General features: G+C 50.4%; 6 protein-coding genes across 6 annotated transcripts; 3 read left to right on the top strand and 3 right to left on the bottom strand.

Moving 5' to 3' along the window:
* Positions 1-8,510: 8,510 nt before the first annotated feature.
* LOC311428009 (olfactory receptor 14C36-like) lies at positions 8,511-9,503 on the bottom strand (the record flags this gene model as incomplete). Its single annotated transcript, XM_084539577.1, has 1 exon — positions 8,511-9,503. The coding sequence occupies one exon, from the start codon at positions 9,501-9,503 to the stop codon at positions 8,511-8,513; it is 993 nt and encodes a 330-aa protein (XP_084395703.1).
* A 10,459-nt stretch (positions 9,504-19,962) lies between these two features.
* On the top strand, positions 19,963-20,904 carry LOC311428008 (olfactory receptor 14J1-like; the record flags this gene model as incomplete). The annotated part of the gene is made up of 1 exon (XM_084539576.1): positions 19,963-20,904. One exon carries the CDS (start codon positions 19,963-19,965, stop codon positions 20,902-20,904), a length of 942 nt encoding a protein of 313 aa, XP_084395702.1.
* Positions 20,905-30,270: 9,366 nt separating this feature from the next.
* Positions 30,271-35,793, top strand: LOC311428007 (olfactory receptor 14J1-like; the record flags this gene model as incomplete). The annotated part of the gene is made up of 2 exons (XM_084539575.1): positions 30,271-30,474; positions 35,062-35,793. 2 exons carry the CDS (start codon positions 30,271-30,273, stop codon positions 35,791-35,793), a joined length of 936 nt encoding a protein of 311 aa, XP_084395701.1.
* A 14,307-nt stretch (positions 35,794-50,100) lies between these two features.
* On the bottom strand, positions 50,101-51,036 carry LOC311428006 (olfactory receptor 14C36-like; the record flags this gene model as incomplete). The annotated part of the gene is made up of 1 exon (XM_084539574.1): positions 50,101-51,036. The coding sequence occupies one exon, from the start codon at positions 51,034-51,036 to the stop codon at positions 50,101-50,103; it is 936 nt and encodes a 311-aa protein (XP_084395700.1).
* Positions 51,037-52,426: 1,390 nt separating this feature from the next.
* Positions 52,427-56,901, bottom strand: LOC311428005 (olfactory receptor 14A16-like; the record flags this gene model as incomplete). Its single annotated transcript, XM_084539573.1, has 2 exons — positions 52,427-52,621; positions 56,005-56,901. 2 exons carry the CDS (start codon positions 56,899-56,901, stop codon positions 52,427-52,429), a joined length of 1,092 nt encoding a protein of 363 aa, XP_084395699.1.
* A 10,150-nt stretch (positions 56,902-67,051) lies between these two features.
* LOC311428004 (olfactory receptor 14J1-like) lies at positions 67,052-67,987 on the top strand (the record flags this gene model as incomplete). The annotated part of the gene is made up of 1 exon (XM_084539572.1): positions 67,052-67,987. One exon carries the CDS (start codon positions 67,052-67,054, stop codon positions 67,985-67,987), a length of 936 nt encoding a protein of 311 aa, XP_084395698.1.
* Between the last annotated feature and the right edge of the window lie 2,014 nt (positions 67,988-70,001).

Here is a 70,001-nt window from a genome sequence, read left to right as displayed (position 1 = left end):
CTGGGAGCTCAGGAAAGCCTTGTGGAAACTCTTTGGACACATGCTACTTTGGTATCAATAATGTGCCTATAAAACGAACAGGACAGACAGATTTTCTGAAAAACCTCTGCATACAACAGCTTGTAATTCTTTTATTATTTTTAAAATTATTTCTTAAACTTGTGATTTTGACTGAATTCTACTTGTGTCATCCTGCCTATTAATTATTTTATTATCTGTCACGCAATCATCAAATATACATACAGAACTGGGTTCTCTGTGGATAAATAGAATAAAGAAGCTGTGAACTTTGTTGGTGTCAGCTGCCGTCTCTTCCCATCTCCTCTGGATTTAGGGTAGCAGCCCCAGCATGCAGGAGGGGCTCAGGGCCAAGAGCCCAGCTGCCACATGCAGGAGAAGCCCTGGTGGTCCTCGGGGCTGCCCCTCCCTGCCCGCTGGGCTCTGCCTCTCTGCTGCCTTCGGGTTGGGGCTGCTGCTTCCCTGGAGCCATGGCCATGGCCAGCAGCAGGACATGGCCTTGTCACTGCTATTCTCTTTTGCTTTCCACAACGTGCTTCTTTTTTTCTGGGTAAGCCCTGATATGTCGTGTACCTTGGTGACAGTCCTGTTGTCTCTACAGTGGCATCCCTGTGGCTGCAGGCAGCAGCAGGCACTGTGCAGCCCTGGGTCACAGCTGGCTTCCCTGCTTGCACCACAGTAACAAGAGGGTCTTGCTCAGGGCAAACCCAGGACCCTGGACACCTCTTCCAAATGTGCTATCAGGAGCACAGCCAAGGGGTTGCTCCCTGCTCTTCTGTTTCCTGTGGATCTTCATGGAGTGAAGGACACAGGATGAAAGTCCCAGGGTGGTTTGTGCGGAAACAAGGGCAGGACTAAGTACTCCTGTTGTGGCAGCACTTGCCTAAGGGGATGACAACTGGTCTTGGACTCATCTGCATGGGACTGTGCCCCCTGCAGTGGGGCTGATGGCCGATGTCAGCCTGGAGAGGAATCTGGAGCTTCCAGGAGATGTCAGGGGATCTCTAGGGACAGGGTGCTGAGTGGGTACTGATTAGAACCTCATAAAATGACTGTGCAAGGTCGTTTCAGGTAACAAACAAGGTGAATCTGAGGAGTGCATGGGCTGCTCAGACTGCTCAGGCTGGATCAGCTGTCACTGCAGGTTCTCCTCCCGGCCTCTTGCCCTCATGCAGCCAACTGTCTCCTGGGGCAGAGTGAGAAGCCGAGAAGGCCTTGATGCTGTGCAACCATGGGTGACCAACACTGTTCTGGTCACATATCAAAAACACAGCACCACAGGGCCTGATCTGCAGAGAGAAACTCTGTCCCAGCCATGAGTCATCATACCCACAATGGACAAGAACCTCTGGAAGGAGTCAGCAAAATGCTAATAAGCACCAGGACAATTCAGGAAGCCCAGAAACCCTTCTGAAGGGTCACTGAGTGCCACCTGAGAGGCAGTGCTGGGCAGTGGGGAGGGCCAGGAGAAAGACTTGTGAGAAGGCTGTGAGAAACAGAGACACTCAGGGCTTTAACAGATCCTTAAAGTCCTGCCTGAGTCCCCAAATGGAAAGCAATCGATGTCTGTGGGTTGACGAGAAGGAAGTGGTGAGTCCCGAATGGGGGACAGGGCTGAAGGGCCCTGCGTGAAGCTGGGTGGATGGAGAAGTGTCCACCTTGCATGTGTGCCTCAGCCTGGGAGCAGGGGCCTGCCCACGGTGCAGGATGGTTGGGCTGTGCTCAGCCATGCCCCAGGAGATGACCTTGCTCTCTTCCTCCCCACCACTCCCCACACGGGGCAGGCCCTCAGGAAACACCCCTGAGCCTGGAGATGCACCAACCTGCTGCGCTGAGGTGCCACTACTGCAGGGGCAGAGGGGAGGGTTGGAGAGACACGTGGGGCCGGTGGGCAAGAGTGGTGTGGCCTGGGGAAGTGAGTGCCTGGGAAAAGTTACCCTGGAGCCATAGGAGCCATTCTGGAAAGAAAACTTGTAGGGAGGAACCACACTTTTGTGGCACTGCAGAGTTGCTGGGCACATTGTGCAGGGTGCTCTGATGGACATTTGTGTCCTTTTCCATCATGTCTTAAGTGCCACTTTTCTCAGGAATAGAGTAGCCAACAGAGCACTGACAGATAGTCTAAGATCATGAAAGGCATCATAAACATGCCCCTAAAAAGATAATTGATATGGGGAAATCAGGAGAAGCCTGGCCAGGAGAGATGTGAGACTGAGAGGAGGGAATAAGGGCTTGGCCAGCTAAAATTAAGGATTTTGTAGAGGTAAGAGGGTCCAGGTTATGCTGATGCAGCTGTAACTGTGACTTAAAATAGTCATACAAGGCTATTCCCTGGCTTCAACCTGTAAGGTTAATTCCTAAAACTAAATGCTACTCAGCCCCCTGACAGGAATCCACTACTCTAATGAGTGACCTCAGCGTACCTCTAGAAGACAAAACTCAGCCCATAGCTGATTCATCCTAGCTCTTACTCTCTTAATCACTCTGATCTCTGCCCTTAATAGTAGCATTAACATGGTCTATTTAACACTGGAAAACTGCTTAAGAGACCTAAACAAAACCCTAACTCCAAATGAATGTGTTGGGCCATGGATCTGATCAGCTTGTGGGTCACAAGGAGGAGATGGGTGGGAATGCTCTGAGGAGCTCAGCTATGCCTCAGGATCTCCTGCCCCAGTAGGAGCAATGTGACTGTGGCAGTGACTGTGAGGTCACTTCTGTCTCTGCACTTGATAGGGCAGCAGCAAGAACGTGTCACGGAAAGGGACTGGGAGGTCACTTGTGTCTGGAGGTGGCAGGTCACCCTTGACATAGACCTGGGAGGTGCACTTTTGGGCTGATATCTGGCAGTGGCCCTGCTAGGCCAGCAGAAGGCACCTGCTTGGCATGCTGACTGGGGGATCCTCTCTGCCTCCAGACCCAGAAGGACCCAGGCAGAAGGAAGGCCCCAACATGGGTTGTCCTGTCCCTTCTGCTTGAGTCCATGAGTGGGCAGCAGCAGGCACAAGGCTTGGCTGTGTGTAGCCAAGAAGCTGCAAGGCCAGCAGCAGGCCCATGGCTTGGAAGCTGCTGCTGAGGTAACCTGTGTCTGGTTTGCTGACAGGCTGCAAGGAGTCTGCTGGGTTGGGATGCCTACTTCAGGAGTGGTTTCCAGCCTGATGGAACTTTCCTTTGCTAGTAGGAAAGAGCAGGGGAGAAGAAACTCAACAAAGTGCACCATGGAAGTTGCGCACTGTCCACAAGGAGGAAGAAATGTCCCTCAAAGGGTCATGCTGTGGTGCCAGAGGTAACCCTCTTATCAGACCATGGCATCATGTTTCAAGGAACAGCTGGTGAGGGTTGACGAGACATCGGTGAAAGCAAGCGATGAGAGCAAGGTGGTGAACAGAGATTGGTGTCTGAAGACTTCAAGGAAATAGGACAAATTGTGGGACAGCGTAGGAAAAGCTACAGAGGAGAAGGCAGAGGGTGCTAGCAAGAATGGAGGGCCCAACAGCCCTGAGGTTTTTGTCCTCTTGACTAGAGCTTAGGAGGGGAGATGTTATATTCATTGTGATGGGGTCTCATGGATTCCTTACAACCCTGTGCAGCAGCTCAGAGGTGTCATACCACTGTTCTTCTCATGGCATCACACTGCCCACCACAGCCCACAGACCCCAGGAAGAGCCCTGAGACGGACATAGGGGTGCAGGATCTCCTTTCCCAGTTCCAGGGGTCAGGCCTTGGCTCTTCTGTTTCACTAATACCAACAAAGACATTTCTCAACACAGTGCTTTGCCTGTCTGCAATCATGGCCTCCGATTATCTGCCCTAACAAGGCCCTGGGGAGGCTTTGTTAGTAACAGCCCTCAGTGGGGCCCATTAATACTCCAAGTCACTTCAACTTTTCCTTCTGACTTTACTTTCTGTAGCAGTTGCATCATTGTCCTCTCAGTACCTGAACTTCACAGACTCAGCACTAAAATGCACCATGGAACTCATTAAAATGCAGAAATTCCTAACATCTCTTTGATAGTTTTCTTGAAGCCTTCATTCCTTTTGCAGCTAATTGCAGAGCTGCAAGATGTAATTAAGGAAGATTTCAAAGAGCAACCAATAAAAAATTTTTCTTGTTTCAAAGGCTGAATTTTGCTGCATTTCAGTTTTGAACATCATTCTCCTATTGCTATTCATCCAGGGTGACTTCTTTGGAGACCTTCATTGGGAGGAAGAGCAGAGTGTGCTGGTCTGACAGCTCCACTGCCAGCAGTGGTCTTTGTCCCTGTCAGTGCAGCCCAGCCCAGCACATGAAACCCTTTCTAAGAGAAGTCAGGGGTGTGTTCAGAAAATAATAAAAGAAAATAAAAATATAAAATAAAATAAAATAAAATAAAATAAAATAAAATAAAATAAAATAAAATAAAATAAAATAAGATTCAAATGACCATTGGATCCTGAGAAATTCAGCCTGAATCTCAGTAGACACCTAGACATCCATGGACTATATTGGGTCATCTGTGGAAAACTCAGGGTGAAAAATAAAGAAAATATATCTTTATTGGCTGTAGCTGTACCCATGAGCCTGGCCTCATTGCGGAAATTGTTCCCTTCCACACACAGAATCCTAAATAGAGTAAAGTGAAAAGAGCTGCCCAGTCAATAGAGTAGGGCAAAGTCCTACTTCCTGTGCTATAGATGCAGAAGGCAAAAAGAATTGCATTGTGCCTGACACTACTCTGGGACGTGTCACCCAGGTCAGGCAACTTTACCTTAGTGCTGACAAGTCCATCACTAAAGCACACTACCAAGCTCTACATCTACACCTTGGCTCTCCAGTCGATGACCCAGCTCATGGAAGGCAATCAGGGAGTCTCGGTTAGCACAACGCTGCCTCAGGTGCGCCACCATGGTAGCCATTGGCACCTGCTGTTCTTCAGCCCTCAGCAAACCCACAACAGAAGGGTTCTGTGGAAGGCCAAGCAAGGTAGACAACAGTTTCTTGTCCTTTGTCTCCAAGGCAGCTCTGCCAAGGCCCCACTGGTGGTGCCCTCTTGGAACTTTGAAGTTCCCTCTCCTGAAGCAGTCTATGCTGCGGATGCACATAGCCTCCGGGCCAGTCCCAATGGGGTGCTTTTGCCATTCCTTCCCAGTTAGACTCACTTCAGCCTCAAGTACAGTTAACTGTTGGGTTCCCCCTGTCACTCCATAAATATGGGTGGGTTCTACCTCTTTCTAGCTTGATAGAAAAAGGGTACTCTGTGCACTGGTTTCTAGTATAGCCTGATACATTTGTGGGTCTGATGTACCCGGCCATTAAATATATCCAGTCCAGTAAACCCGATTCTCCCTTTCCTCCGCGCCTCCCCTCCGGCTGGAAGCAGGACCCCTCTAGTCCTGCTCGTAGTATTTATTACTGTGTCTGGTAGACGGCTGACTGGAAACATGTTCCACCACAGCACAGTCATCCCACAGAACAGGAGACAGGGCGATGACAGGCAATGGATGCATTTTGGTGCAGGAATTGTGGCAAAACTCAGGATGAAAGACTCAAGAGCAGGACAGTTCAAATGGTTGAGCCAGAACCCATCTGCGTATCCCAGTTTGGGAATCATCCCCTTCCCTTCGGGATATGAAAGTAAGAAATGTGAAATGACCCGTCAGGTCAATGCACACAGAAAGGTAAACTCACAGGTGTTGTGCTGGAGTGTCAGAAGGCAAAAAGCATTGTGTTGTGCCTCAGACTAATCAAGGAGACCTAATGCAGTTCATCTCTTAGATAAAGCAAATACTTTAATAATGGTGAAGGACACTGAATCATGGCCTAACACAAAGAAGGATGTAAATCATTGGTGAAGGAACTGTCTTCTTGAACCATAACCAAACGATATTACACAAACACCGTAACCCTTAAAGGTCATATGTCCCATGTCTCTCTCATTCAGCGGGGCACAGGAATGGAGCCAACCGCCAAGGAAGGTATTTGGGTGTGGAAGGTGGGGCCCAGCAGAGACAAGGAGTCAAGGCAGTGGGGTGGGGGAGGCCAGCAGAAGCAGCCCAAGGGGTGGTGCTGCTGGTGAGGACACCTTTGTGGCAGCAGCCGGAGTGGGCAGCAGCTGTGCGCAGGTGAGGGGAGGCCAGGAAGTGCATGGCAAGAGCGCTCCTGCCAGCAGAGCCAAGGCCAGGACGAAGGCCAAGGGCAGAGACAGGCCCAGGGCGGGGGGCTGCAAGGGCCATGCTGAGCTCCCTGCCCCTGCAGCAGCCGCCCTGTCCCTCGGCCTCCTCTCCCCTGCCCCTGCAGCTCTGGGCTCCCTTGGTGCAGCCCTGGCTCTGCAGCACTAAGCCCTGCTGGGAGCCCTCCCCTGCATGCTGCCACTGCTCCCTGACGCTGCTGTTGCCCTCTGCCGGGCACTGCCCAGCCCAGCCCAGCCCAGCCCCTGCCCACCTCTCCCCGCCTCCCTGCCCTCTCCCAAGCCCAGCAGCCCAGGCTGTGCTGGCCCCAGGGCAGTGCCCACCGCAGGCTGCTGCAGGGCTTTGGGCATGGCCCCCACAGCCCCAGCCCCTCAAAGGCACCGCAGCTGCTGGTACAAAGGCAGCTCTGGGCCTCCCCAGCAGCCCCTGCACTGGGGCCAGCCCCAGCTCAGGAGGTGGAGGTCCGTGAAGCTGCAGGAGCCCTGCTCTCTTGCCTGGGAGATCCCCAGCACACAGTGTCTGTGCCCCGCAGGGCCAGCCCCGCTCTCCAGGCAAGCACAAGAGGCCTGGCCCAGCCACAGAGCAGCTCCACATTCCTCTCCAGCATGTTATTTGCCATCAGACTCAGCAACTTCAGGATACTCCCTGGGCAGTCAAGTCCAATTATTGATTGCTGACCACGGCCATCCAAGAAGGGAGTTCCCAGTACAGCACTACACTGAGCACTCTTAGATTCTGATCAATAGTGAAGCCCAGTAAAGTAGGGTTCCCGTTCATGCAGCAGTTCCTTGGGTATATTCCTTCCACCAGCTTTGGAAGAGCTGTGCAATGAAAGAGATGCCACTGTACAGACAACAAGATTGTCAGCAAGATACATGAGATCTCAAGACTTAGTTGAATGTGAAAGCACAAGAGAACAATGAGGAAGCCAAAGGGAGCAGCAGTGACAAGGCCACGTCCTGCTGCTGGCCATGGCCATGGCTCCAGGGAAGCAGCAGCCCCAACCCAAAGGCAGCAGAGAGGCAGAGCCCAGCGGGCGGTGAGCCTCTTGGCCCTGAGCCCCTTCTGCATGCTGGGGCTGCTCCCCCAGAATCAGAGGAGATGGGAAGAGAGGGATACTGAGTCCAATGAATTTATGCTGTCTTCTTTATTGTCTGTACTTACAGAGGAAGCCTAGTTCAATATGATTGATTAGAAGACATAGTCAAAGTAAATAAATTACTTAATAAATTAAAACAATGTCAAAAGTTATGAAAATAATCAAAATGAAAAATGAAATGAAAATCTCTCGTCAGTTACTTAAAATAGAATGGTAGCATTTAAAGGATTATTATTGTTATTACAATATGATAATAATACTAAGTACAAAAAATGATATGATACAAATAACAATAATGTTAACAGCACTGATGCTTAAGAAGCACATATAGAAACAGTTTCCTCACTGCAACCTTGAGCTCCTGCTTCCTCATGCTGTAGATGAGGGGGTTCACTGCTGGAGGTGCCACTGAGTACAAAAGTGACACCACCAAGTCCAGAGATGGGGAAGAGATGGAAGCGGGCTTCAGGTAGGCAAACACGGAAGTGCTGAGAAAGAGGAAGGCCATGGCCAGGTGAGGGAGGCACGTGGAAAAGGCTTTGTGTCGGCCCTGTTCAGAGGGCATCCTCAGCATTGCCCTGAAGATTTGCACATAGGACAGCACAATGAAAACAAAAGAACCAAAGGCTAAAGAAATACTAAAACACAAGTGCCCCAACAAGTGCTCCCCCAGCTCCTGAGGGGATAGGAAGAGGTGGCAGCTCAGACCAATGAATTTCTTCTGGATTCTTTATTGTGTTTACCTACACAGGAAGCCTGGTTCTATAGGTAAATCTCTAACAAGTAGGAGGTTAAGATTAATATTATTTATATCTGAAACAATAGCTAATGGAAATAACAACACAGACAAATAAAAAGAAAAAAAAAGTATCTTAAAGTTTTTAAAAAATAGGTGTTTCTGATTATAAGCTTATTGTTATAGTCAAAGAAGCTGAAGAATATGTATTCAATCAGTGTCCTCACTGCAACCGTTAGTTCCAGGTTCCTCACGTTTTAGATGAGTGGGTTCACTGCTGGAGGCACTGGCGATGGGAACAGACTGCAGTAGAGACTAATGAAATTGTCCCCATTTCATTATTGATTTATTTAAACAAGAATATTGACTGTAAAGGTATTTGAAATTATTGACTTCATAATAATAATAATAAAATAATAATTAGGAGGCTTAGAATAACATTAAATCAAAGCCACAAATTATAGGAAATAATAATAAAGAAAATTACTTTCAAGAATTTGCATTAAGAGTGTTTGTTTGCAGAAATCCTATTAGTATTTTATGCACATTATTAATACTGAAGAAAGAGGTATAAAATAGTTTCCTCACTGCATGTTTGAGCTCCTGGTTCCTCATGCTGTAAATGAGGGGATTCACTGCTGGAGGCAACAGTGAGTATAGAACAGCCATCAGCAGGTCCAGGGATGGGGAAGAGATGGAGGGGGGCTTCAGGTAGGCAAATATGCCAGTGCTAAGAAACAGGGAGACCACGGCAAGGTGAGGGAGGCACATGGAAAAGGCTTTGTGCCTGCCCTGCTCAGAGGGCATCCTCAGCACTGCCCTGAAGATCTGCACATAGGAGAAAACAATGAAAATGAAACAACCAAAGACTAAAGAAATACTAAACACAAGTGGCCCAACTTCCCTGAGGTAGGCATCTGAGCAGGAGAGCTTGAGGATCTGGGGAACTTCACAGAAGAACTGGTCCACAGCATTGCCTAGACAGAGGGGCAGGGAAAATGTAGTGGCCGTGTGCAGGATACTATACAGAAAGCCACTGCCCCAGGCAGCTGCTGCCATCTGGGCACAAGCTCTGCTGCCCACGAGGCTCCCGTAGTGCAGGGGCTTGCAGATGGCAATGTAGCGGTCATAGGCCATGGCAGTGAGAAGAAAATATTCTGCTGATATAAAGAACAGAAAGAAAAAGACCTGTGCAGCACATCCTTGATAGGAGATGGCCCTGGTGTCCCAGAGGGCATTGGCCATGGCTTTGGGCAGAGTGGTGGAGATGAATCCCAGGTCGAGGAGGGCGAGGTTGAGGAGGAAGAAGTACATGGGGGTGTGGAGGCGGTGGTGGCAGGCTACGGCGCTGAGGATGAGGCCGTTGCCCAGGAGGGCAGCCAGGTAGATGCCCAGGAAGAGCGCGAAGTGCAGGAGCTGCAGCTCACGCGTGTCTGCAAATGCCAGCAGGAGGAACTTGCTCACTGAGCTGCTGTTGGGCATTTGTTTGTTTTGTATATGTTGTCCTGCTAAAGGAACAGAAATAGAGTGATAATATATCAGGATTATCTGAGAAAAAACATTTCCATTTTTCAGTTAAACCTCTCAAAGCATTTGACGAACTGCACTTAGACAGTTGGCAGATCCTTTTCCTTCATTGGTTTCAGTTGTTCTCTGCTGGTGTGTCCTTGAGCTGCAGGGTAATTGCACTAAGGAGGTTCTCCTGAGAAGAACCTAGACACTGCTGAGAGCAGAGGAATCCAGGCTCAAAGTGCCCATCTGCACACCCCTCACCCTGGCCCCATACTCCCCTTTCCCCAAGCACATTGAATGCCAGCATGCTGCTGCCAGGGTAGGCAAGGCCAGGGAGGGACAGACGGACACTCAGCAGACCCTCCTGTGCTGCAGCTCTGCCTGCAGACGAGGCAGCTCCTGCTGGGGACAGCGGGGGCTTGAGGGCACAGGCTGTGCTTGTGGGAGAGTAGAACAGGGGGTGTCCCATGGAAGGCGCCTGCTGTGCAGGGGGTTGTGGGGAGGTGCCTGAGCCCTCCCTCGCACAGCATTTCTGGCAGCAGCTCCCTCTCACCGCCTGCCCAAGTCCCTGCTGCCTCCCTGCTGGGAGATGGTTCTATGTCCCCACATCTCCTCCCTGTCCATGCTCACAGACCACATCCATGCTTCCACTGCACTGCAAGATTCGGAAAGCACAGAAACTAAAAAATCCTTCCTCTTCTGATTAACCAAGCCTCAGATTTCCTCTGGAAATGCCCTTTTTTAAATGCCATTGTGTATAGCACATTCTATTCCACATTAAATGTAGAGTAAAAGCCATCCTCACAGATGCTATCAGCCATCAGATGTGCCAGCTGCAGAAGACCCCTCTGGCAACCCCACCTGCATCGCCCTGCTGCCAGAGTCTCACGGTGTTAAGAGCCTGCAGATGTGTCCTGCCACACTCTGCCCTCTGTTGTTGCACTCCTCAGTGCCTCCAAGCCCTCTCCTTCTCTCCTCTCCCGTGCCAGCTGCGGTCAGAGCCCCCAGCCCTGCTGCGCTGTGCAGAGGAGCTGCTCCTGGCCACAGCTGTCTCTCTGCAGCGCTTACCAGGAGCTCTGCTTGGGCCCAAGAGCCCGGCCCAGCTCAGCAGCACAGCACCCGACCATGGCATAGCTTACTCTGTGCCCTTGGGCTCCCTCGAGTTGTCCCCAAGGCCTCAGGGCTGACAGCTCCCCAAGGCAGCAGGGTCTCTGCTGGGGTGTGCTCACTGAGGCAGACTGAACTGATCATCTACTGCTCCTCTCTGAACACAAGATTTTTAGAAGTTTGATTTGTGCTGTTGGACTGTGGTTGTCAAACATGATGTGCTTTAACCTGGCGGGCAGCTCAGCACCACACAGCTGTTAGCTCACACCAACCCCCCCACATGCTTATCGGTTGAGGTCAGGGCAGTTGAAAGGACTGAAATGGTAGAGAAAGAATTATAATAGCAATTATTTTTAGTACTATTATTGTTATGTACACAGCAAGCTATGCACAGTGCAATTGATCATTACTGACTGATGTCCAGCCTGTCCCCAACTGGTAGAACATTCTGGTAACCATCTACACCTTCTTTGACCTTCAACAAGTCCACAAATGGAAGGGTCCTCCCAGGGACTGAGCAAGGTAGACAGCTCTTTAACATCCTCTCTCTTGAAGGCAGCTATCCCGAAACTCCAGCTGTACCCTTTTGGATCTTGGAAGTACCCTCTCGTGGGGAAGTCTATGTCAAGGTTTCATAGATCAACATTCCTCTCCCTCCTTTCTTTTCCGGGCAGTAGTTCTGTTCCATTCTCAGGAGCCTGATTTTCACACCCTCTGTTTTCTCCTGCATGTAGAGGCAATTGATCCTGGCACAGGTTGGTGCTCTGGCCTAGCAAGAGCAGACCTGGGGGGGGTCTGGTCTAGTCTGGGGCCTGTCACAGTGGCTGGAGTGGCTGTGGGACATGTCAGAGGTGTTGGAGTAGCTGCAGGGCCTGTCCCAGGGGTTGGAGTGGCACTGACTGAGGCTCCCTTTGGAATTCCCTTTGGAATTGCCAAGGTGATAACCCCTCCTTTTCAAGCACTTCTGCAATTTTTAAGGATTCTGCATGTGCTCAGGGGGGAAGTTCCAAAGCACTGGAGGTGCCCACTGCTCTAGGTGCCTGCCCAGATCCTCCCATGCTCCCTGCCACTCCTAACTCTCCGGCCTTGGGGCAGGTCTCTGGAGGGCATTCTTCAAGAGTTGTTTATCCTTAAACAACAGTTGAAACACATTCAGGAGACATCACAGTAGGACCATCCCATGGATATTCTAAGCTTTGTAGAGCTAGTGTAATTAGCCTGGAGGAGAAGGGGGAGGTGTAAAAGTGGAGAAGTGTACATCCCTTTTCCTCCCCTAGATTGGCTCCTTAAAGCAAAAAGGTCAAACGTGTAATTCTTAAGTTTCTGAGTAATGGTTCCTGAGGAATGGACTTGGTGGCAATGCTCAGTACAAAGAACAGATTTGTCACATGACCAATAATTTTATAGACTCATAAGGTAGTGTTACACAACATAGCAAAATATCTTTAAACCAGCCCCAAAAATGATAAACAGCACAATGGGAACACAGGCAGTAAGTAATGTGCTATACAACACATTTCTGAATGAAAGCCCAACAGACCTGAAATCCAAAATGTTGGCCTTGTTATCAGCAACTATTAAACTGGTCTAATGCTTATAACAATTTAACTTTAGCACTCTGTGGTAAGATCTGTCCTTATCTCAACCCTTTGTGCCCCACACCGTGTGCCAAAAAGACTTCTGTGGTTTAACGCGGCAGTTCGAGTACATGGAATTATTTGAAGAGGTCCAGAGGAGGGCCACAAAGGCGATCAAGGGGCTGGAGCACTTCTGCTATGAAGGCGTGCTGAGAGAACTGGTACTACTCAGCACCGGAGAAACCTTAGAGCAACCTTCCAGTACTTAGAGAGGACCTACAGGAAAGCTGGGGAGACAGTCTTTGTCTGGGAGTGTAGTGAAGGGACAAGGAGTAATGACTTTAAACTAGAAGAGGGCAGGTTTAAATTAGATATATGGAAGAAATTCTTTCCTTTTAGGATGGTGAGGCATTGGAACAGGTTTCCTGGAAAAGCTGGGAATGTCCCATCCCTGGAAGTGTTCAAGAACAGATTGAAATGAGTTTTGAGCAACCAGATCTAGTAGAAGGATGGTTGGAATAAGAGGATCTTTAAGGTCCCTTCCAACCCAAACCATTCTATGACTCTATGATCCCATGTTTCTATGATTATCTGTGACACTGCTACCATTGTCCTTGTGAAGCCCATAATGTCTCTCCTCAGAGATTTTAACCAAGATTTTTGGTTAGTCCAGCTGGCATCCTGTTACAAGTGGTGTCCCCCAGGGATCGGTACAGCGACCTATCTTGTTTAATGTCTTTATTGATGACCTAGATGAGGGGATTGAGTGTACCCTCAGTAAGTCTGCAGATGACACCAAGTTGGGAGGTAGTGACGATCTGCATGAGGGTAGGGTGGCCCATCAGAGGGACCTGGATAGGCTGGATTGCTGAGCTGAGGTGAATGGGATGAGGTTCAACAAGGCCAAGTACAGGGTCCTGCACTTTGGCCACAATAACTCCATGCAACACTATAAGCTTGGGGCAGAGTGGCTAGAAGACTGTGAAGAGGAAAAGGACCTGGGAGTGTTGACGGATGCTCGGCTGAACATGAGCCAGCCGTGTGCCCAGGTGGCCAAGAAGACCAAGGGTATTTCGGCCTGTATTAGAAATAGATCAGCCAGCAGGAGCAGGGAGGTGATGATCCTCCTGTACTCAGCTCTAGTGAGGCCACACCTCGAGCACTGTGTTCAGTTTTGGGTCACTCATTACAAGAAGAACATCGAGGTCCTGGAACATGTCCAGAGAAGGGAAACCAAACTGTTGAGGGGGCTAGAGCACAGGTCTTTTGAGAAGAGGCTAAGAGAACTAGGATTATTTCCTTTGGCGAAGAGGAGGCTCAGGGGAGACCTCATTGCACTCTACAACTTCCTGAAGAGAGGTTGTGATGAAGTGGGGGTCAGCCTCTTCTCTCAGATAACTGATGATAGGACTCGAGGAAATGGCCACAAGTCGTGCCTGGGGATGTTTAGATTAGATATCACAGAAAAACTTTTTCTCTCAAAGAATAGTCAGGCACTGAAATGGTCTGCCCAGGGAGGTGGAGGAGTCACCGACCCTCGCAGTGCTCAAGAAGCACCAGGACAAGGTGCTAGGAAATATGATCTAGTAACTTAGTGTGTAGTGTTAGTGATAAGAAGTTTGGATTAAATGATCCTGTAGGTCCTTCCCCACTTTGTGTTTCTCTGATTTCTATGACTATCATAGGACAAGGGAAATGGTTCTAAACTTCAAGAGGGTAGTAACAATAATATTAAAATGCTCTATTTAACCCTGGACTTCCAGCCTGACCTAAACCAAACTTTAAACCATAATGTTTGCCCATACCCTAACTTGACACCACAAAAAATGATTCTCTCCCTTAACACCTACTCCCATTCTCACTGCATGGCAGGACACCTCAGGCATGACAAGCAGGGATCATTTCACCTTTCTGAACACCCTTCATCTATTTCTTTTAGGAGCTGAGAAAGAAACATCTTGCTCATTCATGTGTTAACAAGGGGGAGGGGGATCACACTGGTCTAAAAGTGTTTCCATGAAGGGAATGGGATATTAAGACACCATTCATTGAGTTTTTCCAGCTGTTCAGATCCTCTACCCACATACAAATCTCTTCTTCCTCTTTCTCATGACCAGTTTGTTTACTGGAATGTAGAACAACCTCATCACTATGCTGGTGCCTGCCAACAAGCACCTGCAGATGCCCGTGGCCTTCTTCCTGGGGGAGAGTTGTCCTCCTTGCACAGCTCCAGCACCCTGCGCCAGATGCTGGCCAGCTTCCTGGCTGGGGACAGCACCCCATTTGCTCACAGAGGTGGCAGCACTCTCAGCTGCACCTTCTGCATGACCGGAGTGCTTCCTGCTGGGGGCCATGTCCTACGGTCAGCCCTGGGCTGTATGCCACCCCTGTTCTCTGCAAGGCTTGGGAAGTGGAAGGTCTGACTCCAGAAGGCAGCTGTACCTGAACCGGGGGAATTTCTCTTATGTACAGGAATTATTTATCCTCCTCCCAGCTACAGTTCTGTGGTCCCAGTGTCATAGACACCTCTTGTGTGGTTTTGCCCCATTGCTGGAGCTGTCCTGCAGTGCCACAGTGATACTCATGGTCTTTCCTTTCATAATCTACGTTTTGGATCCAATCTTCCTCTTCCCTCTCATGCAGTTTTCAGGTGTGTGTGTCCTGTGTTGGCAGGCCCAAGGCCTTATCCATCTGCTCTTCTGTCCACACAAGTGTCACTCTTTTCTATGATACTTCCATCACAGTCTGTATGAAGCCCATGACAGCCCTCATCAGAGATTTTAATGAAACCCTTTGCCAAGCAAACATCATCCTCCCAGTCACTCCTCAGGTTGCCTAGAGGTGGTGTGGTAAGGATGAGAGAGGTGCTGGTGGAGCTGCAGAGGTTGTTATAATACCTCTGTCAAAGACCATGGAAAAGCCAGATATAGGAGAGACGTTGCTCAGGATTTGGAAAAGGCAGAGATAAAAGGCATCTTCTACAAGAAGGGTAAACAGAAAGCTGATTAAGCCTAACTAAGGATTAAAAAGCCATTCTTAAATCTAGCCTTCAAATCAAATCTAAGTTAAAAGCCTCAAAACTTGTCATTATCCCAGACCTTGAGAAGGCACCTTGAGAAGAACACCAATCCATCCCTCGATGTCCTTGCCATTCCCTTAACCCTGGAGGGTGACCTCTACTTCCTAAACATTAACCTGATCATCTAACCCTCAAAGCCCTCCACCATGCACACAGCACATCTCAGCTTCAACCCCACTCCTACCCCAAACTTCAGGTGCTTGTCCCCTTGGGCAGGGCAGGGACTGTGAGGTCCTGCAGCAGTCCCATGGCATTGGAAGAAGCATGTGACGTGACAGGTATGTGATCAGATCAGAGGTCACAAGGAGGAGCTGGCTGGGAATGCTGGGATGAGGTCAGGTGTGCCTCCAGATGTGCTGGGCCTGCAGGAGGCACATGGCTGTGAAGGAGGCTGTCACTTCTGTCTCTGGAGCTGATGGACCAGCAGGAGGAATGTGGCACAGTTAGGGACTGTAAAGGCCAGAAGCATGCACATGGCATTGAAGATGATGGCGAGGCACCTTCTGTTCTGGTCAGGTGAGAGACCACAGGAAGGCTGATGGCATGGGAGTCATGCTTGAGGTAGAGCTCGTGAGACCATAGAATCAGAGAATGGCGCCTATTGTGAGGGACCTTAAAGGTCATCTAGTTTGAACCACCTCGTCCATGGAAAGGGATGCCATAAACAGGGATGCCACCCATGAGATCAGGTTGTCCAGGGCATCATCTCACATGCTCTTGATCAGCTCCAGGGATGGGGCATCCCTAAGGTCTCTCAGCAACCTGTTCCAGTGCCTCACCTCCCTCTGAGTGAAGAGTTTCCTCCTAACCTCTAGTCTAAATCTCCAGTCTTTTACTTTAAAATCATTCCCCCTTGTCCTGTCATACGATTAAGTGAACAGTCACTCTTCATCTTTTTTAGAAGCCCCATTTAAGTACCAAAAGTCCACAAAGAGGTCACCCTGGAGCCTTCTCTTCTGTAGAATGATCAGCCACCAAGTATGATGGAGAAAGGCTTGGCAACTACATCAGCCAGCTCCCTCAGGACCCTGGGATGCATGTCATCAGGCCCCATAGACATGTACCTGTTTAGTGTCATCAGGTGGTCTTGGACCTGCTCTTCACTCCCACCAGGTTGGACTTTGCACCCCCAGCCTCCATCTACAGGTTCAGGGAAATGAAAGACTTGGGAAGCCTGACTGCCAGGGAGGATTGAGGAAAAGACATTGTTGAGTCCCTCAGCCTTCTCCATGTCTGTCATTACCAGTTCACCCTTCTCATCCATCAGAGGGCGTACACTCTCCTTGGCCATTCTTTTCTGAGCAGTGTATCTGTAGAATACGTTCCTATTTTTCCTTGCATCCCTTGAGAAGATCAGTTCCATCTGTGCCTTAACTTTCCTTATTCCATCTCTGCATATCCAAAACAGAACCATGCATGAGAAAAAAAATAAAATAAAAAATAACCCTGATTCCATAGAAGCCATTCTGGAAACAAAACTTGTAGGTAGGAATCGCAGTTTTGTGGAGGTTCAGAACTGATGGGCACATTGTGCAGGATGTTCCTAAGGATCTTTGTGTCCTTTTCTCTTCTAACTACCATGCCAATACTGTCTCAAGAACAGAGGAGCCAACAGAGGTGAGACAGATATTCTGCAACCATGAATGTCATCAGAAAGCTGATCCCAAGAAGATATGTGGAGGTCAAGAGCAGCCAGGACAAGAGAGATGTAATATTTCAGGGTGGGAAGAAGAGTTTGGCCAGAAAAAATTATGATTTCCTGGAGGTAAGAGAGTTTATGTATTGTGGATGCTCTGGTAACACTGACATAAAACAGTCAAATATGGCCCTTACCTTACATGAGCCAGTACTTTTAATGCCTAAATGTAAATACTACTACAATACGCTGAAAGGAATCATTTTATTTTCTCTTGCTCACCCTAATGCCTTCCCTTAACACTAATATGAAAATGTTCTATTTAACCATAGGCTCCTTGGCAGACCTAAAAAAACCCTAAACCGTAGAGCTTATCCATACCTTAACCACATACACGAAACCACAAGCAGAAAAACACACACTCGCACTAAAACTTTGCTTAGTCTTTAACTCAAAAAGAGAAAAACAGGTACCTAGAGAGTGAGAGAGAGGTCAGCTCTACCTCAGGATCTCCTGCCCCAGCAGGAGCAATGTGACTGTGGCAGGGACTGTGAAGTCACTTCTGTCTCTGCACTTGATAGGGCAGCAGCAGGAACGTCTCACAGAAAGGGACTGGGAGGTCACTTGTGTCTGGAGGTGGCAGGTCAGCCTTGACTTCTCCCTGGGATCTGCACTTTTGGGCTGACATCTGGCAGTGGCCCTGCTAGGCCAGCAGAAGGCACCTGCTTGGCATGCTGACTGGGGGATCCCCTCTGCCTCCAGAGCCAGGAGGACCCAGGCAGAAAGAAGGCCCCCAGATGGGTTGTCCTGTCCCTTCTGCTTGAGTCCATGAGTGGGCAGCAGCAGGCACAAGGCTTGGCTGTGTCTCCACAAGAAGCTGCAAGGCCAGCAGCAGGCCCCTGGCTTGGAAGCTGCTGCTGAGGTGACTTGTGTCTGGTTGGCTGAGAGGCCGCAAGGAGCCTGCTGGGTTGGGATGCCTACTTCAGGAGTGGTTTCCACCTTGATGGAGCTGTCAGTGGTGAGTGAGCAGTGCCCAGGAGGAGGAGGGCCTCGGAACCACGAGGGATGCCATATGAGCAGTGGTGCCTGCTCAGCAGCAGCTAGGCCAGCTTCCTACAAAGCTGCCTTACGAGGAGCATGGCCACCAAGATCTGAGATATCAGACTCTGCAGAGATCCCGTGTGGCACTACACAGAAGAGGGTCTGCAGCCATCAAGAAAAGACATACAGGTCTAGGAGTCCCTAGGACAGCCTGGTTTGGAGAGGATCAAGGGCTCTACCAAGGCTGAAAATCCCAGCAGGACCCAGGTCTTTGTGTCCATGGCTATGGCTGTTGTCTGCCACTGAGGCCTACGAGGAGACAGCTGATCGTTAAAGCACCAGGGCCTCATTGCCTCCTCGCCTCCACCCATGAACCAGGCAGGGGTCGTACCATTCTCCTGCACTTGGACATGCACATCCCCATCTCCTACTGCCCCACAAAGAGCCCTGAGCAACCTGTCAAGGAATCTCCCTTCCTTGAGTTGGGAGTCAAGGCCTGGCCCTTGTGCTTGGTGACACACATCCAGGTTTCCTACACATCAGTGTCACCTTCACATTGCCTTTGTCTCCTTGTCCTCACTGCCTCCAGGGTTCTGCTCTAACGAGCTCCAAGGGAGGCTGTGTCAGTGCTGGCCCTCAGGGGGACACTGCAGGAAACTTGTCTCTGACTTGGACTTCTGGAGAGATGTCTTCAATTGTCTCTGAGTGCCTGAGGTTCGTGGGCTCATCAGCAAAGCCCCCAGAGGGGTGATTGCAGTGCCTTGGGCTGGTGCTGTGCTGCTGAGCTGGGCCGGGCTCGTGGGACAGAGAGAGCTCGTGGCAAGAGGGCCGTGGTGCAGAGAGACAGCTGTGCCCAGGAGCAGCTCCTCTGCACAGCGCAGCAGGAAAGAGACACAGAGGCACAGACACAGAGAGAAGAAAAGGAGAGAGGGCTTGGAGGCAGCTGGGAGTGGGAAGATGCTGAGAGCTGCCTGCAGTAGAAACCCGCACAGCCCTTGACAAGGTAAGTGCCTGGCTGCAGGCCATGCAGCGGCAGGTCCTGGAAGGGTCTCCTGCTGGGTGTTGTTTCTGAGAGGGCAGTGGGCAATGCAGTAGGCTTTGAGAGTCCTGCTGGGTTGCAGTGTGAGGTGAGGAAGTCTGGCAGAAGCCCCTTGGAGTGTCATAACATAGCTACCCCTGGTCAGCCAGGAGTGTGGTGGCCAAGCCTCCTCCAGACACTGCAGGGGATGCAGTTTGAATATTGGGATACCCCAGCTTGTGAATATCCAGCTTAGTCTGAGGGGTGTCCTCCTGGTCTGCAGGCTGCTCTCCAGCAGGATGCAGCTCTCTCGTGGCATCCTTGTGCCCTTGCAGCATCCAGGTACACGAAGGAGGAGACACCTCCGTGTTAAGGCCATGCCTGGATGTGCTGCTGGATGGCTGTCTCTGGGAAGCTGGAGTGAGGCTTCTGCAGCCCTGGTTAGGAGGGAAGAGCTGAGATCCTGCTAAGACCCCGTGAGACAAGGTGAGGATTCTGTCCAGATGCACTTGGACTCAGGCTTTTCTGCTCTCAGTTTTCTTTTGTTTCTTCTCAGGAAACATCTGAGTGGGATGGTCCTGCAGCTCAGAGAGGTGACACAGAGCAACTGAGAACAGGACCACTGGGCAGAGCTGCTCTGCTCAGTCTTCACCTAGGCACAGCCCTTTTGCCTCCTGGCAAACACAGGATTTCACTGTGAGTGTGCAAGTAATGTCAGGGAGTTTCAAAATCCAATACCTCAACTAGGATAGGGCAACTAGAATAAAATAAAGTGAGGGAAATAGTTGCAGCTCTGCTTTGCATTCAGCTCAGTTTTTTTGCAGCAATACTTCAAAGCTCATTGATCTGACACTTGTCTGAATATGAGTTAGCCAGCCTTTTGCTTTATTTCCAATTTTCTTCATAAAAGTCTGTTCTAACCTTTTTCTGCCTTCTCACCTTCAACAGACAAGCAAGTACAAAGTCAGAGAATGCCCAACATCAGCTCTGTGAGTGAGTTCCTCCTGCTGGCATTCGCAGACACGCGTGAGCTGCAGCTCCTGCACTTCGCGCTCTTCCTGGGCATCTACCTGGCTGCCCTCCTGGGCAACGGCCTCATCCTCAGCGCCGTAGCCTGTGACCACCGCCTCCACACCCCCATGTACTTCTTCCTCCTCAACCTCGCCCTCCTCGACCTGGGATTCATCTCCACCACTCTGCCCAAAGCCATGGCCAATGCCCTCTGGGACACCAAGGTCATCTCCTATCAAGGCTGTGCTGCTCAAGTTCTCTTTTTTGTCTTCTTCTTTGGTTCAGAGTATTCAATTCTAACTGTCATGTCGTACGACCGCTACGTTGCCATCTGCAAGCCCCTGCACTACGGGAGCCTCGTGGGCAGCAGAGCTTGTGCCCAGATGGCAGCAGCTGCCTGGGGCAGTGGCTTTCTCAATGCTGTCCTGCACACGGCCAACACATTTTCCCTGCCCCTCTGCCACGGCAATGCTGTGGACCAGTTCTTCTGTGAAATCCCCCACATCCTCAAGCTCTCCTGCTCAGATGCCTACCTCAGGGAAGTTGGGGCACTTGTGTTTAGTATTTTTTTGGCCTTTGGTTGTTTTGTCTTCATAGTGGTATCTTATGTGCTGGTATTCAGGGCAGTGCTGAGGATGCCCTCTGTGCAGGGCCAGCACAAAGCCTTTTCCACATGCCTCCCGCACCTAGCTGTCGTCTCCCTGATGGTCAGCACTGCCATGTTTGCCTACCTGAAGCCTCCCTCCATCTCATCGCCATCCCTGGATTTGGTGGTGTCACTTCTGTACTCAGTAGTACCTCCAGCAGCAAACCCACTCATCTACAGTATGAGGAACTGGGAACTAAGGGATTCCATCAGGACTCTACTTGAATACACACATCTTCAGCAGATTCATCTATAATACTATACATAATATTAGAAATCCTAGTTTTTCTCAGAAATAAAATAATATCATGTCTTCTGTTATTAAATGTCTGTATTATTATTTTCTCTAAGTATTTCGCTTTTGAATTAAATAATATTATTTTTAACCCCCCCCTAGAATCAATTATTTCCTACTGAAGATGGCTCCCTGTGTAGATAAACCCAATAATAAAGCCATTAGAACTTCACTGGTCTCAGCTGCCATCTCTTCCCATCTTTTCTGGAGCTGGGGAAGAAGCCCCAGCACACAAGATGGGCTCAGGACCACAAGCCCAGCTGCCACATGCAGGAGCAGCCCCGGTGGCCCTCGGGGCTGCCCCTCACTGCCCGCTGGGCTCTGCCTCTCTGCTGCCTTCGGTTCGGGGCTGCTGCTTTCCTGGAGACATGGCCATGGCCAGCAGCAGGATGTGGCCTTTTCCTTCCTGCTCTCTTTTGGCTTCCACCTTGTTCTCTTGTGCTCTTGTATCTGTGTTGGTCTTGAGCTCTCATATGCCTCAATGACAGCCCTGTTTTCTCTGCAGTGGCATCCCCATCCCTGCAGACAGCAGCAGGCACTGTGCAGCCCTGGGTCATAGCTGCTTCCCTGCTAGCACCACAGTAACAAAAGGGGCTGCTGAAGGTAAACCCAGGAGCCTGGAAACCAAGGGGCTGTTCCCTGCTCTTCTGTATTCTGGGGGTTCTTCATGGAGTGAAGGACACAGGCTGAAAGTCCCAGGGTGGTCCCTGAAGAACCAAGGGCAGAACCAAGAGCTTCCATTATGACAGAACTTGCCTAAGGAGATAACAACTGATCTTAAACTTATCTGCATGGGACTGCACCCCCTGCAGCGGGGCAGGCAGCAGATTCCAGCCTGGAGAGGAATCTGGAGCTTCCAGGAGATGTCAGGGGATCTGCAGGGACAACGTGCTCAGTGGGTAGTGATTAGAACCTCATAAAATGTGTGACCATGCAAAGAAGGAAAAGGGGAATCTGAGGAGTCCATGGGCTAAAGGAGGTCTCTGCAATGCCATCAGAGGTGGTGAAGAGCCAGTGGCAGAGACCTCTAAGAGTGTAGAGTAATTGAGGATAACCTTCTTGAGGCCTCATGGACCAGGTCTGGTGCAGCACTCGCCTGCCCTTTGTGCCCTCAGAGACACCCCATGGCCCTGCCCAGCACTGCCCTGTGCTGCTGAGCCATCAGGACAGATGGAAATGGGCCCAGAAACAGAGATCCCCATGGACGTAGGTGTGCTGCCCACCCTGAGCAGCATGGGCAGGGGGGGAGACCCCCAGGGATCCCAGGGCACCACAGCCGCTGCCTCTCACAGAAGCACCACCATCTTGGGGCCCTGCAGGGAGCACAGGGAGGGAAGCAGCAATGGCCAGCCAGGCCAGCACAGACACACTGCCCTGGGTAAGGCTCCCTGGGAGCAGGGATGGCCCTTGGGAAGAGCAGGGCAGCATTGCTGGGCCTGCACTGATGGGGAAAGGGCAAAGGGAAAGCTCTTTGTGCAGGCCCCTGCTCGGGGCAGGCTGCTCTGTGGCTGGGCCAGGCCTCTTGTGCTGGCCTGAGGAGCGGGGCTGGCCCTACGGGGCATAGGCACTGTGTGCTGGGGATCTGCCAGGCAAGAGAGCAGGGCTCCTGCAGCTTCATGGACCTCCATCTCCTGGCACCATGGGCACCTTCTTGCTCCATGCATCCAGCAGATAAACACCTATCGGCCACCTGCTTTCCCTTCTTCTAGAGGAACTGGGGACAGAATAGCAAAACCAAATAAAACTCACAAATTGTGAGCCACAGAAGGCCCTGATGCTGTGCAAGAAATGCTCAAAAACAGCAACCACAACTGTGGGTGACCAGCAATGGTCACACAACCAAAACACAGTACCACAAGGGGCTGCTTTGCAGAGAGGAACTCCGTCACAGCCAGAGCCAGTACAGGGCCCCTGATGGACAAGAAGACTCCCTCTAAGCTCGGGAAGGAGCCAGGAAGGTGCTAATAAGCACCAGGACAATTGAGGAAGCCCAAAGGCCCTTCTGAAGGGTCACTGAGTGCCACCTGAGAGGCAGTGCTGGGCAGTGGGGAGGGCCAGGAGAAAGACTTGTGAGAAGGCTGTGAGAAACAAGGAAATCCATGGCTTTAGCAGATCCTTAAAGTCCTGCCTGAGTCCCCAAATGGAAAGCAGGATATGTCTGTGGGTGGAGAAGTAGCCAAATCTTGTGACTGGGACAGGGCTGAAGGTCCCTGCGTGAAGCTGGGATGATGGAGAAATGTGTACCTTGCATGTGTGCCTCAGCCTGGGGGCAGGGACCTGCCCGTGGTGGAGGATGGCTGGGCTGTGCTCAGCCATGCCCCAGGAGATGACCTTGCTCTCTTCCTCCCCACCACTCCCCACACAGGGCAGGCCCTCAGGAAACACCCCTGAGCCTGGAGATGCACCAACCTGCTGCGCTGAGGTGCCACTACTGCAGGGGCAGAGGGGAGGGTTGGAGAGACACGTGGGACGTGCATGCATGACTGTGGAACGTAGTGCCTGGGAAAAGTTACCCTGGAGCCATAGGAGCCATTCTGGAAAGAAAAGTTGTAGGCAGGAAGCGCACTTTTGTGATGGTGCCGAGCTGCTGGGCACATGTTCAGGGTGCTCTGATGGACTTTTATGTCCTTTTCCATCATGTATTAAGTGCCACGTTTCTCAGGAATAGAGTACCCAACAGAGCTGTGACAGATACTCTGAGATCATGAAAGCCACCAGAAAGTTGTCCCTAAGAATATGACTGATATAGTGTGGTCAGGAGAAGCCCTGGTCAGGAGAAATGTGAGATTAGGAGGAGGGAATAGGACTATCCAGCAGAAACTAAAGATTTTGTAAAAGGTAAGTTGGTTCAGGCTATGCGGAAGCTGCTGTAACCATGACTTAAAACACTTATATGAGGCTATTCCCCAGCTTCAAAGAGCAAACTTAATTCCTACATTTAAATGTTACTCCACACCCAAACAGGAATCAACTACTCCTATGCCTGACATCTAAGTGTGCACTGAAGCCAAAACTCAGTCCATAGCCTCTTTCCCTTACCCTTACTCTCTTGCTTACATTGATCCCTACCCTTAACACTAGATTTAAATGCTCTATTTAGGTGTAGAATTATTGGAAAAACTAAACAAACCCTAAATCACTAAGCTTGTCCGCACTTTAACCACAGACCTGATACGCAAAGCAGAACACCAATCCCTCCCAAAAAATCTTTCTTTAAATTCAAACCCAGAAAGGTGAGCCCTAGTCCCCTGATGCATGAGCACCTAACAGCTGATTCCCCTGTTCCTGTGCATTGACTTCCTCACCTTCAGCCCCTCTCCTAACGCTCACCTTTAGGTACCATACTGGGTGTGGCCCTTAGTGCAGGCCAAGAACTGTGAGGTTACTCTGCAGTCACATGGCATGCAAAGAAGGATGTGAGGGGTCATGGGTCTGATCGGCTTGTGGGCCACAAAGAAGAGATGGATTGGAGTGCTCTGAAGGGCTCAGCTCTGCCTCAACATCTCCTGCCCCAGCACGAGGAATGTGACTGTGGCAGGGACTGTGAGGTCACTTCTGTCTCTGCACTTGATAGGGCAGCAGCAGGAACCCGTCACAGAAAGGGACTCTGAGGTCATTTCTTTCTGGAGGTTGCAGGTCAGCCTTGACTTCTTCCTGGGAGCTGCACTTTTGGGCTGACATCTGGCAGTGGCCCTGCTAGGCCAGCAGAAGGCACTTGCTTGGCATGCTGACTGGGGGATCCCCTCTGCCTCCAGAGCCAGAGGGACCCAGGCAGAAAGAAGGCCCCAACATGGGTTGTCCTGTCCCTTCTGCTTGAGTCCATGAGTGGGCAGCAGCAGGCACAAGGCTTGGCTGTGTCTAGCCAAGAAGCTGCAAGGCCAGCAGCAGGCCCCTGGCTTGGAAGCTGCTGCTGAGGTGGCTTGTGTCTGATCAGACCTGGGCTTTGTCTTTCAAGGAGTACCTGGTGAGAGTTGGCAATACATGGTTGAAACAAAGGATGAGAGCAAGGTTGTGGACAGAGATGGGTGTCTGTAGACTTGAAGGAAATAGGACAAAGTGTGGGACAGCATAGGAAAGCCTGCAGAGGAGAAGGCAGAGGGTGCTGGTAAAAAGGGAAGGCCCCAACAGCCCTGAGGTTTTTGTCCCCTTGGCTAGAGCTTGTTGGGAGATATGTTATATTAATTCTGATGAGGCTTCATTGATTTCTTTCAACTCTGAGCAGCAGCTCAGAGGTGTCATACCACTGTTCTTCTCATGGCATCCCACTGCCCACTCCATCCCACAGATCCCAGGAAGAGCCTTGAGCCAGACATGGGGATGCAGGATCTCCTCTCCCAGTGGCTGGGGTCAGGCCTTGGCTCTTCTGCTTCACTAAAATCAACCAAGAGTTTTCTCAGCACAGGACTTTTCCAGTCTGCAATCATGGTCTCTAATTATCTACCCTAACATATCCCTGAGGAGGCTTTCTTAGTAACAGCTCTCAGTTGGGCCCATTCATACTCCAAGTCGCTTCAACTTTTCCTCCTGACTTTACTTGCTCAAGCGGTTACATCACTCTCTTCTATAGTACCTGAGCTCCATAGCATCAGTGCCAAAATACACCATGGACCTCATTAAAATGCAGAAACTCCTGACATCTCTTCCATAGTTTTATTAAGTCTTCACGGCTTGTGCAGCTAATTGCAGAGCTTGCATGATGTACTTAAGGAAGAAGATTTCAAAAAGCAACTAATGAAAATATTTTCTGTTTATAAATCCTGAATTTTGCTACATTTCAGTTTTGCGCATCTTTCTTCTTCTGCTATTTTTCTATGGTGTCTTCTTTGGAAACCTTCCTTGGGAGGAAAAGTAGAGTCTAGAGGTCTGACACATCTGCTGCCAGCATGTACTGGGTGTGGCTGGAATGTTAACTTTCCCGGCAGCAGCCCATACAGTGCTGTACTCTGTACTTGTAGCTGGAACAGCAGTGTTATCACACCAGTGTTGTGTCTACTGCTGAGCAGCAGTGGCACAGCATTGGGCCTTTCTCTAACCCTCCTAGGGGGTGGGCAAAAAAGTGAGGAGAGAAACATCACTAGGGCAGCTGACCTAAACCAATCAAAGGGATATTCCATACCATGTGGTGTCACACTCAGCAATAAAAGGTGGAAACAGGAAGAAGAGGGGAGGGGTGGGCTCTCGTTGAGAAGACGTCTGTCCTCCTCTCGAACACCGGCTGCGTGCGTTGAGGCCTTGCTTCAAGGACGTGGTCAATCATCGCTCATTTGTGGGAAGTAGAGAGTAATTTCTTTCCTCTGCACTTCCATATAGCTTTAATTTATTTTGTTTGTTTGTTTTCCTCCCTTTTTCCCCTTTCCCTTTTATTTCCCCTTAGTTAAATTGTTTAGTTCATGGTAGTCTTTATTTAATTATTATAATTATTTCCCTTTAATTAAATTATCCTTATCTCAACCCGTGAGTTGTTCTTTGCTTTACTTCTCCCCCTCCTCATCTAAAGGAGGGGGAGTGAGAGAGCGGTTGTGGGGTTTAGCTGCCCAGCACGATAAAACCACCACACCTACCCTCGAGCAAATCGACACATGCACCTACCTCGGTGTCATCTGCAAATTTAGTGAGGGTGCACTCAATCCCCTCATCCAGATCATTGATAAAGGTATTAAAGAGGACTGGCCCTAGTACTGAGTACTCATGCTAAATCCAAATCTTGATCCTAGCCAACTCCAGTACACTCACAGACTAAGGGCATGATATATGTGTGTGTATATCATCTGAGAAAAGGTGGTGGTGATTAATTGGAAAGAACTGGAGCTGAGCAAGGTGCAGGTGGTATGGAATATGGGCTGGATATTGTCCATGTGTTGGCTGGGATAGACTTACTTTCCTTCTTATTAGATGATGCAGTCCTTTGTTTTGTATATAGGACGCAGTTCCAGACAAAGTAACAACATGCATGAGAAGGAAGAACAGAAAAAATGGAATCTGGGAGCCTTCTATCCCCCACCCTTCACTGATTCTGTGTTGTAATTCCATTCAACTAGTTCCTGCTGTATAATCCAAACTGTCCTGCAAACTCCTGCTACTGTTATCTTGTGAGAAACAGCATAGTCAGGGTGAGCCACCTGCCTGCAGACATTAAAAGCTGACAGAAAGGAGCATCAGTGTGGGGCAACCTTGAGAAACTGCGGGATTTTGCCTACACAAACCTCCTGACATTTACAAGGAGAAGAGCCCAATCCTGCACCAGAGGAAGAGGAACCACAGACATCAGGGCAGACTGGGACCCTGCTGAGTGAGCAGTGCCCAGGAGGAGGAGGGCCTGGGCAACATGAGGGATGCCATACGAGCAGTGGTGCCTCCTCACCAGGAAACAGGCCAGCTTCCTAGAGAGCTCCTTTCTGAAGAGCAGGAACACCAAGAAGATTTGAGTTATCAGACTCAGCTCAGATTGAACGTGACACTACCCACAGAAGGGTCTGCATCTGGCAGTAGAAGATTTGGAAGTCCGGGAGTCCCTCAGACAGCCTGGTGTGGAGAGGAGTAATGGCTGTGGAAAAACTGTAAGTCCCATCAGGACTCAGGTATTTGTGTCCATGGCTATGGCTGTTGTCTCTGCCACTGAGGCCTAGGAGGAGACAGCTGATCGTTAAAGCACCAGGGCCTCATTGCCTCCTCGCCCCCACCCATGAACCAGGCAGGGGTCGTACCATTCCCCTGCATTTGGCCATGCACATCCCCATCTCCTACTGCCCCACAAAGAGCCCTGAGCAAGGTGTGACTGCTAAGGATCTCCCTTCCCAGGGGACATGGGTCAAGGCCTGACCCTTGTGCTGGTGACACACATCCAGTTTTCCTACACATCAGTGTCATCTTCACATTGCCTTTGTCTCCTTGTCCTCACTGCCTCCAGGGTTCTGCTCTAACGAGCTCCAAGGGAGGCTGTGTCAGTGCTGGCCCTCAGGGGGACACTGCAGGAAACTTGCCTCTGACTTGGACTTCTGGAGAGATGTCTTCAATTGTCTCTGAGTGCCTGAGGTTCGTGGGCTCATCAGCAAAGCCCCCAGAGGGGTGATTGCAGTGCCTTGGGCTGGTGCTGTGCTGCTGAGCTGGGCTGGGCTCGTGGGATAGAGAGAGCTGCTGGCAAGAGGGCCGTGGTGCAGAGAGACAGCTGTGCCCAGGAGCAGCTCCTCTGCACAGCGCAGCAGGGCTGGGGGCTCTGACCGCAGCTGGCACACAGAGAGGAGAGAAGGAGAGAGGGCTTGGAGGCACTGAGGAGTGCAACAATAGAGGGCAGCGTGTGGCAGGACACATCTGCAGACGCTTGACACCGTGAGGCTCTGGCAGCAGGGCCATGCAGGTGGGGTTGCCAGAGGGGTCTTCTACAGCTGGCACATCTGATGGCTGATAGCATCTGGCAGGGTCGGTCTCACTCTTTTGGTAATTTGGACTAGGAGAAACTTTAGAGAATGGCATTTATGAATGGGCATTTCAGGAGGAAGACTGAGGCTCGCTTAGTCTGAGGAGAAAGGCTTTTTTGGATTCAGTGCCCTAAGTGCCAAATTCTTGCAGTGGAGGGGAATCTGAGTGATTGTAAGCACACAGCTTGTGGTCTGGGGTCTCTTAGCATGGACAGGGAAGAGATGTGGGGACAGAGAACCAGTTCCCAGCAGGGCTATAGGCAGGCAGTGAGAGGGAGCTGCTGACAGAAATGTTTTTTGGGGGAGGGCTCAGGCACCTCCCTGGGACAATCGCTGCTCTTCTCTCCCACCAGCACAGGGCAGCTGAGACCAGAATGGATGGACAGACTGGCTGTGCTCTCTGAAGTACACTCTGCACTAGAGGAATAGTATCTATGACTCTGAGGATCCACAAGGCTTTTTTTGTAGTGCAGCAGGAACGACAGCATAGAAAAAAAAATTGCCGCAGCCCTTCTCTGCCATTAGGTGATTTGGGAGTAAAAATTTCTTCATATGAAGAGTTAAACTGATCTGACAATACCCCATGCTCCTCTTTACTTTTTTTTTTTTTTTTATAGGTATGGACTGTTAACTACACTGCCTACAGAAGAGTCCCCTGTTCCCACGGACTACTTTAGGCAGCATCCGTCAGGGCTCATGAAATGGACATGCCTAATGTCTGCTTAAAAGGCCAATATTGAATCAGATATCAACAGATAATTGTGTTGTATTTTCTTACTGCCTTTTCCCTCCTTGTAGAACAAGAGACAGCTGTGCCAAGGAGCAGCTCCTCTGCACAGTGCAGCAGGAAAGAGACACAGAGGCAGACACGGAGAGGAGAAAAGGAGAGAGGGGCTGAAGGCAGTTGGCAGTGAGAGGATTCTGAGAGCTCCCTGCAGGAGAATCCTGCACAGCCCTTGACAAGGTAAGTGCCTGGCTGCAGGGCCATGCAGCTGCAGGTCCTGGAAGGGTCTCGTGCTGGGTCTTGTTTCTGGGAGGGCAGTGGGCAATGCAGTAGGCTTTGGGAGCCCTGCTGGGTTGCCCTGCGAGGTGAGGAAGTCTGGCAGAAGCTCCTTGGAGTGCCCTAAAGCAGGTTCCCCTGGACAGCAATGAGCAGAGTGGCCAAGCCTTCTCCAGACTCTGCAACGCTGCAGCTGGGATATGGGACACTCCAGCTTTCAGATATCCAGCTCTGTCTGTGGGGCATCCTCCTGGCTGCAGGCTGCTCTCCAGCAGGATGCAGCTCTCTTGTGGCATCTTTGTGTTATCCACGTGCCCCAAGGAGAAGACACCTCCTTGCTAAGGCCATGTCCATGCTTCTGGGTGGCTGTCTGTGGGCAGCTGCAATGAGGTGCAATAAGTGCAATGACCTCTACACCTCTTGCTAGGAGGGAAGAGCTGAGAACTTGCTCACAACAGACAGACAAGGTGAGACTCCTGTCCAGCTGCACTTGGACTGCAGCTTCTTTGCTCTCAGCTTTCTTCAGTTCCATCTCAGGGAAACACCTAAGTGTTGTGGTCCTGCAGCTTACAGAGGGCTGACACAGGGCATCTGAGAAAGAGAGTGTTCAGCAGTGGCATCTGAATCCCTGTTCTGCATTGGGATGCATTGTTTGAAACAGCACTGTAAATTCCAGTGACCTGATCAGTGGACTGAACGAGAGTTTCCCCCATATTCCTGCTTCCCCCTGATAAACAGCAGCATGGACTCCTCTGCAAGCTCAAGCAAGAGAGCTGTGGAAAGGTTATCCTGCAAAGAGAGGCTCAGGCAGAGGAGTGCTCCAACACTTGCAATAGGTTTTCCTCAGATAAGCCTCCCCTAACTTTGTTCTGTCTTTTTTCTTCAACAGACAACTGTGTCCAATGCCAGCAAATGCCCAACATCAGCTCTGTGAGCGAGTTCCTCCTGCTGCCATTCGCAGACACGCGTGAGCTGCAGCTCCTGCACTTCGCGCTCTTCCTGGGCATCTACCTGGCTGCCCTCCTGGGCAACGGCCTCATCCTCAGCGCCGTAGCCTGCGACCACCGCCTCCACACCCCCATGTACTTCTTCCTCCTCAACCTCGCCCTCCTCGACGTGAGCTGCATCTCCACCACTCTGCCCAAAGCCATGGCCAATGCCCTCTGGGACACCAGGGCCATCTCCTATGAAGCATGTGCTGCACAGGTTTTTCTCTTTGTCTTGTTGATGTCATCGGAGTATTTCCTTCTCACCATCATGGCCTACGATCGCTACGTTGCCATCTGCAAGCCCCTGCACTATGGGAGCCTCCTGGGCAGCAGAGCTTGTGCCCAGATGGCAGCAGCTGCCTGGGGCAGTGGCTTTCTCAATGCTGTCCTGCACACAGCCACTACATTTTCCCTGCCCCTCTGCCAAGGCAATGCTGTGGACCAGTTCTTCTGTGAAATCCCCCACATCCTCAAGCTCTCCTGCTCAGATGTCTACCTCAGGGAAGCTGGTCTTCTGGTCTTTAGTGCATTTTTAGCATTTGGTTGTTTTGCTTTCATTGTGGTGTCCTATGTGCAGATCTTCAGTGCAGTGCTGAGGATGCCCTTTGAACAGGGCAGGCACAAAGCCTTTTCCACGTGCCTCCCTCACCTAGCCGTGGTCTCCCTGATGGTCAGCACTGGCATTTTTGCCTACCTGAAGCCCAACTCAATCTCTTCCCCATCCCTGGATCTACTGGTGTCACTTTTGTACTCAGTGGTACCTCCAGCAGTGAACCCTCTCATTTACAGCATGAGGAACCAGGAGCTCAAGGATGCACTGAGGAAACTGTTTTTGTATGTGCTTATTAAACATCAATATTGTTAATATTATTGTGATTTTTATCATATTATTTTTATCCTTAGTATTATTATCATATTATAAACATTAATAATAATCCTGTCAGGACTACTATTGTATTTGAGAAACAAACATGACAGATTTTCATATCATTTTTCTTTTCTTTTTATTATTTTCATGACTTCTGATATTGGTTGAATTTATTTAGTAATTTTTTACTTTGAGTACATCTTCTAATCAACCTATTGAACTAGGCATCCTCTGTAGGTATAGACAATAAAGCATAAATTCACTGGTCTCAGCTGTCATCTCTTCCCATGTACTCTGGAGCTGGGGGAGCAGCCCCAACACACAGGAGGGGTTCACGGCCAAAAGCCCAGCTGCTACATGGAGGAGCAGCCCCAGTGGCCCTCGGGGCTGCCCCTCCCTGCCCGCTGGGCTCTGCCTCTCTGCTGCCTTCGGGTCAGGGCTGCTGCTTCCCTGGAGCCATGGCCATGGCCAGCATCAGGACGTGGCCTTTTCACTGCTGCTCTCTTTTGGCTTCCACATTGTTCTCTTGTGCTCTTGTACGTGGGTTAGCCATCAGATCTCATGCACCTTGGTGACTTTCCTGATGTCCCTAGAGTGGCATCTCCTCCACATCTCTGTACACCTCTTCTAAAGCAGTTGTCAGAAATACACCCAAGGAGCTCCTCCCTGGACAGGCTTCTTGTTTTTCTGGGCTTCAGGATGGATCAGTCCCATAGTGATAGCTGAAGGACAAAGGGCTGGACTGGGATCTGACTTCTTGGTAGCACATGGCCCAACAAACAGTAATAAGTGGCATGGCCTTGGCATGTCCTGCAGTTACTGGGTCTGATGGCAAATGGCATCCTGGAGAGGACTCTGGAGCTGCTCTGTGGCTGGGCCAGGCCTCTTGTGCTGGCCTGGGGAGCGGGGCTGGCTCTGCGGGGCACAGGCACTGTGTGCTGGGGATCTCCCAGGCAAGAGAGCAGGGCTCCTGCAGCTGCACCATAGCCAGCCTCCTCGTTTCTCTCCTCAACCAGAAACTACACATGCGTGAGCTGCCTGCTTCCTCCCCCTCTAGAGGGAGAGGAGGAAACACATCTAGAGAGAGAAGTGAAAGGACATAAAAACTCACAGAGAGATAGACACATAACAAAGCGAAAGGAAAAGAAAAAAATAAAGAAAAAGGAATTGCAACCCCAAACATGAGGAATATTTAGTAACTCATCGGTTCCCACAAGCAGATTGCTGTGCTGCCAGTCTCTGAGAAACTGCTACCTTGTCTTGGAAAGATGACCCCAGTATTTACTGCCAAGCACCATGTTATGTCTGAGGTGTTGGCTGGGATAGACTTAATTTCCTTCTTATTGGATGATAGAGTACTGTGTTTTGTATATAGGATGCAGTTCCAGACAAAGTAACAGCATGCATGAGAAGGAAGAACAGAAAAAGTGGAATCTGGGAGCCTTCTATCCCCCACCCTTCACTGATTCTCTGCTGTAATTCCATTCAATTAGTTCCTGCTGTATAATCCAAACTGTCCTGCAAACTCCTGCTACTGTTATCTTGTGAGAAACAGCATAGTCAGGGTGAGCCATCTGCCTGCAGACATTAACAGCTGACAGAATGGAGCATCAGTGTGGGGCAACCTTGAGAAACTGCGGGATTTTGCCTACACAAACCTGCTGACATTTACAAGGAGGAGAACCCAGTCCTGCACCAGAGGAAGAGGAACCCCATACATGGAGGCAGACTGGGACTCTGCTGAGTGACCAGGGCCCAGGAGGAGGAGGGCCTGGGCACCACGAGGGATGCCATACGAGAAGTGGTGCCTGCTCACCAGGAACCAGGCCAGCTTCCTACAGAGCTCCTTATGAGCAGCATGGCCACCAAGAAGATCTGAGTTATCAGACTCAGCTCAGATCGAATGTGACACTACCCACAGAAGGGTCTGCATCCAGCACTGGAAGATTTGGAAGTCCAGGAGTCCCTCAGACAGCCTGGTGAGGAGAAGAGTAATGGCTGTGGCAAGGCTCAAAGTCCCAACAGGACCCAGGTCTTCGTGTCCATGGGTATGGCTGTTGTCTCTGCCACTGAGGCCTATGAGGAGACAGTTTCTGATTAAAGCACCAGGGCCTCATTGCCTCCTCACCCCCACCCATGAACCAGGCAGGGGTCATACCATTCTCCTGCACTTGGCCATGCACATCCCCATCTCCTACTGCCCAACAAAGAGCCCTGAGCAACCTGTCAAGGGAAAGGATCTCCCTTCCTGTGTGCCATGCAACAAGACCTGGCCCTTGTGCTTGCTGACACACATCCAGTTTTTCTACACCTCAGTGTCACCTTCACATTGCCTTTGTCTCCTTGTCCTCACTGCCTCCAGGGTTCTGCTCTAACGAGCTCCAAGGGAGTGCTGTGTGAGTGCTGGCCCTCATGGGGACACTGCAGGAAACTTGCCTCTGACTTGCACTTCTGGAGAGATGTCTTCAATTGTCTCTGAGTGCCTGAGGTTCGTGGGCTCATCAGCAAAGCCCCCAGAGGGGTGATTGCAGTGGCTTGAGCTGGTGTTGTGCTGCTGAGCTGGGCCAGACATGTGGGATATAGAGAGCTCGTTGCAAGAGGGCCGTGGTGCAGAGAGACAGCTGTGCCCAGGAGCAGCTCCTCTGCACAGCGCAGCAGGGCTGGGAGCTCTGACTGCAGCTGGCATGGGGAGAGCAGAGAAGGAGAGAGTGGCTGAAGGCAGTTGGCAGTGGGAGGATGCTGAGAGCTGCCTGCAGGAGAAACCTGCACAGCCCTTGACAAGGTAAGTGTCTGGCTGCAGGGCCATGCTGCTGCAGGTCCTGGAAGGGTCTCGTGCTGGGTGTTGTTTCTGGGAGGGCAGTGGGCAATGCAGTAGGCTTTGAGAGTCCTGTTGAGTTGCAATGTGAGGGGAGGAATTCTGGCGGAAGCCCCTTGGAGTGCCCTAAAGCAGGTGTCCCCGGTCAGCCCAGAACACCGTGCTCTGGGTAGCCATGCCGGGCTCTCTGACAGCTGCCCCGTAGCTCCTGCAGCCATGGAGGTGCCCCTTGGCAGGGCCCTGTTGGTGGCAGGGTGCTGCAGGGCAGCGCTGAGCACAGCCGCGTGGGATGGGGTCTGTGAGCACGGGCAGGGGGAAAGAAGAGGTGGGCGCAGAGCAGCAGCTCCCAGCAGGGACAGCTGCAGGCAGTGTAGAGAGGAGCAGGTGGCCAGAAGGAGCTGTTGGTAGAAACGCAGTGGCAGGGGGGATTTGGGTTCTTCGTGGCCATGCCCTGCGGTGCAGACGCCTTCCCCTGGAGCAGCCCCTCCCTGGCCTCCTCTCCCCCTACAGCCCATGGGCTGTGGGGCAGGCATGGCCAGCAGTACAGGCAGAGCCCATATGAGGAGAAGCTCTCAAACTCTGGCTTGATTTGGCCCTCCTTGATTAGCAGTCATCTACATTTTTGTAGATGCTCCCCTGCTCCCCGTGCCCCTCTCAGCCAACACCAACTGCAGCTCAAGCAAGAGAGATGCAGAAAGGTTCTCCTGAAAAAAGAGGCTCTGTTTGGGGGTCCTCTATGACAAACAATAGGTTTTCCTCAGAGAAAAGTGTTTTAACATTTTTCTGCATTTTCCTCTTTAACAGAAAACTGTGTTCAATGTCAGAGAATGCCCAACGTCAGCTCTGTGAGCGAGTTCCTGCTGCTGGCATTCGCAGACACGCATGAGCTGCAGCTCCTGCACTTCGTGCTCTTCCTGGGCATCTACCTGGCTGCCCTCCTGGGCAACGGCCTCATCCTCAGTGCCGTAGCCTGTGACCACCGCCTCCACACCCCCATGTACTTCTTCCTCCTCAACCTCGCCCTCCTCGACGTGGGCTGCATCTCCACCACTCTGCCCAAAGCCATGGCCAATGCCCTCTGGGACACCAGGGCCATCTCCTATCAAGGATGTGCTGCTCAAGTCTTCTTTTTATTCTTCTTGTTTGGCTCAGAGTATTATCTCCTCACCGTCATGGCCTATGACCACTATGTTGCCATCTGCAAGCCCCTGCACTATGGGAGCCTCGTGGGCAGCAGAGCTTGTGCCCAGACGGCAGCAGCTGCCTGGGGCAGTGGCTTTCTCAATGCTGTCCTGCACACGGCCACTACATTTTCCCTTCCCCTCTGCTATGGCACTGTTGTGGACCAATTCTTCTGTGAAATCCCCCACATCCTCAAGCTCTCCTGCTCAGATGCCTACCTCAGGGAAGTTGGGACACTTGTGTTTAGTGTTTCTTTAACATTTGTTTGTTTTGTTTTCATTGTGGTGTCCTATGTGCAGATCTTCAGGGCAGTGCTGAGGATGCCCTGTGAGCAGGGCCGGCACAAAGCCTTTTCCACGTGCCTCCCTCACCTGGCCGTTGTCTCTCTGTTTGTCAGCACTACCATATTTGCCTACCTGAAGCCCCCCTCCATTTCCTCTCCATCCTTGGACCTGGTGGTCGCACTTCTGTACTCGGTGGTGCCTCCAGCATTGAACCCCCTCATCTACAGCATGAGGAACCAAGAGGTGAAGGATGCAGTGAGGAAACTTCTTCAATACATGTTTCTTAATCATCAGTGATGTGTTCAGAAGATGTATTTCTTATTATATACAATTTTGATTCATATTAGATCATATCATTTTTATCATTACTAGTGCTATCAAAACATTATCATTAATAATAATCATAAAAGAAATAAAATGTTATTTGGGAAAATGATACAATATTTTAAAAAATATTTTTTTTCTGTTAGTATTTTAAAAATATTTTATTTTGTTTTTAATAATGTAATTCTTACCATTCTGAATGTTACATTTTGTGTTTGCTTTGACCATATCATCTAACATGCATAGAGAACCAGGCTTCCTTGGTAGATAAAGACAATAAAGATACCATCAGAAATTCATTGCTCTCAGTATCCCTCTCTTCCCATCTCCTCTGGAGCTGGGGCAGCTGCCTCAGCAACCAGGAGTGGCTTGGGGCCAAGAGCCCAGCTGCCACTTATTGTATTTGGATTCGACCTTGTGTGTCTAGGTGACAGTCCTGTCGTCTCTATAGCAGGGCCGGCACAAAGCCTTTTCCACATGTCCCCCGCACCTGGCCATGGTGTCCGTCTCCCTCAGACCTGTCATGGTTGCCTGCCTGAAGCTCCCTCCATCTCCTCCCCATCCCTGGACCTGGTGGTGGCAGTTCTGTACTCAGTAGTGCTTCCAGCAGAGCACATCCTCATCTGTAGCATGAGGAGCCAGGAGCTCAAGGATGCCTTGTGGAAATTAATGACTAGATGTTTCTTGGATGCAAGAAATTTCTGATCTGCTTCTGCACGTGACTTGCAATGTCAATAATTGGAGGAAGAGCCAGTATACCTGTTAGTCTTTCTTTCTTTCTTTCTTTCTTTCTTTCTTTCTTTCTTTCTTTCTTTCTTTCTTTCTTTCTTTCTTTCTTTCTTTCTTTCTTTCTTTCTTTCTTTCTTTTTATTTTTGTTGTGGTTGTGTTTGTGCATATTCTTATTACATTAATTCAGCTAATGAGCACACATTAAAATGATATGGATGTACCTGTTGAATATAGCTTATAGACTCTATGCATGTGAAGCCATTCTCTCTGTGAATTTAACCTTAATGGAGTTAAAATTCAACTGCTATTTTGTCTGACATCTGTCCTCTTAGATCAGGCCTGCCTCTGCAGGGGCAGTGCCTGTGCTCACGGGTGCAGAGGAAAAGAGTCCCATCCCAGCAGCACGGCCAGGGAGCACCAGCGCTTGGGACATGCAGAGCTGCTCTCTTGCCACTGCCGCCCTGTCCTGCTGAGCCCTGCTGGTGGGGTCAGGCCCAGCTGCTCCTGGAGCTTGGTGCCAGTGGTGCTGTGGGGCTGTGCTGGGACTGCAGGCAGGGACAGGCAGTGGGCATGGCAGTGGCACAGCTGGCCTCCACTGCAGCACTTCCCTCCTAAGGGGGGATCTCCTCCAAGGTGGACTGAGCAGAGCTCAAGTGCTCAGTCTGGTGTGAGCAGGCAGAGGAGAGCTCTGCAGCCCCAGGGCACACAGCAGCCCAAGCAAAGGAGCCTAGCGAGTGATTCCTTGCAGCCCTGGGGCAGTGGCAGTGACCTCATGAGCTGGGTCTGTCTCCCAGCCTGCCCAGCATGGCCCTGCAGAGTGCCCCCGTGCCCTGGGCACAGCTCCCTCTCTCTGCAGAGCAGTACCTCTGGTTGTCATGTCAAAATCAAAAGATTTCAGCTTTTGGCTAAAGTCATCCTCCACGGCTGCTTTCAGTTTTCTACACAGAGGCAGACAGTGCCTCCAAGATCCCTGGGGGAAAATGAAGCATGCATGAGGACCTGGAAAAAATTAGCCTGAATCCATTCTGGAACCAAAACTTAACATCAGGAAGCTCACTTCTGTGGTTGTGCAGAGCTGCTGGGCACATGGTGCAGGGTGTTCCTAGACATGTTTGTGTCCTCTTCCATTTTGCCTTACGTGCCACTTCTGTCTTAGGAATGGAGTAGCCTACAGAGGTGAGACAGATGCTCTGAGATCATGAAAGCCATCAGAAATCTGATCCCAACAAGATTACTGCTATGGGGAGGTCAGCTGAACCCTGGCTAAGAGTGATGTGGGATTTAGGGGAGGGAAGAGGAGCTAGGGCAGCAGAAATCCATGATTTGGAAGATGAAAAAATGTTCAGATAATGTTCATGCTATTCTAACACTGACTTCAAAAAGGAGGCCCTTCCAAGGTCTCAACGTGTAAACTTAATCCCTAACCCTTAATGCTACACCACACCCTGACAGGAATCCACTACTCTAATGCCAGACCTCAGAGTATCCCTTGAAGCCAAAACTCAGCCCATAGCCTCTTTCCCTTACCCTTACTCTTTTGTTTACCTTGATCCCTGCCCTTAATCCTAGCATTGAAATGCTCTGTTTAACCCTAGACACCTTCTTTACAGACCTAAACAAAACCCTAAACCACAAAGCTTCCCCATACCCTAAGCACAGACATCCCACCTTAAACAGAACACCAAACACTTCCACTAAATTTGCCTTAATCTCTAACTCAGAAAGGTGAGCCCTAGTCCCTAACACCATACATGAACATCTAACACCCGAAGCCCTTCTTCCTGTGCATTAACCTCCCCACCTTCAAGCCCTCTAACTTTAGGTGCTTGGCCCCTTGAGGCAGGGCAGGAACCATGAGGTTGCCATGAGGTCTCATGGCATTCAAAGCCAAGTGAGGACTGACATCTGGCAGTGGCCCTGCTAGGCCAGCACAAGGCACCTGCTTGGCATGCTGACTGGGGGATCCCCTCTGCCTACACACCCAGGAGGACCCAGACAGAAAGAAGGCCCCAAGATGGGTTGTCCTGTCCCTTCTGCTTGAGTCCATGAGTGGGCAGCAGCAGGCACAAGGCTTGGCTGTATCTAGCCAAGAAGCTGCAAGGCCAGCAGCAGGCCCCTGGCTTGGAAGCTGCTGCTGAGGTGACTTGTGTCTGGTTGGCTGAGAGGCCGCAAGGAGCCTGCTGGGTTGGTATGCCTACTTCAGGAGGGGTTTCCAACCTGATGGAGCTTTCTGTGGCAGTAGGAAAGAGCAGGAGAGAAAAACTTGCCACAAAGTGCGCATTGGATGTTAAGCATTGGCCACAAGGAGGAAGAAATGTCCCTCAAAATATATTGCTGTGGTGCCAGAGGTCACCCTCTGATTAGACTGTTGCTTTGTGTTTCAAGGAACAGCTGGTGAGGGCTGACGAGACGTGGGTGAAAGCAAGGGATGAAAACAAGGAGATGAACAGAGATGGGTGTCTGCAGACTGCAAGGAAATAGTTCAGACTACCGGACAGCAAAGGAAAGCCTGCAGAGGAGAAGGCAGAGGGTGCTGGTAGAAATGGCAGGCTCAACAGCCCTGAAGTTTCTGTCCCCTTGGCTAGAGCTTAAGAGGAGATATGTTATATTCATTGTCATGAGGCCTCACTGATTCCTTGCAACCCTGTGCAGCAGCTCAGATGTGTCACACCAGTGTTGTTCTCATCACATCACACTGCCCACCACATCCCACAGACCCCAGGAAAAGCCTTGAGCCAGATGTGGGGGTGCGGGATCTCCTCTCACAGTTCCAGGGGTCAGGCCTTGGCTCTTTTGTTTCACTAAAACCAACAAAGACTTTTCTCAGCACAGTGCTTTGCCCGTCTGTAACCATGTCCTCCAATTATATGCCTTAACAACTCTCTGGGGCGGCTTTGTTAGTAACAGCCCTCAGTGGGGCCCATTCATACTCCAAGTCACTTCAGCTTTTCCTTCTGATTTTACTTACTAAAGCGGTTACGTCACTCTCCTCTCAGTACCTGAGCTTCATAGACTGAGCACCACAATACACCATGGAACTCATTAAAATGCAGAAACTCCTAACATCTCTTCAATAGTTTCTTCAAGCCTTCATGCTTTGTATAGCTAATTACAGAGTTTGCATGGCGTACTTAAGGAAGAAAATTTCAACAAGCAGCTCATAAAAAATATTTTCAGTTTTTAAAGGCTGAATTTTGCTGCATTTCAGTTTTGAGAATCATTCTCCTATTGCTGTTCATCCAGAGTGACTTATTTGGAGACCTTCTTCAGGAGGAAAAGCAGAGTCTGGAGGTCTGATACCCACCCTGCCAGCAGTGGTGTTTGTCCCTGTAACTGCAGCCCAGCCCACACATGAAACCCTTTCTAAGACAACTCGGGTTCCTTGAGAACAAATAAAATTAAATAAAACCAAAAATAAAACAAAATAAAATGAAACATAAAATAAAATAAAATAAAATAAAATAAAATAAAATAAAATAAAATAAAATAAAATAAAATAAAATTAAATTAAATTAAATTAAATTGGAATGACTTTTGGAAACTGAGAAAATCAGCTTGAATCTTAGTATACACCTAGATATCCATGGTATCTCTTTGGTCGTCTGTGGAAAACTCAGGATGAAAACTAAAGAAAATACCTCTTCAAGTTTCTGTGGCTGTACCCATGAAATTGGCTTCTTTTGGGAAATTGCCCCTTCCAGACACAGAAAACTAAATTGAGTAAAGTGAGAAGACCTGCCCAGTCAATAGAGTAGGGCAGAGTCCTGTTTCCTCTGCTATAGATGCAGAAGGCAAAAAGAATTGCATTGTGCCTGACACTACTCTGGGACGTGTAACCCAGGTCAGGCAACTTTACCTTAGTGCTGACAAGTCCATCCCTAAACCACGCTCCCAAGCTCTACATTACACCTTGGTTCTCCAGTGGATGAACCAGCTCATCAATTTCCTATCTGGGAGATCCTCTACCCATACACAAATCTCTTCTTCCTCTCTTACTTGACCAGCACGATGTCTGGGATGTGGAACACCCTCATCACTGTACTGGTGCCTGCCTCCAAACACCTGCAGATGCCCATGGCCTTCTTCCTTGGGGAGAGTTGTCCTCCTTGCACAGCTCCAGCACCCTGCGCCAGATGCTGGCCAGCTTCCTGGCTTGGGACAGCACCCCCTTTGCTCACAGAGGTGGCAGCACTCTCAGCTGCACCTTCTGCATAACCGCAGTGCTTCCTGCTGGGGGCCATGCCCTACGGTCAGCCCTGGGCTGTATGCCATTCCTGTTCTCTGCAAGGCTTGGGAAGTGGAAGGTCTGACTCTAGAAGGCAGCTGTACCTGAACCAGGGGAATTTCTCTCATGTACAGGAATTATTTCTCCTCCACCCAGCTACAGTTCTGTGGTCCCAGTGTCATAGACACTTTCTGTGGTTTTGCAACATTTCCGGAGCTGTCCTGCAGTGCCACGGTGATACTCATGGTCTTTCCTTTCATAATCTACATTTTGGATCCAAACTTCCTCTTCCCTCTCACGCAGTTTTCAGGTGTGTGTGTCCTGTGTTGGCAGGCCCAAGGCCTGACCCACTGTCCTAACTGAAACCAGGACACCCACCTGCTCTTCTGTCCTCATGAGTGTCACTGTTTTCTATGACTCCATCACTCTCCATGTGAAGCACAGAACAGCCCTCCTCAGAGATCGTAACCAAGCACTTTCGGAAACCTTCATTATCCCCCTGGTCAATCCTAGAGTTGCTTAGAGGTAGTATGGGAAGGGTGAGAGATGTGCTGGTGGAGCTGCAGATGCTGTCATAGGATGTATCTCAAACTCCTTGGAAAGGACAGATTGATCAAAAAGATGTTCCTTAGAACTTGGAAAAGGCAGATGTTAAACCCATCTTCTACTAAGGGGGCGAGCAGAAGGATGATTAAGCCTAACCAAGGATTAAAATACCAGCCCTAACCCTAGCCCCCAAACAAGAACTAAACAAAACCCTAACCTAAAAAGCTTACTGTTCCCCTGTACCTTCAGCAGGCATCTTGAGCAGAACACCAAACCCTCTGTCAAAGCCCTACCATTCCCTTAACCCTAGAAGGTGACCTCTAATCCTTAACTGTTACAATAAACACCTAACCCGCAAAGCTCTCCAACAAGACACAGCACATCTCATCTTCAACATCCCCTAACTTCAGCTGCTTGTCCCCTTAGGGCAGGGCAGAGACTGTGAGGTCCTGCAGCGGTCCCACAGTATTGGAAGAGTCATATGAGGTGAAAGGTATGTGATCAGATCCGAGGCCACAAGGAGGAGATGGATGGGAATGATGGGATGAGGTCAGGTGTGCCTCTGGATCTCCTGCCCCAGCAGGAGGAATGTGACTGTGGTAGGGACTGTGAGGTCACTTCTCTCTCTGCAGCTGATAGGGCAGCAGCAGGAACGTGTCACAGAAAGGGACTGGGAGGTCACTTGTGTCTGGAGGTGGCAGGTCAGCCTTGACTTCTCCCTGGGAGCTGCACTTTTGGGCTAACATCTGGCAGTGGCCCTGCTAGGCCAGCAGAAGGCACCTGCTTGGCATGCTGACTGGGGGATCCCCTCTGCCTCCAGAGCCAGGAGGACCCAGGCAGAAAGAAGGCCCCAACATGGGTTGTCCTGTCCCTTCTGCTTGAGTCCATGAGTGGGCAGCAGCAGGCACAAGGCTTGGCTGTGTCTCCACAAGAAGCTGCAAGGCCAGCAGCAGGCCCCTGGCTTGGAAGGTGCTGCTGAGGTGACTTGTGTCTGGTTGGCTGAGAAGCCGCAAGGAGCCCGATGGGTTGGGATGCCTACTTCAGGAGTGGTTTCGTACCTGATGGAGAATTCTGTGGTAATACGAAAGAGTAGGAGAGAAAAAACTGCTACAAAGTGCGCCTTGGAAGGTGGGCACTGGCCATGAGGAGGAAGAAATGTGCAGCGGAACAACTGGTCTTGCTGCTACAGACTGAGGCAAAGAAGGCATTAAGTGCCTCAGCCTTTATCTCATCTCTTGTCAGTAAGCTTCTGCCTCTCCCTCCCATACATCCAATGAAGGATGATGATGGTTCTTAATCCTCCTTTATTAAAGTATTTATTTAAACATATTTTATTGTCTTTGACAGTAATAGATGGATTGAGCTCCAGCTGGGCCTTGGCCCTTCTAATTTAGACCTGCACAACCCCATAACATTCAGTACACGGCTCCAAACAAACTGACAGCATGCATTAGAAGGAAGCACAGAAGAGGTAGAACCTAGCAGCCTTCCATCCCCTACCCTTCTGTGACTCTGTGCTGCAATGCTATTCAGCTGGTTACTCCTGCATTATCCAAACTTTCCTGCAGCTCCTGATGCTGCGATCTTGTCAGAGACAGGACAATCACATGAAGGTGGAACTGTTTGCCTGCAGACAATAGCTGTTAACAGAATGGAGCATCAATGTGGGTGAACAATGAGAAAATACAGGATTTTGCCTACAAAAACCTCTTAGCAGTTACAAGGAGAAGAGCTTAGTCCTGCACCGGAGAAAGAGGAACCCCACACATCAGGGCAGACTGGAACCCTGCAGAGTGAGCAGTGCCCAGGAGGAGGAGGGCCTGGGCACCACAAGGGATGCCATATGAGCAGTGGTGCCTGCTCACCAGGAACCAGACCAGCTTCCTACAGAGCTGCCTTACGAGGAGCATGGCCACCAAGAAGATTTGAGTTATCAGACTCAGCTGAGATCTATAAGAGACCACCAACAGAAGGGACTGAAGCCAGCAGGGAAAGAGGTGCAGCTATGAGAGTCCTTAGGAAAGGCTGCTGTGGAAAGGATTAAAGGCTGTGACAAGACTGAGAGTCCCAGCAGAACCCAGATCTTTGTGCCCATGGCTATGGCTGTTGTCTCTGCCACTGACGCCTATGAGGAGACAGCTGATCGTTAAAGCACCAGGGCCTCATTGCCTCCTCGCCCCCACCCATGAAGCAGGCAGGGGTTGTACCATTTTCCTGCACTTGGCCATGCACATCCCCATCTCCTACTGCCCCACAAAGAGACCTGAGCAACCTGTAAAGGAAAGGATCTCTCTTCCGAAGCACTTGGGGTCAAGGCCTGGCCCTTGAGCTTGGTGACACACATCCAGTTTTCCTACACATCAGTGTCACCTTCACATTGCCTTTGTCTCCGTGTCCTCACTGCCTCCAGGGTTCTGCTCTAACGAGCTCCAAGGAAGGCTGTGTCAGTACTGGCTCTCAGGGGGACACTGCAGGAAACTTGCCTCTGACTTGCACTTCTGGAGAGCTGTCTTCAATTGTCTCTGAGTGCCTGAGGTTCGTGGGCTCATCAGGAAAGCCTCCAGAGGGGTGATTGCAGTGCCTTGGGCTGGTGCTGTGCTGCTGAGCTGGGCCGGGCTCATGGGACAGAGAGAGCTCGTGGCAAGAGGGCCGTGGTGCAGAGAGACAGCTGTGGCCAGGAGCAGCTCCTCTGCACAGCTCAGCAGGGCTGGGGGCTCTGACCACAGCGGGCACACAGAGAGGAGAGAAGGAGAGAGGGCTTGGAGGCACTGAGGAGCGCAACAACAGAGGGCAGCGTGTGGCAGGACACATCTGCAGGCTCTTGACAGAGTCTCTGGCAATAGGGCACTGCACGTGGTGTTGCCAGAGGGGTCTTCTACAGCTGGCACATCTGATGGCCGATAGTATCTGTCAGGATATGTCTTATTCTACTTGTAATGTGGCACAGAAGATGTTATAGAGAATGGTATTTTTGAGTGGGCATTTTAACAGGAAGACCGAGGCTTGGTTTATTTGAAATGGAAGACTTGCTTGGATTCTGTGCTTTCAGATTCTTGGTGTGGAGGGGAGGCAGGTTTCATGACAATGAATTTTCCCGATTGTAGAGGATATGGAGACTCCAAGATTATTCCAGTGAGAGATCAATATGGCAGCAATTAAACTTCAGGCACCTCAACCTAAAGACTGAAACAACAACGTTTGTTGTCTCCTCAGGGCTTATCAGGTCTTTAGGAGCTGCAATCCCCATGATGCCCTGTACTCAGGAAGCACACAGCTTCTCAGATGGGGTCTGTGAGCAAGGACTGGGAGGGGATGTGGGGACAGAGATCCTGTTTCCAGCAGGGACATAGGAAGGCAGTAGAGATATGAGCAGGGCAGGCAGTGAGAGGGAGCTGCTGCCAGAAATGCTGTGCGAGGGAGGGCTCAGGCACCTCCCCGCAACCCCCTGCAGGGCAGGCGCCTTCCCTGGGACACCCCCTGCTCTCCTCTCCCACCAGCACAGCCTCTGCCCTCAAGCCCCCGGTGTCCCCAGCAGGAGCTGCCTCGTCTGCAGGCAGAGCTGCAGCACAGGAGGGTCTGCTGAGTGTCCGTCTGTCCCTCCCTGGCCTTGCCTACCCTGGCAGCAGCACGCTGGCATTCCTGCTGGCTTCTCCAGCTGGCCGTGCTGCTGCTGGTCTTGTTCCTAGTCTGGCTGGGGATGGGGGTTTCACATGCCCATGGCGTGAGCCCTCGGTGTGCCTGGGGGAAAGGGAGTAGGGGGACAGGGTGGGGTGTGTGGAGATGGGCACTTTGAGCCTGGATTCCTCTGCTTTCAGCAGTGTCTTTGTTCTTTTCAGTCAAACATGTGAGTAGAACTTTCCTGCAGCTCTCACAGGGCAGCTGAGACCAGCACTGATGGACGGATTTTCTGTCCTCACTAAAGGATACTCTGCACTATAGGGTCAGGCCCTTTTCCTCTGAGGATCCACATAGTTTCCCATCAAGTGCAGGAGAAATGCCCAGGATTTATGCCTTAGAAACACTCAGGACGTGTGGTAGATTAGTAAAAACAAAAAACCTGAGCCCATAAAACAAAAATTAAAAAAATCCATATATATATATGTATATATATCTGCTCTGAAGTTCGGTGACCTGGGAGCAACACTGGGGTAAAGTTCTTTGATATCAGGAGTGAAGTGAGTCTGAGATTACCCCATGTTCAACCTTACGTCTGGCTATAGGGCGTAACTAACTCTTCTTTTGCCCCCAGATGAGTCCCCTGCTCTCAGGGATACCCTTAGACAGCATCAGGAAGAATTTATGAAACGGACCTGCCAAAAATCTTCCTGCAAGTGGACAATTTTTTGGTGATTTTAAATGAGAAATGGGATGACTTTTTCTCTGATAAGTCTGTTGTACATTATTACTGTTCTTTCTCTTCTATGTGCAGGATCACATCCCCAAAAAAGCAGATGTCCAACAGCATCATCATCACTGAGTTCCTCCTGCTGGCATTCGCAGACACATGCGAGCTGCAGCTCCTGCACTTCGCGCTCTTCCTGGGCATCTACCTGGCTGCCCTCCTGGGCAACGGCCTCATCCTCAGCGCCGTAGCCTGCCACCACTGCCTCCACACCCCCATGTACTTCTTCCTGCTCAACCTCGCCCTCCTCGACCTGGGATTCATCTCTACCACTGTTCCTAAAGCCATGGCCAATGCCCTCTGGGACAACAGATTCATCTCCTATCAAGGATGTATTGCACAAATACTCTTTTCACTCTTCTTTGTTGTAGCTGAGTATTTCCTTCTCACCGTCATGGCCTATGACCGCTACATTGCCATCTGCAAGCCCCTGCACTACGGGAGCCTCCTGGGCAGCAGAGCTTGTGCCCAGATGGCAGCAGCTGCCTGGGGCAGTGGCTTTCTCAATGCTGTCCTGCACATGGCCAAAACATTTTCCATGTCCCTCTGCCAAGGCAATGCTGTGGAGCAGTTCTTCTGTGAAATCCCCCAGATCCTCAAGCTTTCCTGCTCAGATGCCTACCTCAGAGAAGCTGGGGCTCTTGTGTTTAGTTTTTCTTCAGCCTTTGGTTGTTTTGTTTTCATTGTTTTCTCCTACATGCAGATCTTCAGGGCAGTGTTGAGGATGCCCTCTGAGCAGGGCCAGCACAAAGCCTTTTCCACGTGCCTCCCTCACTTGGCCGTGGTCTCCATGTTTATCAGCACAGTTATCTTTGCCCACCTGAAGCCCCCCTTGATTTCTTGCCCTTCCCTGGATGTGTTTCTGGCTTTCCTGTACTTGGTGGTGCCTGCAGTAGTGAACCCCTTCATCTACAGCATGAGGAACAAGGAGATCAAGGTTGCCATGTGGAAAGTGATGACTGGGTGTTTTTCTTAAGCAATATATTGCCTGCCTTCTTCGGTAAATCGCTCATAATGCTACTCATGATAGGCGAAGTCCGTTGGTCTTGTTGTTTTTTTTTTTTTTTCCAATTGTATTTTATCAAATGTTGTCCACAGAAAAATATAATTCTTCATTTTTCTTGTGTATTTAAACCAATTAAAGTGCCTTTTTGTCTTATGTCCTTCCTCTGAGGTCTTTTCTGTGGCTGCAGAGGCAGTGCCCATGTGCAGGGGTGCAGAGGAAAAGAGTCACGGCCCAGTAGTCCAGCCCTAGAGCACCAGGACTTGGGGCATGCAGAGCTGCTCTCCTGCCACTGCCACCCTCTCCTGCTGAGCCCTGCTGGCAGTGTAAGGCCTGGCTGCTCCTGGAGCTTGGTCCAGTGCTGCTGTGTGGCCATGCTGGGACTGCAGGCCAAAGAGCAAGAGCTGAATGCAGCTCTGTGATGTGCTTCCTTGAGCCTCCAGGGTCCCTGTGCCCATTCATCATGCTGTGGGGCATCTCAGAGGAGGGCGATGCACTAAAATGCTGAGGTGCCTCCCAGCCTCTGCAGTGGCTGCAGGAGCCAGAGGGATCTGCAAGTGCTGCAGTGCACTGCCTGTGTGTGTGTGCAAGGAAGAGACTCTTGTCTCTGAACAGCCCAGTGTGGATGAGCAGTGCACGAGGCCAGTTCAGATATTGGCACCTCACAGAGCCCTGACATTTCTCTGTGCAGAACTAAGTAATTAACCAGTAATTAACAGTAATTAACCCCAGCGTTCCCATGAGATTTCTGTCATCCTCCTTGCACAGGTTCATTGCAAATGCCTCTCTCTGACTTAACACATTACCCTGCTTGTTGGTCTGGTGGTGACTGCAAATTGCTGTCTGTTGGTGACAGCCTTCAGTAAGGGCAGATCGTGCCTGACAAACCTGGTGGCCTTCTACGATGGGCTTACAGCATTGACGGAGAGGGGAAGAGCAACTCACACCATGAACCTTGACTTGTGCAAATCATGTGACACTGTGCCACGCAATATCCTTGTCTCTCAATTGGAGAGACATGGATGTGATGGATGGATCACCTGGTGGGTGAGGAATTGGCTGGATGGTCACCCTCAAGGAGCTGGAGTCTACAGCTCAATGTCCAAGTGGAAATCAGTAAAGAGTGCTGTTCCTCAGGGGTCAGTATTGGGACCAGCACTGTTTAACACTTTGTCAGTGACGTGAACAGTGTGACTGAGTGCAATCTCAGCGAGTGTGCTGATGACACCAAGCTGGGTGGTGTAGTCGACACACAGGAGGGAAGGGATGATATGCAGATGGACCCAGACAGGCTTGAGAGATTTTCCTGTGCGAACCTCATGAGGTTCACAGAGGCCAAATGCAAGGTTCTGCAGCTGGACTGGGGCATTCCCAAGCACAAATACTGTGGAGAATGGGTAGAGAGCAGCTCTAAGGAGAAGGACGTGGGGTGCTGGTGGATGAGAAGCTCAACCTGTGCCAGCAATGTCAGTTCACAGCCCAGAAAGAAAACTGTATTCTGGGCTGCATCAAAGAAGTTTGGCCCAAAGCTTGAGAGAGGTGATTCTCTTCCTCAGCTCTGCTCTTCGGAGACCGCTCCTGTATTACTGCATTCAGCTCTGGGGCCCCAAACTCAAGAAGGACATGGAAGTATTAGAAGGAGTCTAGAAGAGGCCGGAAATATGATAGAGAGGCTGTGGCAATTTTTCCATGAAGACTGGCTGAGAAAGCTGGTTCTCTTCAGCCTGGAGAGACCCTATAGCAGCCTTCCAGTACCTAAAGGGGGGCCTTTAGGTAATGTTTTAAAATCAAGAGAGGGTACTTTAAAATTAATTATAAGGAAGACACTCTTTCCTTTGGGGGTAGTGGTCAATGGAACGGGTTGCCCAGAGAAGATGTGTCAACCCATCCCTAGCCCCTTCGTGGCCAGAAGTCTCCCGTGCCAAACCATGATGGACAACCCCCCTGCAAAGTTGCTGTTTAACCTCATCTTTCCTGCATGGGGCCTCCTCTGTACCACAGAGCCCAGTCCCAGGTCCCACTTTGCCACAAGCACTCTGCAAGGTCGCTACAGGGCCTAACTCTATCATGTCCTGCCCTGGCTCTGCCATCCTGCTGGGCAGGGGAGAGGGTGACAATAGCAAAGGGATGCGTTTGGGTGTGGAATGTGGGGCCTGGCAGAGACAAAGAGTCAAGGGAGAGGACAGGGTGAGGCAGCAAAGGCAACACAAGCTGTGGAGTTGTTGAGGGGCCACATTTGTGCCAGGAGCCTGGGTGGGCAGCAGCTGACAGGAGGCGAGGGTGATACTGTAAAAGCCACTCAAAGTAACTCTCTAAGACTCAAATAGGAGTTTTAGAAAGCAGGCATTCTATTATTGAGATGCTGAATGCACAGGAGATCACTGACCTGGTGTGCTTACAGAACTGTAAGCCCTCCCTCTCTGGGATGGGGGAGAGAAACGGGAAAGTGAAGCCTGTGAGTTCAGATAAAGACAGTTTATTAAGGCAAGAAAATAATAATAACAATTACAATAATAACAATAATGATGATAATAGTACTACTACTAATAATGTGTACAAACAAGTGATGCACAACGCAATTGCTCACCACCCGCTGACCAAAGACCAGCCTAACCCCGAGCAGTCCAGCCCTCCTCCCCATGGTTAGCCACCCCTATATATTGTTTAGCATGACGTCAGATGGTATGGAATACCCCTTTGGCCAGTTTGGGTCAGTTGTCCTGGGTCTGTCCCCTCCCAGCTCCCACTGCACCCCCAGCCTGCCCGTTGGCAGGACAGAGTGAGAAGCTGAGACGTCCTTGGCTTGGAGTAAGCACTGCTCTGCAACAATTAAACATCAGCGTCTTACCAGCACTCTTCTCATCCTAAGCCAAACCATAGCATTCTACAAGGTACTAGGAAGAAAATTACCTCTGTCCTAACTGAAACCAGGACATATATCCACCCTTTATACCACATAATTTATGTTATGCTAACATTACACTCCCTACCAGACCACGTTCTGCTGCTGGCCATGGCCATGGCTCCAGGGAAGCAGCAGCCCCGACCCGAAGGCAGCAGAGAGGCAGAACCCAATGGGCAGTGAGGGGCAGCCCCGAGGGCCACCGGGGCTGCTCCTGCATGTGGTAGCTTGAGCCCCTCCAGAGGAGATCAGAAGAGAGGGATGCTGACACCAATGAATTTCTGATGGCTTCATTATTGTTTTTATTTGCACTGGAGGACTAGTACTACAGGTAGATTAGATGATTTGGTCAAAGTAAAGAAATTAATTAACAGGCAGGATGCTAAGAATAATATTAGTGAAATAATGATAAAAATGAAATGACACGAATAACAATAATTTGAAATAATTATGATTATATATTATAACTATATTATTGATGCTTAAGAAGCATGTATAGGAACAGTCTCCTCACTCCATACTTTAGGTCCTTGTTTCTCAAGCTGTAGATGAGGGGGTTCAGTGCTGGAGGTACCACTGAGTAGAGAAATGCCAGCACCAGGTCCAGGGATGGGGAGAAGACAGAGGGGGGCTTCAGGTAAGCAAACATGCCAGTGCTAACCATCAGGGAGACCACAGCCAGGTGAGGGAGGCACGTGGAAAAGGCTTTGTTCTTGCTCTGCTCAGAGGGCATCCTCAGCACTGCCCTGAAGATCTGTACATAGGACAACACAATGAAAACGAAACAACCAAAGCCTAAAAAAACACTAAACACAAGAGACAAAACTTCCCTGAGGTAGGCATGTGAGCAGGAGAGCTTGAGGATCTGGGGGATTTCACAGAAGAACTGGTCCACAACATTGTCGTGGCAGAGGGGCAGGGAAAATGTGTTGGCCGTGTGCAGGACAGCATTGAGAAAGCCACTGCCCCAGGCAGCTGCTGCCATCTGGGCACAAGCTCTGCTGCCCATGAGGCTCCCATAGTGCAGGGGCTTGCAGATGGCAACGTAGCGGTCATAGGCCATGATGGTGAGAAGGGAATACTCTGCTCCAACCAGGAAAACTAAAAGGAAGACCTGTGCAGCACAGCCTTGATAGGAGATGGCCCTGGTGTCCCAGAGAGAATTGGCCATGGCTTTGGGCAGAGTGGTGGAGATGCAGCCCAGGTCGAGGAGGGCGAGGTTGAGGAGGAAGAAGTACATGGGGGTGTGGAGGCGGTGGTCGCAGGCTATGGCTGTGATGATGAGGCCATTGCCCAGGAGGGCAGCCAGGTAGATGCCCAGGAAGAGCGCGGAGTGCAGGAGCTGCAGCTTGCGCGTGTCTGCGAATGGTAGCAGGAGGAACTCGCTCACAGAGCTGATGTTGGGCATTTTCTGACATTCTCTGTTGGAGAGAAAAAGGTAGAACAAAGTTAGAACTGATTTGGATGAGGAAAACCTATTACAAGTCTTAGAGAACCCCCAAACAGAGCCTCTCTCTTTGCAGGAGAATCTTTCTGCAGCTCTCCTGCTTGAGTTGTGGCTGGTGCTGGCTGAGTGGCATGGGGAGCAGGGGCTGCTGTGGGCTGCAGAGGAGTCCTGCCTGCAGCAGGAGGGAAGAAGGAACATGAGGGAAACTCAAGTTCAGTCCACTTGTTAGGTCAATGAGTTTGCAGTGTTTTCTTGCAAACAACTCATCTGAATGCAGAGCAGAGCTGCATTTAGAGCAGTGTTTTACTTGCTTTAGTGTTATTCGGTTGCCCCTGTAATGCTTAGGTGAATTATTGGATACTTGAACTCTGTGACTTTTCATGTGTGCTCCTGGTGAAATCTTGCGGATGCCAGGAGGCAAAAGGACTGTCCCTTGGTGAAGACTGAGCAGAGCAGATCTGAACAGAAGTGAGCTTGGGCACGAGAAGAAATTGGAGACAGCTGAGAGCAGAGAAGCCCAACTCAAAAGGCAGATGGACAGAATCCTCACCTTATTTCTGGGTGTGTGATCAGGATCTCATCTCTTCCCTCCTATATAGGAGTGCAGAAGCCTCAAACCAGCTTCCCACAGACAGCCATCCAGCAGCACGGACATGGCCTTAGCATGGAGGTGTCTTCTCCTTCAGGCACCTGGATAACACAACGATGCCACGAGAGAGCTGCATCCTGCTGGAGAGCAGCCTGCAGCTCAGGAGGATGCCCCACAGACAGAGCTGGATATTCGCAAGCTGGACTGTCCCATATCCCAGCTGCACCCCTGTAGGGTCTGGAGGACGCTTGACCACACCTGTCTTATCTGATCGGGGATAGCAAGGTAATGACACTCCAAGGAGCTTCTGCCAGACTTCCTCACCTCACACTGCAACCCAGCAGGACTCTCAAAGCCTACTGCATTGCCCACTGCCCTCCCAGAAACAACACCCAGCAGGAGACCTTCCCAGGACCTGCTGCATGGCCCTGCAGCCAGACCCTTACCTCGTCAAGGGCTGTGCAGGTTTCTCCTGCAGGCAGCTCTCAGCATCCTCCCACTGCCAACTGCCTTCAGCCACTCTCTCCTTCTCTGCTCTCCCACTGCCAGCTGCAGTCAGAGCCCCCAGCCCTGCTGCGCTGTGCAGAGGAGCTGCTCCTGGGCACAGCTGTCTCTCTGCTTCATGGGACTTTCTCAAATGTGTTTTATCTATCCCACAAGACCAACCCAGCTCAATAACAGCGGCACAGCCCAAGGCATTGGAATCAACCCTCTGGGGGCTTTGCTGATGAGCCCACAAGGAGTCAATTAGGCTCTGGTGCTTTAATGATTAGCTGTCTCCTCAAAAACTTCAGTGGCAAAGACAATAGCCATAGCCATGGACCCAAATATCTCATATCGCAGCTCTGTAGGAAGCTTCCCTGGTTCCTTGTGAGAAGGCACCACTGCTCCTATGGCATCCCTGTGGTGGAAACCTCTCCTGAAGTAGGCATCCCAACCCAGCAGGCTCCTTGAGGCCTGTCAGCCAACCAGACACAAGTCAACTCAGGAGCAGCTTCCAATCCAGGGGCCTGATGTTGGCCTTGCAGCTTCTCGTGGAGACACAGCCAAGCCTTGTGCCTCCTGCTGCCCACTCATGGACTCAAGCAGAAGGGACAGGACAACCCATATGGGGGCCTTCTTTCTGCCTGGGTCCTCCTGGGTCGGGAGGCAGAGGGGATCCCCCAGTCAGCATGCCAAGCAGGTGCCTTGTGCTGGCCTAGCAGGGCCACTGCCAGATGTCAGCCCAAAAGTGCAGATCCCAGGGAGAAGGCAAGGCTGACCTGCCACCTCCAGACACAAGTGACCTCCCAGTCCCTTTCCGTGACACATTCCTGCTGCTGCCCTATCAAGTGCAGAGATAGAGGTGACCTCACAGTCACTGCCACAGGCACATTATTACTGCTGGGGCAGGAGATGCTGAGGCAGAGCTGAGCTCATCACAGCATTCCCACCCATCTCCTCCTTGCGGCCCACAAGCTGATCAGATCAGGGTGAGCAAAAGACTCAAGATAAAGGGAAGCGACTATAGGCTGTGTTTTGGCTTGAAGGGATACTTTGAGGTCAGGCATAAGAGTAGTGGATTCCTGTCAGGGTATGGAGTAGCATTTAGGTTTGGGGATTAATGACACTGGCTAAAATAGGGGAATGGCTTTACAGGACTGTTTTAAGGCAGCATTACAGCAGAATCAACATTGCCTGAATGTTCGAACCTCACAGAAATCATTCATTTCTGCTGGCCAAACTCCTCTTCCCTCCCTCAAATCTCACATCTCTGTTGTCCAGGCTTCTCCTGACTTTCCCATATCAGTCATTTTCTTAGGGACAGCTTTCTGATGGCTTTCATGATCTCAGAGTATCTGTCTCATATCTGTTGGCTACTCCTTTCTTGAGATTGACATGGCACCTAAGTCAGGATGGAAAAGAACACAAAGGCTGTAGGTGAACCCTGCACAATGTGCCCAGCAGCTCTTGTACCACCCCAAAATTTTGTTTCCTGCCTCCAACTTTTGGATACAGAATGCCTTCTGTGCACCCAGGCTATCTTTTTCCAAACCCTCATGCATCGTTCAGTTTGCCCCAAGCGTCTTGGAGGCAGTGGCCCCCTCTGTGTAGAAAACTGAAAGCAGCCCTAAAGGATGACTTCAGGCAAAAGCTGACACCTCTGACATGACAACCCCTACTCCAGACCTCTTCCACTATGGGGCCTACCAGGTACTTAGAAGGAGCCGATCTCAGAAACTACATGCACAGCAAGTGCCTTCTGCTGCCCTACCATGGACACTGGCAGATGTGAGCCTAAAGGCACAGATCCCAGCCAGGAGTCAAGGGTGACCTGTCAGCTACTTCAGAAAGAGCTCACCTCACAGGCCATTTAACAGCCATTCGCTTCCTGCTGGACTTAGTGTTTCTGACGCACCACTGAGCTTATAATACCACACCTACAAAACACCCCCTTTTTGGGCCAGGACCTGCCCAGGTGGAAGTGATCTGGTTGTGATCCTCCAAGCCCATGGCACACCTGCTGGGCTCCCAGACTCTCTGATGCACAGGAGCCAGTTCCGTGCCAGTCCTGGGAGGTGCTAGGGCAGGAGGGACCTTGCAGGCAATGTTCCAGCCCCATGCCTGTTGGCGGTCTCTCAGCTCCTTGTGCACAGTGAGGATCATGTTTGTATCCAGAAGCCATGAGCCTGTAACTGGCTTAGAAGACACAGGAGAAATGGCCTCCAAGCCCCAGTGCCAGCCCCAGCCCTATCCCCAGCTGGTGGTGCTGCTCTGCAGAGCGAGGGGGCTGTGGTGCCTGGTGCACAGGGGCACTCTGCAGGGCTGTGCTGGGCAGGCTGGGAGGCAGACCCAGCTCATGGGGTCACTGCCATTGCCCCAGGGCTGACAAGGAATCACTCCCCGGGCTCCTTTGCTCTGGCTTTTGTGTGCTGTGGGGCTGCAGAGCTCTCCTCTGCCTGCTCACACCAGACTGAGCACTTGAGCTCTGCTCAGTCCACCTTGGAGGAGATCCCCCCTTAGGAGGGAAGTGCTGCAGTGGAGGCCAGCTGTGCCACTGCCGTGCCCACTGCCTGTCCCTGCCTGCAGTCCCAGCACAGCCCCACAGCAGCACTGGCACCAAGTGAGAGGAGCAGCCGGGCCTGACCCCACCAGCAGGGCTCAGCAGGACAGGGCGGCAGTGGCAAGAGAGCAGCTCTGCATGCCCCAAGCGCTGGTGCTCCCTGGCTGTGCTGCTGGGATGGGACTCTTTTCCTCTGCACCCCTGCACATGGGCACTGCCCCTGCAGAGCCAGACCAGGTCTTGGAGGAAGGATATCAGACAAAAAAGCCTATTGAACTTTAACTTCCTTAAGGTTAAATTCACAGAGAGCATGGCTTCACATGCACAGTCTATGAGCTATATTCAACAGGTACACCCATATCATTTTAATGGGTGTTCATTAGCTGAATTGATGTAATAAGAATATGTACAAGCACAACCACAAAAAAAAAAAAAAAAAAAAAAAAAAAAAAAAAAAGCATGTAGAGTGGATATTCGTCCAATTATTGACATTACAAATCAGATGCAGAAGCAGATTCGAAATTTCTTGCATCGAAGACACATCTAGTCATTAATTTCCACAAAGCATGCTTGACCTCTTGGATCATTATGGTACAGTTGAGGACGTGCTCTGCTGGAAGTACCACTGAGTACAGAACTGCCTCCACCAGGTCAAGGGATGGGGAGAAGTTGGAGGGAGCTTCAGGCAGGCAACCATGACAGGCCTGAGGGAGACGGACACCATGGCCAGGTGAGGGAGGCACGTGGAAATGGCTTTTTGCCAGCCCTGCTATAGAGACAAGAGGACTGTCACCTAGATGCACTAGTTCTAATCCAAATACACTGCTCCTACCCGTGGCAGCTGGGCTCTTGGCCCTGAGCCCCTCCTGGATGCTGGGTCTGCTCCCCCAGCTCGACAGAAGATGGGAAGAGAAGGATACTGAGACCAATGAATTTCTGCTGAGTTTTTTATTGTTTTATCTATCAAGGAAGCCCAGTTCTATATGTACAATAGATGATGTGGTCAAACCTTACAAAAGATGTAACATTCTGAAAGGTAGAATGAGATTATTAAAAACAAAATGAAATATTGTTCAAATACTAACAGAGAAAAATAATTTAAAAAATGTTGTGTCATTTTGCCAAACACACTTTTATTTCTCTTGGGATTCTTATTAATGACAATGTTATGATAACACTAGTAACGATAAAAATGATATGATATAATGTGAATCAAAATATTTGCATATTATTAAAAATAAATTTTCTGAACACATAATGGATGCTTAAGAAGAATGTATGGAAACAGATTCCTCACTGCATTCTTGAGCTCCTGGTTCCTCATGCTGTAGATGAGGGGAGACACCACTGCTGGAGACACCACTGAGTATAAAAATGACACCACCAGGTCCAGGGATGGAGAGGAAATGGAGGGGGGCTTCAGGTAGGAAAATATGCCTGTGCTAATGAAGAGGGAGACCACAGCCAGGTGAGGGAGGCACGTGGAAAAGGCTTTGTGCCGGCCCTGCTCAGAGGGCATCCTCAGCACTGCCCTGAAGATCTGCACATAAGACACCACAATGAAAACAAAACAACCAAATGCTAAAAAGATACTAAACTGAAATGCCCCAAATTCTCTGAGATAGGAATCTGAGCAGGAGAGCTTGAGGATGTGGGGGATTTCACAGAAGAACTGGTCCACAGCATTGCCTTGGCAGAGGGGCAGGGAAAATGTGTTGGCCGTGTGCAGGACAGCATTGAGAAAGCCACTGCCCCAGGCAGCTGCTGCCATCTGGGCACAAGCTCTGCTGCCCACGAGGCTCTCGTAGTGCAGGGGCTTGCAGATGGCTACGTAGCGGTCATAGGCCATGATAGTAAGGTTATAATACTCTGCTGATATGAAGAAGAGAAAGAAAAAGACCTGAGCAGCACATCCTTGATAGGAGATGGCCCTGTTGTCCCAGAGGGCATTGGCCATGGCTTTGGGCAGAGTGGTGGAGATGCAGCCCAGGTCGAGGAGGGCGAGGTTGAGGAGGAAGAAGTACATGGGGGTGTGGAGGCGGTGGTGGCAGGCTACGGCGCTGAGGATGAGGCTGTTGCCCAGGAGGGCAGCCAGGTAGATGCCCAGGAAGAGTGTGAAGTGCAGGAGCTGCAGCTCGCGCGTGTCTGAGAATGCCAGCAGGAGGAACTCAGTGATGTTGCTTCTGTTTGACATTTGCGTTTTTGGGATGTGGTCCTGCACATAGAAGAGGAAGAACAGTAATAACGTACAACAGACTTATCAGAAAAACTCATCCCATTTCTCATCTAATATCACCAGAAAAGTTGCCCACTTCCAGAAAGGTATTTGGTGGTTCCCTTTCTTGAGTTCTTCCTGATGATGCCTGAGGTTATCCCTCGGAGAAGGGGACTCCTCTGTCGACAATGGAAGAGTCAAGTTTGCCCTACAGCCAGAGATAAGGTTGAACATGGGGTAAACTCAGACTCACTTCACTGCTGGTATCAAAGAACCTTGCCCCAGTGTTGCTCCCAGGTCACCCAACTTCAGAGCAGATATATATATATGGATTTTTTTAATTTTTAATTCATAGGGTCAGATTTTTGTTGTTGCTACCCTACCACACCAGCTGAGCTTTTCTAAAACAGAATTCCTGGGCTTTTCTCCTGCACTTAATGGCAAACTTTGTGCATCCTAAGAGAAAAAAGGATTGTCCCTATAGCGTAGTGTGTCCTTTAGTGAGGACAGACAATCCGTCCATCAGTGCTGGTCTCAGCCACCTCATGTGAGCTGCAGGAAAGTTCTACTCAGAGATTGACCTGAGAAGAACCTGGACACTGCTGAGAGCAGAGGAATCTAGGCTCAAAGTGCACATCTCCAGACCCCTAAACCAGTCCCTGTACTCCCCTTCCTCCAAGCACACCGAGTGCTCACTCCAGGGGCATGTGAAAGCCCCATCCCCAGCCAGCCTGGGAACAAGACCAGCAGCAGCATGGCCAGCTGGAGAAGCCAGCAGGAATGCCAGCGTGCTGCTGCCAGGGGAGGCAAGGTCAGGGAGGGACAGACGGACACTCAGCAGACCCTCCTGTGCTGCAGCTCTGCCTGCAGACGAGGCAGATCATGCTCATTACAGGTGATCTGTGCTCACCTCAAGTCAGCAGAGACCTCCAAAAGACAGGGCACTGGTCACTGGAGAATTTGCAGCTCCAAAAGATCAGCTAGGATAAAACCTGAGAGGACCACAATGATGATGTTGGTGTAGTTTCTGGGCTGAAGTGTCGGAAGGGACTTTATGAAGTTCATTGATTAAATATTGATCTCTCACTGCAATGTTCTAGGAGTCTCAGTCTGCAGTACAAACCTGACCACCTATTACCATGAAACCGGCCTCCGCTCTACCACAGGTATCTGCAAGCACAGGCTACAGAAAAAGTCTTGCCATTCAAGTAGCCCCTGCCTTGGTCTTCCTTTTCAAAAATCCAATCATAAATGCCATTCTCTAAAGCATTTTCTACTCGTTTCTGGAGAAACAGAGAGACCCACCCTGACAGATGCTATCAGCCATCGGATGTGCCAGCTGTAGAAGACCCCTCTGGCAACCCCACTTGCACGTTCCTACTGCCAGAGCCTCACGGTGTCAAGAGCCTGCAGATGTGTCCTGCCACACGCTGCCCTCTGTTGTTGCGCTCCTCAGTGCCTCCAAGCCCTCTCTCCTTCTCTCCTCTCTGTGTGCCAGCTGCGGTCAGAGCCCCCAGCCCTGCTGCGCTGTGCAGAGGAGCTGCTCCTGGCCACATCTGTCTCTCTGCAGCACTTGCCAGGAGCTGCCCTTGGGCCCAGGAGCCCGGCCCAGCTCAGCAGCACAGCACCCGACCATGGCATCGCTTGCTCTGTGCCCTTGGGCTCCCTCGAGGTGTCCCCAAGGCCTCAGGGCTGACAGCTCCCCAAGGCAGCAGGGTCTCTGTTGGCGTGTGGTGTCTGAAGCAGACTGAAGTCATCACTGTCTGCTCCTTGATGAATTTGGGAGAGACTGATTTTATGCTCTTAAAGTTTGCTTGTCAAACATGACTACAAATGATTCTCTCCCTTAACTCCTATTGTGTTCCCACGGCATGGCAGGACACTTCAGCCATGACTGCCAGGGATCATTTCACCCCTCTGAATGTGTTCTAACAAAAGAGGGGGGGGGAACTGAATGCTCTAAAAGGTTTTCCAAGAAGGGAATTGGACACTAAGACACCATTCATTGAGTTTCCCTAGCTGTCCATCTGGAAGATCCTCTACCCATACACAAATCTCTTCTTCCTCTCTTGCTTGACCGGCATGGTGACTGGGATGTGGAACACCCTCATCACTGTGCTGGTGCCTGCCAACAAACACCTGCAGATGCCCGTGGCCTTCTTCCTGGGGGAAAGTTGTCCTCCTTGCACAGCTCCAGCACCCTGTGCCAGGTGCTGGCCATCTTCCTGGCTGGGGACAGCACCCCCTTTGCTCACAGAGGTGGCAGCACTCTCAGCTGCACCTTCTGCATTACCGCAGTGCTTCCTGCTTGGGGTCGTGTCCTACGGTCAGCCCTGGGCTGTATGCCATCCCTGTTCTCTGCAAGGCTCAAGAAGTGGAAGGTCTGACTCCAGAAGACAGCTGTACCTGAACCAGGGGAATTTCTCTCATGTACAGGAATTCTTTCTCCTCCTCCCAGCTACAGTTCTGTGGCCCCTGTGTCATAGACACCTCTTGTGTTGTTTTGCCCCATTGCTGGAGCTGTTCTGCAGTGCCACGGTGATACTCTTGGTTTTGCTTTCAAAATTTGCATTTGCATCCAATCTTCCAATTCCTAATCATGCAGATTTCATGTGTGTGTGTCCTGTGTTGGCAGGCCCAAGGCTTTATCCACCTGCTCTTCTGTCCTCACGAGTGTCACTGTTTTCTATGGCACAATCATCATTTTCTGTGTGAAGCACAGAACAGCCCACCTCACAGATCTTAACCAAGCTCTTTCCAAACCTTCATCATCCCCTGGTGAATCCTCAGGTTTCTTAGTGGTGGTGTGGGAAGGGTGAGAGAGGTGCTAGTGGAGATGCTGACATTGTCATAAGACCTATCTCAAATACCTTGGAAAGGACAGATGGATCAAAGACTTTCCTCAGGATTTGGAAAAGGTAGACGTCAAACCCATCTTCTAGTAGAGGGGCAAGCAGAAGGATGATTAAGCCTAACCAAGGAGAAAAGTGCCAGCCTTAGCCTTAGGCCCCAAAGCAGACCTAAACTGAAGTCCTCAAAGCTTGCCCTTATTCTAAACCCTGAGCAGGTTCCTTAGGCACAACACCAAACAATTCCTTGAAGCCCTTGCCATTCCTTTAACCCTGGAATGTGACCTCTTATTCCTAAACATTAACCTGATCATCTAACCCTCAAAGCCCTCCACCCTGCACACAGCACATCTCAGCTTCAACCCCACTCCTACCCCTACCTTGTGTGGCTTTTATGCTTGGGGTAGGGCAGGGACTGTGAGGTCCTGAAGCAGTCCCATGGCATTGGAAGAGGCATGTGCGGTGAAAGGTATGTGATCAGATCACAGTCCACAAGGAAGAGCTGGCTGGGAATGCTGGGATGGGATCAGGTGTGCCTCAGGATGTGCTGGGCCTGCAGGAGGCCCATGGCTGTGAAGAAGGCTGGGAGGCCACTTCTGTCTGTACAGCTGACGGACCAGCTGCAGAAATGTGGCACAGATAGGGACTGTAATGGCCAGAAGCATGCACATGGCATTGAAGATGATGGTGAGGCACCTTCTGTTCTAGTCAGGTGAGAGACCACAGGAAGGCTGATGACATGGGAGTCATGCTTGAGGTATAGTTTGTGAGAGCATAGAATGAGAGAATGGCTCCTGTTGGAAGGGACCTTAAAGGTCATCTAGTTCCAACTCCCCCGGCCGTAAGCAGGGATGCCTCCTACGAGATCAGGTTGCCCAGGGCCCTTTGCACAGGAATCCCTTCCTCGGTTGCATCAACTACACCTCTCAGCTTGGTGTCATCTGCACACTTGCTGAGGGTGCACTCGACCCCACTGTCTATGTCACTAATAAACATATTAAACCATATGGGTCCGAGGACAGACCCCTGAGGTACAAGACTCATCACCAGCCTCCACTTGGACATAGAGCCATTGAGCACCACTCTCTGGGTGTGACCTTCAGGCCAACTCCTTACCCACTGAATGGTTCACCCATCAAATGCATATCTCTCTAATTTGGAGACCAGGATGTCATGTGGGACCATGGCAATGGTCTTACAGAAGTCCAAGTAGATGACATTGGTTGGTCTTCCCTTGTTGTCTGATGTGGTCACTCCATTGTAGAAAGCCACCAGATTGGCCAGGCACCATTTACCCTTTGGTGAAGCCATTCTGGTTGTCTCGGATCACCTCTTTGTGCCTTGACACTGATTCCAGGAGGATCTTTTCCATGATCTTGTCAGGCACAGAGCTGAGGCTCACCATTCAGTAGTTCCCTGGGTTATCCTTTCTACCCTTTTTAAAAATGGGAGTGATATTTCCCTTTTTCAAGCCACCAGGGACTTCACACAACTGACAGGAATCTTCAAATATGATGGAGAGAGGCTTGGCAACTGCATCAGCCAGTTCTCTCATGACGACGGGATGCAAGTCATCAGGTGCCATAGACTTGTGCTTGTTGAGTTCCATCAGGTGGTCTCAAACCTGCACTTCATTTACAGTGGGTGGGACTTTGCACCCCCAGCCTCCATCCATGGGTCCAGGGAAATGAAAGACTTGGGAAGCCTGACTGGCAGGGAAGACTGAGGCAAAGATGTTGTTGAGTCCCTCAGGCTTCTCCATGTCTGTCATTGCCAGTTCACCCTTCTCATCCATCACAAGGGGTACACTCTCCTTGGCCTTTATTTTCTGAGCGATGTATTTCTAGAATCTCTTCCTATTATTCCTTGCATCTCTTGCCAAGCTGAGGCTTACTCACCCAAATGCCTTCCCTGGACACTAGTATCAAAATGATCTATTTATCCCTCGATTTCTTGGCAGACCTAAATAAAATGCTAAACTACAGAGCTTGTCCATACCCTAACCACAGAAGAACACCAAACATTCCCAAAAAAACTCTGTTTACACTTTCACCCAGAAAAGTGAGTCCTAGTCCCTAAGGGACTAGGGAGATGCAAGCTCTGCCTCAGGATCTCCTGCCCCAGCAGCAGGAATGTGACTGTGACAGGGAATGTGAGGTCACTTCTGTCTCTGCACTTGATAGGGCAGCAGCAGGAACGTGTCGCAGAAAGGGACTGTGAGGTCACTTGTGCCTGGAGGTGGCAGGTCACCCTTGACTTCTCCCTGGGAGCTGCACTTTTGGGCCGACATCTGGCAGTGGCCCTGCTAGACCAGCAGAAGGCACCTGCTTGGCATGCTGACTGGGGGATCCCCTCTGCCTCCAGAGCCAGGACGACCCAGGCAGAAAGAAGGCCCCAGATGGGTTGTCCTGTCCCTTCTGCTTGAGTCCATGAGTGGGCAGCAGCAGGCACAAGGCTTGGCTGTGTCTCCACAAGAAGCTGCAAGGCCAGCAACAGGCCCACAGAATCACAGAATCACAGAATTGTCTAGGTTGGAAGAGACCTCAAGATCATCGAGTCCAACCTCTGACCTAACAGTCCCCACTAAACCATATCCCTAAGCTCTACATCTAAACATCTTTTAAAGACTTCCAGGGATGGTGACTCCACCACTTCCCTGGGCAGCCCATTCCAATTCCTAACAACCCTTTCGGTAAAGAAGTTCTTCCTAACATCCAGCCTAAAACTCCCCTGGTGCAACTTTAGTCCATTCCCCCTCGTCCTGTCACCAGGCATGTGGGAGCATAGACCAACCCCCACCTCTCTACAGCCTCCTTTAAGGTATCTGTAAAGAGCAATAAGGTCACCCCTGAGCCTCCTCTTCTCCAGGCTGAACAAGCCCAGCTCCCTCAACCGCTCCTCATAGGACTTGTTCTCCAGGCCCCTCACCAGCTTCGTCGCCCTTCTCTGCACCCGCTCAAGCACCTCCATGTCCTTCTTGTAGCGAGGGGCCCAAAACTGAACACAGTACTTGAATTGTAGCCTCACCAGAGCTGAGTACAGGGGGACGATCACCTCCCTAGCCCTGCTGGCCACACTGTTTCTTATGCAAGCCAGGATGCCGTTGGCCTTCTTGGCCACCTGAGCACACTGCTGGCTCATATTCAGCCGACTATCCACCATCACTCCCAGGTCCTTCTCTGCCTGGCAGCTCTCCAACCATTCCTCTCCCAGCCTGTAGCTCTGCTTGGGGTTATTGCACCCCAGGTGCAGGACCCGGCACTTGGCCTTGTTGAACTTCATGCAGTTGACCTCAGCCCATCGGTGCAGCCTATCCAGATCCTCCTGCAGAGCCTTCCTTTCCTCAAGCAGATCGACACACGCGCACCTAAGTTGGTGTCATCTGCAAACTTACTGAGGGTGCACTCGATGCCCTCGTCCAGATCATCGATGAAGATATTAAAGAGGACCGGCCCCAGCACTGAGCCCTGGGGAACGCCACTAGTGACTGGCCTCCAAATGGACTTGGCTCCATTCACCACGACTCTTTGGGCCCGGCTATCCAGCCAGTTTCTAACCCAACGAAGCGTGCGCCAGTCCAAGCCTAGGGCAGCCAGTTTCTTGAGGAGAATGCTTTGGGAGACGGTGTCAAAAGCCTTGCTGAAGTCAAGATAGACCACATCCACAGCCTTCCCTGGCTTGGAAGATGCTGCTGAGGTGACTTGTGACTGGTTGTCCGACTGGTTGCAAGAAGGCTGCTGGGTTGGGATGCCTACTTCAGGAGTAGTTTCCACCCTGATGGAGTTTCCTTTGGTAGTAGGAAAGAACAGGAGAGAAAAAAAAATATTCTACAAAATGTGCATTGGAAGGATGGCACTGGCCATGAGAAGGAAGAAATGTCCAGGAGAACAACTGGTTTTGTTGCTAGTAAAAGAGGCAAAGAAGACATTAAGTGTCTCAGCCTTTACCTCATTCCTTGTCACCAGGTTTCCCCCCAAAAATCCAATAAAGCATTATGATTCTCCCTAACCTTCCATCATTTAAAGTATTTTTATTTATTTATTTTTTTATTGTCTTTGAGAGTAATAGATGGATTGAGCTCCAGCTGGGCTTTGGCCCGTCCACTTTTGACCTGCACAGCCCCATAACATTCACGACACAGCTCCAGACAAACTGACAGCATGCATGAGAAGAAAGCACAGCAAATGTGGAACCTGACAGCCTTCCATCGCCTACCCTTGAGTGACTGTGCTGCAATGCCATTTAGTCAGTTACTCCTGAATTATCCACATTTCCCTGCAACTCTTGCTGCTGCTGCTCTCTGGTCAGAGATAGCACAATTACACGAAGGTTGAAATGTCTGCCTGCTGACATTAACAGCTGATAGAATGGAGCATCACTGTGGGTGAACCTTGAGAAACTGCAGGATTTTGACTTCAGAAAACTTTTGACTTTCACATGGAGAAGAGCCCAGTCCTGTACCAGAAGGAGAGAAACCCCACACATCAGGTCAGACTGGGACCCTGCTGAGTGAGTAGTGCCCAGGAAGAGGAGGGCTTGGGAACCACGAGGGATGCCATACGAGGAGTGTTGCCTGCTCATCCATCACAAGGGGTACACTCTCCTTGACCTTTCATATCTGAGCAATGTATCTGTAGAATCCCTTCCTATTATTCCTTGCATCACTTGAGAAGATCAGTTCCATCTGTGCATTGGATTTCCTTATCCCATCCCTGTACACCCGAAACTGAAACATGTGAGAGGGCCTGGGAAAAGGAACCCTGGCTCCATAGAAGCCACTTGGGAAACAAAACTTGTAGGTAGGAAGCATGATTTTGTGGAGGTGGAAAGCTGATGGGCACATTGTGCAGGATGCTCCTAAAGACCCATATGTCCTTTTCCCTCCTGACTACAATGCTACTTCCTTCTCAGGAATGGGGTAGCCAACAGAGGTGAAATAGATACACTGAGATGTTAAATGTCATCAGAAAGCTGATCCCAATAAAATATGGCACAGTCAGGAGCAGCTCGGACAAGAGACTGTAGATGCTAGATGCTACACTAACACTGATTTAAAACAGTCATGTATTGCCGTCACCTTATTTGAACCAGTAATTTTAATCATTAAAACTAAATGCTACTAAATACTAAACACTACTCCACCTCTCTGAGAGGAATCCACTACTCAAAGTATGCACTGAAGCAAAACACAGCCCATAGCCCCTTTCCCTTACCTTTCCCTTACCTTTACACTCCTGCTTACCCCAATCCCTACCCCAAACACTAACATTAAAATGCACTATTTAGCCCTAGAGAAGTTGTTGGCAGGCCTTAAAATTCCCTAAACCACAGGGCTTGCCCATACGATTATGACAGACCTGATATGCACAGAAGAACACCAAAGATTCCCATTAAACCTCTGTTTATCCTCTAACCTAGAATGGTGAGCTCTAGTCCCTAAAGAACTCTAGAGAGGTAAGCCCTACTTCAGGATGTCCTGACCCAGCAGGAGAAATGTGACTGTGAAGTCACTTCTCTCTTTGCACTTCATAGGACAGCAGCAAGAACATGTCACAGAAAGGGACTGTGAGGTCACTTGTGTCTGGACATGGCAGGTCACCCTTGCCTTCTCCCTGGGAGCTGCACTTTTGGGCTGACATCTGGCAGTGGCCCTGCTAGGCCAGCAGAAGGCACCTGCTTGGCATGCTGACTGGGGGATCCCCTCTGCCTCCAGAGCCAGGAGGACCCAGGCAGAAAGAGGTCAAAGGTTGGACTCAATGATCTAGAGGTCTCTTCCAACCTAGAAATTCTGTGTGTCTGTGTGTGTGTCTGTGTGTGAAGGCCCCAAGATTGGTTGTTCTTTCCCTTCTGCTTGAGTCCATGACTGCACAGCAGCAGGCACAAGGCTTGGCTGTGTCTAGCCAAGAAGCTGCAAGGCCAGCAGCAGGCCCCTGGCTTGGAAGGTGCTGCTGAGGTGACTTGTGTCTGCTTGGCTGAGAGGACACAAGGAGCCTGCTGGGTTGGGATGCCTACTTCAGGAGGGGTTTCCACCACAGGGATGCCATACGAGCAGTGGTGCCTTCTCACAAGGAACCAGGCCAGCTTCCTACAGAGCTGCCTTATGAGATATTTGGGTCCATGGCTATGGCTATTGTCTCAGCCACTAAAGCTTTTGAGGAGACAGCTAATCATTAAAGCACCAGAGCCTAATTGACTCCTCATGGGCTCATCAGCAAAGCCCCCAGAGAGGTGATTATAATGCCTTGGGCTGGGCCTGTGCTGCTGAGCTGGGCCGGGCTCCTGGGACATGAAAAAAAAAACACATTTCAAAAAGTCCCATGAAGCTGATAGACATCTGTGCCCAGGAGCAGCTCCTCTGCACAGTGCAGCAGGGCTGGGGGCTCTGACTGCAGCTGGCATGCAGAGAGGAGAGAAGGAGAGAGGGCTTGGAGACAGTTTTGAGTGGGAGGATGCTGAGAGCTGCCTGCAGGAGAAACCTGCACAGCCCTTGACAAGGTAAGTGTCTGGCTGCAGGGCCATGCAGCTGCAGGTCCTGGAAGGGTCTCGTGCTGGGTCTTGTTTCTGGGAGTGGGCAATACAGTAGGCTTTGAGAGTCCTGCTGGGCTGCTCTGCGAGGTGAGGAAGTCTGGCAGAAACCCCTTGGAGTATCATAATCTAGCTACTCCTGGTCATATAAAACAGGGATGGCCAAACTCCTAAAGAAACTGCATGGGATGCAGATTGGATATTGGGATACCCCAGCTTGTGAATATCCAGCTCTGTCTGAGGGTTGTCCTCCTGGGCTGCAGGCTGTTCTCCTGCAAGATGCAGCTCTCTCGAGGCATCCCTGTGTTATCCAGGTGCCCCAAGGAGGAGGCAGTTCTGTGTTAAGGTCATGTCCGTGCTGCTGGATGGCTGTCTGTGTGCAGCTGGAGTGAGTCCTCTACACCCCTGGTTAGGAGAGAAGAGCTGAGATCCTGCTCATGCACCTGCAGACAAAGTGAATATTCTGTCCATCTGCACTTCTACTGCAGCTTCTGTGCTCCCAGCTGTCTCAGCTTTCTTCTCAGAGAAATCCCTGACCATGTTCATCATGCTAACCATTACAGGGATAACTACTAGATAACAAAAGAAAATTCTACCTTGCTCAAGCAAGAAAGCTGCAGGAAGGTTCTCCTGCAAAGAGAGAGGTTCAGGCTAGGGCATGCTTTAAGGCTTGCAATGGATTTCCTGAGAGAAGTTTGTTATGACGTTTCTCTGCCATCTCGTCTTCAGCACACAACTGTGTCCAGAGTCAGCAAATGCCCAATGTCAGCTCTGTGAGTGAGTTCCTCCTGCTGGCATTTACAGACACACGTGAGCTGCAGCTCCTGCACTTTGCGCTCTTCCTGGGCATCTACCTGGCTGCCATACTGGGCAACGGCCTCATCCTCAGTGCCGTAGCCTGCCACCACCGCCTCCACACCCCCATGTACTTCTTCCTCCTCAACCTCGCCCTCCTGGACCTGAGCTGCATCTCCACTACTCTGCCCAAAGCCATGGCCAATGCCCTCTGGGACACCAGGGCCATCTCCTATCAAGGATGTGTTGCACAGGTCTTCTTTTTTGTCTATTTTATTGGAGCAGAGTATTCCCTTCTCACTGTCATGGCCTATGACCGCTACGTTGCCATCTGCAAGCCCCTGCATTACGGGAGCCTCCTGGGCAGCAGAGCTTGTGCCCAGATGGCAGCAGCTGCCTGGGGCAGTGGCTTTCTCAATGCTGTCCTGCACACGGCCACTACATTTTCCCTGCCCCTCTGCCACGGCAATGCTGTGGACCAGTTCTTCTGTGAAATCCCCCAAATCCTCAAGCTCTCCTGCTCAAATGCCTACCTCAGAGAAGTCTGGGTTCTTGTGCTTAATGTTTCTTTAGTCTTTGGTTGTTTTGTCTTCATAGTGCTGTCCTATGTGCAGATCTTCAGGGCAGTGCTGAGGATGCCCTCTGAGCAGGGCCGGCACAAAGCCTTTTCTATGTGTCTCCCTCACCTGGCCGTAGTCTCTCTGTTTGTCAGCACTGCTGTGTTTGCCAACCTGAAGCCCCCCTCCATTTCCTCGCCATCCCTGGACCTGGTGGTCACACTTCTCTACTCAGTGGTGCCTGCAGCTCTGAACCCCCTCATCTACAGCATGAGGAACCAGGAGCTCAAGGATACAGTGAGGAAAATGTTTCCATACATGCTTCTTAAGCATCCATGATGTGTTCAGAAGATCTATTCTTAATAATATGCAAATATTTTGATTCATATTATATCATATCGTTTTGATCGTTACTAGTGTTATCGTAAGTTTGTCATTAATAGTAATCCTAACAGAAATCAAAGGGTATTTGGGAAAATGATACAACATTTCTTAAATTATATTTCTTTGTTAGTATTTGAACTATATTTCATTTTGTTTTTAATAATCTCATTCTTAGCATTCTGAATGTTACATCTGATGTAAGGTTTGACCACATCATCTAATGTACATACAGAACCAGGCTTCCTTGGTAGAGAAAGACAATAAAGATGTCACTGGATTTTCATTGGTCTTAGTATCCTTCTCTTCCCATCTTCTGTCAAGCTGGGGGAGCAGCCCCAGCATCCAGGAGGGGCTCAGGTCCAGGAGCCCAGCTGCCACAGTTAGGAGCAGTGTATTTGGATTAGACCTTGTGGATCTAGGTGGCAGTCCTGTCGTCTCTATAGCAGCGTGTCGTGGTTCCGCTCAAGTGGGCAGCCAAGCTCCACCACAGCCGCTCTCTCACTCCCCCTCCTCAAAGAAGAATGGGGAGAAAATATGTGAAAAGGGCTCAAAGGTTGAGATAAGGACGAGAAAATCACTCAGTAATTATTGTAACGGGCAAAACAGACTCAGCATAAGAAGATAGTAAGATTTATTGCGCATTACTAACAAGCTAGAGAAGTGAGAAACAAAGGAAAGAAACCAAAAGGACCTTTCCCCCCCAACCACCCTCTTCCACCTCCTCCCCCCAAGCGGCGCAGGGGAACGGGGGAATGGGGGTTATGGTCAGTCTACAGCACTTCTTCTCTGCTGCTCCTTCTCGGTCACTCTTGTCCCCTGTGCTGTGGGGTCCCATCCACGGGATGCAGTCCTTGATGAACTGATCCAGCGTGGGCTTCCCACAGGCAGCAGCTCTTCCAGAACTGCTCCAGATATGGGTCTGTACCACGGGGTCCATCCCTCAGGAGAAAACTGCTCCAACCTGGCTCCCCTATGGGCAGCAGCTCCTGCCAGGTCACCTGCTCCTGCGTGGGCTCCTCTCCATGGGCTACAGGTCCGGCCCGGAATCTGCTCCGGCAGGGGTCTTCCACAGGCGGCAGCCTCCGTCGGTGCAGGGCCACCTGCTCCACCGTGGTCTCCTCCACGGGCTGCAGCGTGGAACCCTGCTCCACCGTGGTACTCCATGGGCTGCAGGGGGACATCCTGCTTCACCATGGTCCTCACCACAGTCTGCAGGCGACTTCTGCTCCGGTGCCTGGAGCACCTCTCCCCCTCCTTCTACACTGACCTTGGTGCCTGCAAGGCCGTTCCTCACTCCTCTCACTCTCCCAGCTGCTGTGTGGCGCAGCGTTTTTTTCCCTGTCTTAAATATGCTCTCACAGAGGCGCAAAACAACATCGCTTATTGGCTCAGCTCTGGAAACCAGTGGGGCCCTTCCCAAACATGGGGCACCTTCTAGATCCTTCTCACAGAAACCACACTTATGGTCCCCTGCTACCAAAACCTTGCCACATAAACCCACTACAGAGAGCCTTCATGGTGTAGTTGAGGAGGAAGATTTCAAAGAGCATCTAATAAAAATCTTTTTTCATTTTAAAGGCTGAATTTTGTTGTGTTTCAGTTTAGAGCATCATTCTCCGATAGGTATTGGTCTACGGTTTCTCCTTTGGAGCCCTGCATAGGTAGGAAAAGGTGTTTTTACCTATTTAAAAACTAAGAACAAGAAAACACACTGGAATTTCCAAGAAAACACAGTTCAAATTCCTAATTTGGTTGCCTCCAGTAATGTTTACGTTCCCTAAAGGATGGCTACGTACACAATGTATTTTAAAATTATTAGTAGGAAATTTAAAATAATAGTGTTAATATTCATCCATATCATATTAATTCAACGATAAATGATGAGAGTCTTACTAAGGAAAACGTTAGACAGACTGCTGAGAGATGGGTGAGCTTGAACTCACTGAAACTCCAAGCAGCAACTGGGTTG

This window comes from Aythya ferina, assembly GCF_964211825.1.
Source record: "Aythya ferina genome assembly, contig: HAP1_SCAFFOLD_29, whole genome shotgun sequence".
Lineage (NCBI taxonomy): Eukaryota > Metazoa > Chordata > Aves > Anseriformes > Anatidae > Aythya > Aythya ferina.
This window is presented reverse-complemented; position numbering and strand designations above follow the sequence as displayed.